Source organism: Crocuta crocuta, unplaced genomic scaffold (genome assembly GCF_008692635.1).
Source record: "Crocuta crocuta isolate KB4526 unplaced genomic scaffold, BGI_CrCroc_1.0 scaffold11, whole genome shotgun sequence".
Taxonomy (NCBI): Eukaryota; Metazoa; Chordata; class Mammalia; order Carnivora; family Hyaenidae; genus Crocuta; species Crocuta crocuta.
In genome coordinates this window covers 5,383,119-5,451,682 of record NW_027528624.1, presented here as the reverse complement: position 1 = coordinate 5,451,682, position 68,564 = coordinate 5,383,119, and the positions used below count along the sequence as shown (strand labels likewise).

The following is a 68,564-nucleotide window of genomic DNA, read 5'->3' as shown; positions in this document are numbered from 1 at the left end:
TCATGCACATTGTAGTGTGGGTCTGAATTTCCTAAGGCTGGGGCGCCCGTGTGGCTCAGTGGGTTGAGCGGCAGACTTCAAGTCATGATCTCACAGTTTGTGGGTTCAAGCCCGTGTCTGGCTCTGTGCTGACGGCTCAGAGCCTGGAGCCTGCTTCAGATTCTGTCTCCCTCTCTCTCTGTCCCTCTCCCTTTCAAAAGTAAATAAACATTTAAAGAATTTTTGAAGTTCCTAAGGCTGAATCATATTCGGCGTAGGTAATGTCTCGTTTGGCTTATCCGTTCTTCAGTCGACAGACACTTGGTTGTTTCTCCCCTTCCGGCTACGGCAAGCAATGCAGCCAGGAACACGATGTGGAGTCCCCCTTGCAGCTCTCTGGGGTGTGTGCCAAGGAGTGGGATTGCCGGATCCAGCCCGAGGCCCAGGAGTAACTCTTTGAGGAACCACCAAACTGCCTTCCACGGGGGCTGCGCCATTTTATGGGCCCACCAGCAAGGTGGGAGAGTTCCGATTTCTCCACGTCCTCACCGACATCTGCTGTTGTGTGTTTTTTGATACTCACCATCCTCGTGGGCGTGGAGGGGAGCTTGTTTTGTGATGTCTAGCTTTGGGGATGCAGGGCGTGGGTATTCTTAGCTGAGCCCCGAATTGCTGGGGTTGAGCGCGTTCTCACCACCATCGTGACATTGTGTTAGCTTCCTAGAGTTGCCGTGGCAAAGGGCCACAAACGGGGTGGCTTTAAAACAACAGAAACGTGTTCTCTGACAGCTCCAGAGGACAGAAGGTGCCAGCAGGGCCGCGCTACCTCCGGATGTCTGGGGAGGGTCCTGCCCTGCCTCTTCCAGCTTCTGCTGGCTCCTGGCGTCCCTGGACATCCCAACGCCTGCCTCCATCTCCACAGCCTCCTTCCCAGGTCCCTGCGTGTGTCCTTTTCTGCCTCTTTTAGGGCCCTTCTCATTGGACTTAGGGTCCACTCTAGTCCAGTATGACCTCAGCTGGACCCCTAATTACTTCTGCCAAGACCTATTTGCAAGTAATTTCACACCGTGAGGTTCNCCTCTCCAGTGCCCTCCTGGCCTGGCTCAGGCACATCTGCTTGCCCCCTCCCACCACTACCCCAGCAGAACGTCCCCAGCTCCACCAAGGAAGCAGGAATTCATGTCAGGCTGCTGTGTGAGGAGCCACCCCAGGGCCCCTCCACCCAGGGTCCCAGCCGGGAAGCAGAGCAGACCGCCTCTCCTGCACATTCTCACACCCCCTGGGCTCTCCACCGCCTGGGTCTGAGCACCACACCCAGCATCTCACACCCGAGCCTTCCTCCCCAGGCCCCACGCCCGCCCCAGTGCGGACGTCCTGGCCAGCACCGGCCCCTGGATGTCCCGTCTATCTTCCTAGAGACACTGCACGGCCCGGTGCTCCCGGCCAGAGCTGCAGGTATTTGCAGCCTCACCAACAAGCCCCCGGGAAGCCGCTCCGAAAGCTTTCTTAAACTGGTGTAAGCCATAGTGTGAGCAATGGTGTCTGTCTCAGGCTGAGGAAGACAGACACGGGTCACAGACTCTCCTGAGAACAAAAACACATCAAAACATGTTTCAAAAAATAGCATCTCTCCCTCCATTTGGGAAAAAAAAATGGAGTTTTAAATGACTCCACCTGCGGGCAATGAGAAATGCCTTTTAGATTTCTTATTTTTTGGTGCCCTCAAGTGGCGACTTCAGTTCTCCAAAAGTGGAAACTATTCTCCTAATGATTTATATTCTTTTGTTTCCCTGCTTCTGTAAGAAGTTGCATTTTTTTTTTTATCTCTCAAAGTACTTTTAGGGGAATTTTACCCAAAAGACCAGAGAAGAGGGACACCTGGGTGGCTCAGTCAGTTAGGCATCCGACTTTGGCTCAGCTCATGATCTCTCAATCTGTGAATTCAAGCCCCATTTGGGCTCTGTGCTGACAGCTCAGAGCCTGGAGCCTGCTTCAGATTCTGCGTCTCCCTCTCTCTGCCCCTCCCCTGCTCACACTCTGTCTCTCTCTCTCAAAAATAATGATAAAAAAAATTTTTTTAATGACCAGGGAAGATCCCTTTACCTTAACTACTAACCAAATTAGTTAAATAGGCTGTTTAAAAAAGCCAGCGAGTAAGAGATTCTGAACTTCTAAGGGGCAGCACTCAAAAGGGGTTTTATTTTTTTTTAATTGTTTATTGTCAAGTTGGTTTCCNATCTAGAGTCCTCTGATTTGCTCATTTTAGCCACTCTGACCGGTGTGAGGTGGTATCTCAATGTGGTTCAAAAGGGGTTTTAATGAAGTCCCCTTGTTTTCCACACAAGATAACATCACCCTATTCAGATTTTACCCCCAGCCTCTATCGGTGTTTCCCCTTGAAGTGTCCTGGAGGTGCAAGCAGGGCTTGGGGGACCCATGGCCTTACAAGGGTGGACAAAGGCAGACCGGCCCAGCCACTAGCTCCCCTCCCATGAGGCGACCTATCTCCCTCTTTTATGCCACAGGATGACTAACAATGAAAACCGCCTTTCTCCTGGGGGAGGGGGGGAGGGGTGGGGGCGGGGCACTGAGAGGTGGGCTCCTTCTGCATTGCTAACAGCAACAGGAAAAGAAGGGGAACACATAAAAGTTATCATGACATTTTTAAAACAAAAGCTCTAAAGACCAAAGAAAAGCTTCTGTTCTGGCTCTGTTGTGTTATTAGAGTCAGGATTAGGCAGATGAATCTCACAGGCTGGCAAGGAGGGAGGGAAGGGGCTATGTCAAGAATGAGAGTCAAATGCATGAAAAGCCAAAAGAAAAGATCGAGAAGAAAGACAGAAAACAAGTCTGTTACTTCTTTATGAAAGCGTCTGGATAGAAACAAGGGGAGAAGAATGGGCGCTCAGCACATTAATCGTTTTGCCCACTGAGCATTTTTAAAGGATATTCCTGTAGAACAGGCCTACAGAGAACACATGAGAAACCAGTGGAAATGTTTTTTGGTTTCTGGTTTTTGGTGCCATTATGTGGCTTTTCTGCTTTTAATAAATCATTCTAATGATTGTATTCACTACTGTCTTGCCTGACATCTTTCCCTTGGAGGTGACTGAAATCACCCCTTCCTGAATTTTGATCACCTTCCTAAAAGTACAGAATTTGTCTAAGAGGTAGCTAATTATCTTGGGGGTAGAGTTACTACAAGGCTTCACCCAAAATATTAGATATATGTGATATAAATGTGTCCACCTACTAGATTTTTCTAATGGCCTTTTAAAACTTGATTCTCAGGCAAAAAGCACAAACATTAGAGTGCCCAGTTCCAAGCCAGCCCACTGGTAATTCACTGTGGAGGGTCACCCATGCCCGAATCTCCTTTCCTGTCTCCAGGGGGCCTGGGTCCTAGCCCAACTCACCCCAGAACTCAGGGATAGTTGTCTATCCCAAACCAGCTGCTAAAGAGGAATAACAATGGCTACCTGCCGGGTGCATCGCAGGGAAGATGCAAGATTTGAGGAAGTTATTACCTATGCGCAGCCTTCAGGAATGCCTGTAGGTGTGTGTGTATGTGTGTGTGTGTGTTTCATCCTGCTTGCCTGTATTCCACAAAGGATGTGAATAGCTAAGACACACAAATTATATAAAACTCTGGAAACAGATTAAAGCCTAAACCAGAAAAGGCACAGATAGGATAGGAGAGAGAGGTTAAGGGCCCCTGACTTGTATTCTCTATAAACTGCCTAGTTCCTCGCTGGGGGTCGCAGTGCGGTTAGGGAAGACACACATATAGCACCCCCGCCCTCAGCCCGTCTCAACAAAATTTCTACTGTGGATGTTCCCGGTCATACAGGAAGAAAAACTTTAAAATCATTCATCAGGTGGTGTTTTTTATGACTCTTGTCATTTCAAACATTGTTGCTGGGCTATAATTCACATACCATAATATTTACACATTTAAAGCGTACAATCCAGTGGGGTTTGGTACATTCACAGAATAGTGTGGCCATCACCACCATCTAATTTTAGAGTGTCTTTATCATCCCCAAAGAAAGCCCATCCCCTCAGCTCCCACTCCCCCTTCCCCGGCAACATGAATCTACTCTCTCTAAGATCTCCTTGGATTTGCCCGTTCTGAACATTTCATGTAAATACATACCTGGTCTTCTGTGACCGACTTCTTTCACTTAGCAAAAGGCTTTCAATCCATGATGCAGCGTGGATCAGCCCTTCGTTCCTTCTTATTGCCAAGTAATATTCTATTGTATCGATATATCTGATGTCCCTTCTAAAGTTAAGCAGAGAGCCCAATTCCAGTGTGGTGGCAGAGGACAGACACGAGTCAGAGGCTTCCTGGTAATCCAGCTGTGTCCATGGAGTTAACAGAGCATCTGAGATATGAAAGGCACAGAGAGTCCTTGGAATTATGTTTGCAGCTTGGTTCCAGATGGGCACTTGATCGAAACCGATCAGGGAGCAGCCAGAAGGGAACCGCCTGGAAAGGCAGGGATGGAATGGGCAGATCCACTGGTTAAAGACGGACACACGGGCTTCAAAACGGACTGGTCAGATGACAGGACTAAGGACTCTTTGTGGGAATTTAGGATGCAAACCGAGATTCAGACTCGAAACTCAAAAAATGACTGCTCCATCTATGGAGGGAGGTCCCTGCTTGCAGGCTCAGGTAGAGTTTTACTTAGAAAACTGTTCTAGCAAACAATCCTACAATTTGTACAGAGCCACAAAAGACCCCGAATAGCCAAAGTAATACTGAAGAAGAAAACCAAAACGGGAGGCATCACCATCCCAGACTTTAGCCTCTACTACAAAGCTGTCATCATCACGACAGTATGGTACTAACGCAAAAACAGACACATAGGCCAATGGAATAGAATAGAGAACTCAGAATTGGGCCCACAAATGTGTAGCCAACTCATCTTTGACAAAGCAGGAAAGAGTACCCAATGGAAGAAAGACAGTCTCTTCAGCAAATGGTGCGGGGAGAACTGGACAGCAACATGCAGAAGAATGAAACCGGACCGCTTTCTTACACCAGACACAAAAACATACTCAAAATGGATGAAAGACCTAAATGGGAGACAGGAAACCATCAAAACCCTAGAGGAGAAAGCAGGAAACAATCTCTTTGGCCTCAGCTGCAGCAATTTCTTGCTTGACACATCTCCAAAGGCAAGGGAATCATAACCAAAAATGAACTATTGGGACCTCATCAAGATAAAAAGCTTCTGCAAGGCAAAGGAAACAATCAACAAAACTAAAAGGCAACCAACAGAATGGGAAAAGATATTTGCAAATGACATAGGATAAAGGGCTAGTATCCAAAATCTATAAAGGACTCACCAAACTCCACACCTAAAAAACAAATAACCCAGTGAAGAAATGGGCAGAACACATGAACGGACACTTTTCCAGAGAAGACATCCAGATGGACAACAGACACATGAAATGATGCTCAATGTCACTCATCATCAGGGAAATACAAATCAGAGCCACACTGAGATACCACCACACACCAGTCAGAGTGGCTTAAATGAACAAATCAGGAGACTCTAGATGCTGGCGAGTTTATGGAGAAATGGGAACACTTTTGCACTGTTTGTGGAAATACAAACTGGTGTAGCCCCTCTGGAAAACAGTGTGGAGGTGCCTCAAAAAATTAACACTAGAACTCCCCTATGACCCAGCAATAGCACTGCTAGGAATTTACCCACGGGATACAGGAGTGCTGATGCATAGGGGCACATGAACCTCAATGTTCATAGCAGCACTTTCAACAATAGTCAAATTATGGGAAAAGCCTAAATGTCCATCAGTTGGCGAATGGATAAAGAAGATATGGTTTATATATACAATGGAATACTACTTGGCAATGAAGAATGAAATCATGCCATTTGCAGCAACGTGGATGGAACTGGAGAGTATTATGCTAAGTGAAATAAGTCAGTCAGAGAAAGACAGATATCATATGTTTTCACTTATGTGGATCTTGAGAAACTTAACAGAGGACCATGGGGGAGGGGAAGGGGGAAAAATAGTTACAAACAGAGAGGAGGGAGGCAAACCATAAGAGACCCTTAAATACTGAGAACAAACTGAGGGTTGATAGGGGGTGGGAGAGAGGGGAAAGTTGCTGACGGGCATTGAGGACACTTGTTGGGATGAGCACTGGGTGCTGTATGGAGGCCAATTTGACAATAAATTGTATTTTTTTTAAAAAACTGTTCTAGATCCTCCTTAGCACGTGAACAGAAAAACAATTGAGCAGCAAAGCTGTGTGGCAGAGTGCCTCTCAGGAGATTTTGACGTGGAAGACTTTTAGAACAAAGCAAGCAAGTGCACATCACTTTTCCAGAAAAATCTTTTCTTTAATGTTTTATTTATTTTTTGAGAGAGAAATAGAGACAGCATGAGCAGGAGATGGTCAGAGAGTGGTCAGAGAGAGAGGGAGACACAGAATCTGAAACAGGCTTCAGGCTCTGAGCTGTCAGCACAGAGCCCAACGTGGGGCTTGAACCCACGAATTGTGAGATCATGACCTGAGCCGAAGTCAGACACTTAACCGACTGAGCCCTCCAGGCGCCCCTGGAAAAATCTTAATGGATCCATGAGAAACAACCCACTCATACAGACAGGTTGGGAAGTGAACCTCTAAGTATATATACTGGTTCACTTGCTGACCGTACTTACTAAACATAAGGCCAATTAAATTCAGACAAATTATCTGGCAAAGTAAAAATCATCTTGGTTTAAAAAAAATCATCTTGGGGGTACCTGAGGGGCTCAGTCGGTTAAGTGCCTGACTCTTGGTTTTGGGTCAAGTCATGGTCTTGCAGGTTGTGGGATTGAGTCCCACGTCAGGCTCTGTGCTGTCAGCTTGGGATTCTTTCTTCCTTTCTCTCTGTCCCTTCCCTGAATACTCTCTCTCTCAAAATAAATAAACTTAAAAAAAATCATGTTGGTTTTAAGTGAATTTAAAGTCATTCTTCCTGACAGTGTTCAACAACCTACTAATCACAGTCCTAGTTTCTGATAAAATAATATGGGCGGATATTTCTCTTTTTAGTCTGTGACCCTTTTTTCTGTCCTGGCAGCCAAAGGCTCTCTTGCCCTTTCATGGTGTAGAAAAAAAAGAAGACACCCCCTCCCCCACCACCTCTACTCTTGGCAACCACACGTGCCGCAGGACAGAGGGGACATCCACGAGGTGGCCAGGCCTGCAGTTTGATTCATCAGTAAACAAATATCCACTGAGCCCCTCATGCCAGGCACTGGGGACACCGCAGTAAGTGAGACAAAGACCTTGACTTCGCAGAGCTGATGCTCTGGTGGAAGGAAAAGCGATAAAAAATGAACTGCGGGTAAGGTGCTAATTCGAGCTACAAGTAAGAGCAAAGCACAAGAGAAGGATCAGTTGGGTGGAAGAGTTGTACTACACGTTGTGGGGTGGGGGCTCCCTGTGGACGTGACCTTGAGCGGAAACCAGTGAAGTGAGGAAGAAACTTTCTAAGGACGGTACTTAGAAATTGTCCCTAGCAGCAGCATAGAGTCCAAAGGACCGGAAGGGGCTCTGGCCAGTCTGAGTTGGAACAGCACAGGCGTGGATTGTGACGGCGGCAAGGTGGGGGAATGAAGCGTGTCTGTCCCCGTAGGGCTCAGCGTGAACGACGTAGCTACCAGAAGCATCGTGAGAACAAGGGAGGAACCCAGACTGGAGGGCGGACAGCAGCGGAGCAGAGAAAGCCGCCGGCACAGCGGCTGGGGGCGAGGGCGCAGGCGGGCCGGGCAGCAAAGTCCAGGAAGCCATCGTGCCCAATCCCAGAGGTGGTCCTGTGAAGGGGCGCCCACAGAGAGGGCCCGGCTCTGCAGAAACCGCCATCAAGCTAGGGGCTGGGGCTGCAGATGACAGGCGGGCACACAGGCCGGATGCTGTTTGCGTCCCCACCACACAGAGCTGGGGGTCGAAGGGAGGGGTGAGGAAGGGGAGACACAGGGAGACAGCCCCCAGGGCGTCAGACTTTACCTGCTACTGTGGTGAGTTCCCCTTCCGCACTGGGCAGAATGGGAGTTTGCAGCAAGGGATTCGTGGAGTTCCGGACATAAAGGAGACGCCCGCCTGAGCCCGCGTGTGCCTGGATTTACAACCCGTGGGACACCCAGGGAACGCTCTGTGGGGGCTCTCAGCCCGGCCGCCAGACCACAGTGTGACTCGTGGGCTGTGGGCCCCAACCACGGCTGGAAGCGTGCGTCTTCATGGAACCGAAAGTCCCAGGTCCCAGGACCCTCTTGGATTCGGTCCCCAGACGCAAGTGACGGAATGCTTAAATAACAAGCGCTTGGAATGACATTTCGTGGTGTTTGAAATCTGCCCGCTGGCAGGCTCCAGCTCTCTCCCGCCCGACTGCCCTGACCAAACGCGGTTATTGTGCCCACTGAGCTTCATGCCGCAGAAGGCCCTGAACCCCCGTTATCAGGGGGGAGAGAAGGACTCCCCCATGGAGTGTGTGCCCTTCCACCTGCCAGAGGGTAAAGCCTCCTGCGCTCCACCCAGAATGTACTGGGAATGGGGACCGCCTTCCAGAAGCATCCGTCATCAGCATCCTCAAACGTCCTGCCTGTAGGTCCGGGCAGGGCTCTCCCTTCGGGCCAGCTTCCCAAGGCTTTTCCCACCCTTGCCAAACTCAACACCGACGCTGAAAGCAAGGAAGTGATCCGTCTCCAAACGAGGTTTACTCCTATCACTAAAGGGCTGAGCATTAACCCAGATGTGCACATCCCCCGATCAGTTAGTGTGCTGCACGTACCAATATGCACATTATAAAGCGGAACTTTTTATTTTTCTAATGTTCATTTTTGAGAGAGACAGAGAGAGAGAAAGAGAGAGACAGAGCAGGAGAGAGGCAGAGGGAGATGCAGAATCTGAAACACACTCCAGGCTCCGAGCGTCAGCACAGAGCCTGACGTGGGGCTCAGACTCACAAACTGTGAGGTCATGACCTGAGCCAAGGTCGAACGCTCACCGACTGAGCCACCCAGGCACCTTTATGATGAAACTTTGTTAAACGCTTATTTANCTGTCTCTCTCTCTCTCTCTCCTAGAAATAAAAATATTAAAAAAAATAATTAGACACATAACCAACTGAGCCACCCAGGTGCTCCAAAATGAAACCATTAAGAGGAAGGAAAACAAGTAAGTTCCTCATATTTTCTTTCCAAATGTCAACGTAGGTCCTGGGCTTTAGCACAAGCTTGAGCTACGGATAAGTAAACAGTCACTAAAGCGGGAAGTGTTTAAGGAACACTGAAGGAGCCCCACCTGGTCTGCAACTTAATAGCCAAGCTTCTCGAAATCCTTTAGAAATAACTTGAGGTGTGACTGCGCGGTGCCTCTCCGATAGCATCTCACCAAGAAGGGCGGGGACACTAGAACTGCCTTGCCCAGTGGCCTTCCCGGGATTCCCCGTGCGATCCTCCTGGAGCCAGGAAGGGAGCACGTTCCAAGCTGAGCTTCGGCCCCAGGCCCCAGGGCTGAGCTCTGTGGCAGGAAAGTCCTCCTCAGGGCCTCAGCCGCTCCCTGGGGCTTCAGACGAGTTCCCCTTCCTCCAAGGGATGCAGTGTGCAGGGCAGGTGGAGGAGAGCACTGCCTGGACTCCAGCCCCCCCTTCCTGCTGGCCCAAAGTCCACGTGAGGTGGGATGAAGTGACCGGCAGCCATCCCCCTGGGGGCCAGCGCGGAAGCCCAGACAATGCCGATGTAGGACGCGCCCAGAGCGGGGGTGTCTGCTGCTCAGTCTGGTCCCTCGGGGCCCCCGCATCTCCTGGAGGGACTGTCCTCTCCCGCATGGCAATGGCCCCCCGGTTTTCTCGCCCTGGAAGCGTCTCTTAAAACTGAAGCATTCCGGGGCGCCTGGGTGGCTCAGTCAGTTAAGCGTCTGACTTCGGCTCAGGCCATGATCTCACGGTTCGGTTCGTGGGTTGGAGCCCCGCGTCGGGCTCTGTGGTGACAGCTCAGGGCCTCAAGCCTGCTTCAGATTCTGTGTCTCCCCCTCCCCCTGCCCCTCCCCTGCTCACCCTATCTCTCTCTCTCTCTCAGAAATAAATAAAAACATTAAAAAATTGAAAAAAAAACAAAAAACTGAAGCATTCCTTGGACGATACACTAACCACATCACATCCTGCAAAAATGGAAGCACAGCCGCCCGGGAGGCACACGGGGCGCAGAACAAGTGAGGGGCCGGGCTGTGCAGCCGGGAAGAGCTCTGGTGGCAGAACCCAGCCAGCCTGGCCCCTCGATCCCACGCGGCCCAAGCCATCCCCTTCACACCTAAGCTGGAATTAGAACACAAACCGAGAAGCGCCTGGGTGACTCCATCAGTTAAACATCTGACTTCAGCTCAGGTCACGATCTCACAGTTCCAGAGTTCAAGCCCCGCATCAGGCAATGCACTGACAGCTCGGAGCCTGGAGCCTGCTTCGGATTCTGTGTCTCCCTCTCTGCCCCTCCCCCATGATTGTGCTCTCTCTCTCTCTCTCTCTCTCAAAAATAAACATTAAAAAAATTAAAGAATAAAAATAAATAAAACCTAAGCTGGAGTTAAAGTACAAACCTAGGGTGCCTGGGTGGCTCCGTCCGTTAAGCGTCCAACTCTTGACTTCGGCTCAGGTTGTGATCTCGCAGTTCTCGGGCTGGAGCCCCTGCATCAGGCTCTGTGCTGATGGTGTGGAGCCAGCTTAGGCTTCTGCCTCTCCTTCTCTCTGCCCCTCACCTGCTTGTGTGTGCTCACTCGTGCTCTCTCTCTCTCAAAATAAACTTAATATCAAAACTTAAAAAATAAAGAAATAACANGAGCCTTTCCAGAGTTTCCCCATCCCCCGCCCCCCGACCTCCCCATCCCCTGGTTTCAGTCCCCTGATAAGAGCATCACCAGGGCCTGAGCAGATGCTCCCTTCCCTACTTCCCAGCCTTCTGCTCCCGCCGCGCCCACCTGGGCAGCCACGCAGCCTGAGTTACCTGCTGCGCCCTTTCAGCTTGTGCCCACCTTTCTGTGCTTTTGTGGCCGCAGGCCCCAGCCAGGACTGGGACAGGGGTGCTCTGTGTTTAGCGAGTCCTTGTGGATGGAAGAATACGCACTCTAAGATTCGTACAGTGTGCACGCGTTTTAAAAAGCAAGTCCAAAATGATGTTAAGGTAGAGAGAGAATGAGTGACTTTTTCTTCTGTTCTCTGCAACATGTTTATTTTTAAAAACACATAGGGGCGCCTGGGTGGCTCAGTCAGTTAAGCGTCCGACTTTGGCTCGGGTCACGATCTCACGGTTCGTGGGTTCGAGCCCCGCGTCGGGCTCTGTGCTGACAGTTCAGAGCCTGGAGCCTATGTCTCCCTGTCCCTTCTCCGCTCATGCGGTCTCTCAAGTGAATAAACTTTTTTTAAAAAAAAAAAAGCTAAAAAACTAAAAAATAAAAATGTATAACTCCGGCTTCCAAAGAGTTCAGGGCAGCACATTTCACACACGAGTGTGAGGCTCTCCAGGATCACACAGGCAGCGACCGTCAGTGCTTCTCCACACGGCTGAGGATGGGGCAGCAGGCAGGGCAGCTCCCTGGGACTCCTCGTTACAAGTTCATGGGCAAAAACGTCCACGCACTTGATAGAACAGCCAGAGCTCACTTGGGAGCCAGCTCCCGGGGGCTCCCGCTGAGCTGAGGATGCTGCTTCTCCTGGTGCCACTCTCACGCCCAGCTGGGGCCGTGCTCCTGGCAGTCAGAGCTCAGGCACTGGGGCCTACGTCTACGGGGCCGGGCCACCATCCTGGGGAAGCAAGGACAGAGCAGGCCAGGGGGTCCAGGTGGCAGCAGCATGGGCGCTGTGACCCTGCGTTGCGAGCAGACTGGAACAGGGTGGAGTGTAAACGACAGGCTAGGGCGCCCGACTGGCTCAGCTGGAAGAGCGTGCAACTCGATCTCAGGGTCATGAGTTCAAGCCCCACCCCACACTAGGGGTACAGATTACTTCATAAAAACTTTTTTAAAAAATTAACCTAAAGCAGGCTGAGCCCAAGTCCCCCTGTGCTCTCTGTCCCAAATGTCAGGACCCCATCCTTCTCTCTACGTAAAGGGGCGAAGGCAAATGGTAACAAGAGCTCAGGCAGTGGAGTTGGGGCGCATGCAGACCTGTGTGCGCCAGCTGCAAGGGCGGGCCCCCAGCTGACACCGCGTAGGCACCGTGGTGTCCCAGAGACCCAGTGACGGCACCAGGCCACCAGCAGAGGCTGTGCTCACCGCCCGCAAGCTCTGTGTCCACCAAAGCCTGCTTGATCGTCACCAGGTGGGGACACTAACACTCACCTGGTAGGACTGTGGGTCCTTAGTGACTGTGCTGCCGCAGAAGGTGGTGGCCAGGGTGACAGCCCCAGGGACGCCCATGTCCTCACCCCAGAGCCCGTGAAGATGGCGCCTTGTGTGGCAAAAGGGACTTAGTGTTTTAATTAGATTGCACTGGATTTTCAGACAAGTTTACAGAAAAATGACACCAGATGCTTCATGGTTAGGAAGTTACAGGCTTTGCTTTTTCCTTAGTCAAAAAGTGTTCCAGGGGCGCCTGGGCGGCTCAGTTAAGCATCCGACTTCGGCTCAGGTTATGATCTCACGGTCTGTGGGTTCAAGCCCCGCATCAGGCTCTGTGCTGACAGCTCAGAGCCTGGAACTTGCTTTGGATTCTGTGTCTCCCTCTCTCTCTGCCTCTCCCCTGCTCATGTTCTCTGTCTCAGAAATAAACTATAAAAAAAAATTTTTTTTTTTTTTAAATCTCAGTGTTTAAACTACAAACAAGATTCAAACATTCTAAGAGCCAGGACTGGAGTCAAGCCACATCTACATGATCAGGACACTGAGGGTCATCAGGACGCCCCTCGGCCAGGGCAATGTGAGGCTCCCATGTGTCGTTTTCCTCTTTGCAGAGGCAGAACCACGTCAGTTATGCAGAATGACAAGACTCCCTATTTTTTTTTTAAAGTTTATTTATTTTGAGAGAGGAGAGACTGAGCAGGGACAGGCAGAGGGGGAGGGGGGAGTGAGAATCCCAAGCAGGCTCTGCATTGTCAGTGCAGAACCTGACTCGGGGCTTGAACCCATGAACCAGATGGTGACCTGAGCCAAAGTCAGGAGTCAGACACTTAACCGACCAAGCCCCCAGGTGCCCACAGACTCCACGTTTTTAAGGTGCCTCCAGGTGCGGCACCAAAGAATTCAGACTCCACCTCAGGTAGCACAGAGGCTCCAGGCACAGGGAGCACTGCAGAGCCGCACACGTTCCGCGGGCTGGAGCGGCCACCCGTGAGGGGACAGGCCAGGAGCCCCGGCACACGGCGCTCGGCGTTCCAACAGGCAGGATAAGCCCGAGCCCCGGTGGCACCAGCCGGTCAGCAGAGATCCGGAACCTAGAGGGGGTGCCGGCTGAAGGGAGTCTCAGGGGCGAAGGGGAGGAGCCAGGCAGAGGGGAGGGGGGGTGCCCCAAGTGGCCTACGGGACGGGACGGGAGCAAGCACGAAGGCCAGGGGCTCAGGGATACATACGCGGGACCCACGAAAGCCTCGCAGGGGAGGCGGCGGAGAGGGATACGTTCTGCAGAGCAGACGGGCGGGAGGCAGGCGGCCAGCTTGGCCCCAACCCAGGCCCTGCTGAAGGGGAAGGAGGGTCCAGAGCCCCAGGGAGAGGCAGGGGGGAGGGCAGAGCAGCTGGTTTACACTTTGCTTTGGAGTTTTCATTTCAGGATGGGAGACAGAACTACATGAAAACTTGGCACCAAGAAGTGGAGGAAGCAGGAGACAACAGCAAAAAGCCCACCCGCTGGCATCCCAGGAACCCCCAGGTGGGGCGCATGGGCAGCTCAGGCAGTGAAGCATCCGACTTCGGCTCAGGTCATGATCACGTGGTTTGAGAGTTCAAGCCCCACATCGGGCTCCGTGCTGACAGCTCAGAGCCTGCCTGGGACTCTCTCCCCCGCTCTCTGCCCCTCCCCTACTGGCTCTCTTTCTCTCAGGATAAGGAAGAGAGGGAGGGAGGAAAGAACTCCAGTACCGGGAGCTAGAACCCGAGCAGTCGGGGACTCTGAGCAGCTCGCCGCCTCCGCCCCGCCGCCGTCAGCGTCCCCACGGTCCCATGGCAGAGCGCCACCGCCGGCAGACGTCCCACAGAAGGCGCCTGCAGCAGTGGCGCGGTGAGACTTGTGAGCAGGTAGGAGGTAAAGTCACGACAGGGTGCTCCCCGCCCCCAGAGAACAGCTCCCAGCGCCCAGACCCTGCTCCAACCCCCGAAAGTCAAAACGGTCACTCCGTACACTGACCTAAGCTTGTTCTCAGTCTCGTGCTGGAGCACTGAATATAGACCCCATCTAATTAGACTGGGCCCCAGAAGCCCATGCTAGAAAGGGGAGCTCTCCTCAGCGTATGCAAAGTGACATCTGATGGGGGGAGGAGAGGGGGGTCCCACTAGGAGGCCTCGTGGATGTGGACGAAGGGGTAAAACTTCCCTCAGGCTGCCGGAGAGCTCAGTTTCACTGGCCTGACCATGAGCTGCCCCGACGAAGGGATAGCACCTCATTGGTCACTCACATCCCTCAGGACAGGGAGCTCCCAAACTCACCATGGGGTGGCTGCCACCACTAACACACCTGTTTTAATGAGAAAAAAACTGCACCCTCCCACCCCCATTTAGAAAGGCTTTGCTGAATCATAAGTGAAGTTCAAGGTTGAACCAACAGCCCAGCCAAGTTCTGAGAGAATAGCTACTCGTAAAGCTGACTGCCGTGTGGGTGTGGTGGGTATGGAGCTCTGCAGAGGAAACAAAATAACCCGAGTCTCCCTGGCCCCTCGGGGTACACAGCTGTGGTATGCATAGGTTTTGTTTCTGGTTTTTTATTTTTTTGAGAACAAGTGAGCAAGCCAGAGAGGGCCAGAGAGACTGGGAGAGAATCCCAAGCAGGCTCCACACTGTCAGCACAGAGCCCAACACGGGGCTCGAACCCATGAACTGTGAGATCATGGCCTGAGCCAAAACCAAGAGTTGGACACTTAACTGACTGGGCCACCCAGGTGCCCCCCGGGTAAGTCTTATTTCTGAAGTGAATGTTCAACATTTTATAAGCCATAAGATGTTATCAAAACATCACAAATGCACATGGACACTTACACCATTTCCCAGATTTAAATCCCAACCAGCCTATTGGCCAAGAATTCCTCTCCCAGAAATAACATGGCCCTTTGTTCACCCACCGTTCAGTGCTGGTTGTCACTGCATGAGACCCTCCAGAACATTCATTAAGCTCCCAGAGGTGGGCACATCTCCCCATTTATGAAAAGTTCAGGTCACAAAAAGCTCCACATCTAAGGATTTTTTTTTATTATCGAGAATAGTTACAGAATTTCACATTCAAAACAAAGTTCCCCACAAGGACCCCATAGATCAGTCTGCCCAGAAAGATACTCTTTTACGCAGAGGCCCCAGGAGCCCCACACGGACCACAGTCGACGGGTGGCGCGGAGGCGGGACAGAGGCGGCAGGCCACGCTCAGGGGTCAGGTCGTCCGAGGACAAGAGCCAGGAGCGCCCAGGTGGCCACCACGCCGCACACTCTGCAAGACAGAGCGAGCACCAGTCAGCAGGGCCGGCCGGCCGCGTGCGCACTGGCGGGCGTGGAGGCCCAGCACGCAGACCCCTGCCTGCTGACCAGACTCCCCATCTTCCCGTCACTTCCCCAGCGGGAGCTTCCGCCGTCAGCCTAGAAGGGCTCCAAGACCCACGCAGACCAGCCATGCTGGTGGTTTACGTCAGAGGTTGGCGGGCAGAAGGAAGACGGCCAGGGAGCCAAGCTTCAAGCACGCCGTTTTCTATACGCGCGGCTCCCAACCAGCAAGCCGAGACCCTCGCAAAGAAACCTCATCCCTCAGTTACACAGGCCGAAAACCCAGATTCAAACTCGACCCCGCTCCAGTCTGCCCAGGATCTGCCTTCAGCACCACCACCCCCACCCCGGTCACCATACAGTCCGAGCCCCAAGCCGACAGTGTGCCCGCCTGGCTCCCCCACTTCCTCCCCGGCCCTCCGTGTCCCCTGCAGTCTGCGTCCCACCCCTGCGATAAACCCCAGGCCGCCCGCAGCCCTGCCCCAGATTGGGCCCACGGACCGTCCATTCTCTCCTCGCGGCCCCTCCTGAGGGCCTCTGCCCGCTGCCTGGACAGGTCTTCCCCGTGCTCCGCCTGACTCGTTCCCTCACCTCCTTGGAGTCTTTCATGGGGTCCCACCTTCTCCTTTACCCATCCGCCCCTCTCTGGCCCCCACTCCCACCTCCTGAGCTGCTCTGGTTTTTAACAGACACCTGTCGCCTGATCTATCGTGCAGTTCACTTGCTTGTTACCCCCCCCCCCCGGAGTGGGACTTCCAGGACGGCAAGGGTTTGTCTTACTCGCGGATGAAGGCCCTAGAACCCACGCCGGTGCCCGACATAGCGGACATTTAATAAAGCCCTGTCCGGGCTTCCTGAACAACCACACTCGCCAAGGACTCCTTTACTATACCCGCTAGCCCGCGAACCTGCTCCGCTCAGGGCCAGCGGGGGCCGCAGGCCAGCCCAGAGAGCAGGCCACTTACTGTAACAAGCAGTTGATGTTCGGGGAGTGCCTCCAGTAGCGGTACAGGGAGACCTGCAGCGTGGGGTGGGCCCGGTACTCCCTCAGGATGCTCCGCGCGCTGCCAAAAGACGGGTTGGTCAGGCATGCAAGTGTCAGACCTGCTCCTCTGGGACCGGGCGGCTGCGGGCCGGGAGGGCAGGCGAGAACCGAGGCACCTACTCCTTGAACTTATTGGTCAAGAGCAGAAACTGGCTCCGCGAGAGTCGCCGGACGTCGAACTTGCAGAGATTCTGAAACTCACGGTAGACTTGCTGCTCGCTGACCCCAGGCCACCTCCGGACGCTGAGGAGGAGGATGGGAGGCCGGATACTGGGGTAGTCGGGACCAGAAAAGTTCTAGAAGACGGGGAGAAGAACGGAGGAGGTTTTCTGCCATTCCTACTGGCAAACTACCTGGTTTGAAGATCCTGAGAGAGGCTGGGAAGGGCTCTGTCCGGGCTGGGAGGGGGAAGGAAGGAACGAGCGCGTCCACGTCGGGTTTGGGCAGGAGACACAGGAGAACGAGCCTAGCAGGGCAGGAGCACCCCACTCTGAGGGACCCCCGACAACCAGGCTGCTCCCCGCACACGGCTCTGAGTAGGGAAGGGGCGAAACAAAAGCTACTCACAATCTTAGGGACCCCGGCTCGGATAAGATTCACCTGGTTCACGTAGGGGGCCAGCACATCGAGGTACAGAGGGAAGGACGGCTCAGGCAGGGAGCCCGCTCTACGGGGACAGAGAAAAGCCCAGGGCACTCAGGCACACCAGCCGTCGCGCACAGGTCCTGGGCCACAGCTAAGGGTCTGGTGACAACAGGGCAGGGCGCTGCCTTGGACCTTCCTCCCTCCAAGTCCGCGGCCCCCCCCCCAACGCCGACCAATCTCGCAGCCCTCCCTCCGGGCCCAGGCCAGAGCAGAACCTCCACTTTGGTGAAGACCCCTTGACAGACGTTAGCAATGGGCTCAGAATTCGTGAGAGGCCGCTGACACCAGGTCCACTTTATTGTCCCGTGAGGGGACCATCAGCCATGATTCCAAACGGCCGTCCCTCGCCCACCGCACCCTGCCTCTGTCCAGACGCTCCCAGACACCGGAGCACAGGTCCGTGAGAGCGCGCAGGCCTCGGAGCCAGGCAGGCCCGGGCAGCCGCAGAGCTTCCCTAGACCTGGGAGGGTTTTTGAGGTCACGAGGAGTAGATCAAATAAAAGGATGTAAGGCACTCAGGTGCCGCCTCTGGACACTGAGGAGGAGGGTGGGAGGTCAGACGCTGGGGTAGTCTGGACCAGAAAAGTTCTAGAAGACGGGGAGAAGGACAGAGGAGATTTTCTGCCATTCCTGTTAGCGGCCTTCGCCATCTGGCACGTGGGGCCCTCCTGGTGAGTGCTTAGATGCTGTCAGAGCACCAGGAACAACAAGAGGGGGCAGACTTCTCATTTAAGGTAGAAGCCTCACATCAATAGGTCCTGGAGGATTTCCAGGCATAATGTCCACTACTAAAATGGACAAACATAGGCAGGACCAAGGTTAATAGATTAGTCCAAAGTTATTACTTTCACTAGTCCGGAAAGGTTTCCACGTCAGCCTCAGGGACCCGGCCACAGTTCTGATGAGCTCTGTCACCTGGCCCAAATCCTACCTGACAGACAGACACCCCAGACGGTGCTACAGAACCCGTACTGCACGTGTGGCCTCAGCGCCTACGAGCCGGGGCTGGAAGCATCAGGGATGGTGTTGCCGCGGGGAAACGCATTCCACTTTGGGGTTTTAGGAACTCTTTCCTATATGCCCGATTCCGAGTCACTCCCCTTCTCCCCAGCCTGACTGCCTGGACCCCAAGGAGGTGTCCCTTATCGGCCTGAACACTTAGCCCTCCTACCTCACTGTGACGGACGTGGTGACGAGGAACAGGCAGGGAACCACACCAGGAGGCCCGGAGGCAGGGGTCAGGACCCACAGCCGACCTTACTGCCGCGGCCTCCTGGCACGTGACTCTTCCCAGCGGCAGGACAAGGGCCCAGGACCAGCCGGAAAGGCCACCCTGGGGAGGAAGGCTGCATCCCGGTCAGGGACTGGGTTTACACAACGTGCCACGTGCACCGTCTGTGGGAGAGCCGCGGGGCCCTGGCGCTCTAAGCTCACAGCGAACCCTGTCCCCGTAACAGGAGGGAAGGAAGGAGCACTCACCCACGTACTCTCCACAGGAGCAGATGTGCCACTTTCAAAAGAACTGGGGAGAAAATGCTAGAGATCTAACAGACGTCCAAGCTCAACCGGCTCCCCGTATCAAAGCATACAAAGTCGTGCTTTGTTACATGCAACCCACCTGGAAACGAATGCAGAGGCCTGGGATGGTGGGGGGGGATCATCCCAAAGAAAGCATGAGCCGCCCCCATGTGAAACGACAGCAACTCTCACCTGAGCCACAGAGGAAAGCGTCGTACGCAGCCTCGTGTGGGTACTTGGTCTCAGCTGAAGCCGTGTTCCAGAGGCAGGTGAGAGTTGGGCGGCGGTCAGTTCATAGCCTGGACGAGGGGCCTCTTCCCCACCCGGCTCCACACCGTGGGGGCCACACTCACTCATACCACCACCAACCAGAGAGGGGCGTGCCCTTCTCCCCACCACACCCACCGTCTCCCCGGGTCCCCCCACAGCAGGAAGCGGAGGCCAAGAGCTGCCCCATAGGTTAGGCACACGTCAAAGGGGAGAAGATGCCCCCGGGGGGTCGTGAAGCCTTCTGGGGGGTGGGTCACATGGAGCACAGACAGGAAAATGATGGAGCACCCCGTGTGACCCTCCCACACACCGGCCCACGGGGAGACCAGGGCGTAGCGCCGGCACCTCACTCCTCGGCCGACTGTGGGGCGGCTCCGGCTCACAGGAACGTACCGTATTTTTCGCACTTGCTTGCGTGAATAATCACTGGCCCAGAATTCTTGGTAGGATTCAAGTCACTAGTACAGAAGTAAAACAGCATAAAGCACAGTCACTGAGGGGCACCTGGGTGGCTCAGTCAGTTAGGCACTTGCTTTCAGCTCAGGTCATGATCCCACAGCTCATGGATTCGAGCCCCACACCGGGCTCTATGCTGACAGTTCAGAGCCTAGAGCCTGCTTCAGGTTCGGTGTCTCCCTCTCAAAAGTAAACATTAAAAAAGATTTTAAAAAGCAGCCACTGAAAATCAGCCCTTCTTGGTCTCTCCTCACCATCTTAAATTAATATAAATAAAAGTGTCCTCAAGACTGGGGTGTCTTCTTTAAAGGAACAAGGCACAGATCCAGGAATGGGCGGAGAGGGTCTCGGGAAGCAGGCAGCAGGGCTGAAGAAGCAGAGAGGGAGGCCGCCGCCAGGTGGCTCCGAGCATCGTCCACACGCTTAGCCTGGGCCGGGGAACTGGGTAACGTGGACACTGGCTCTGGGCAGGAAGCGTGCAGCCCGCAGCCCAAGGACGTGGACAGAGCTGGTCCTGCACCTTCAGCGCCCGAGGCACCAACAGGGCACTGGAGCCTACGGAGACCACGGGCAGGAGGGACGGAAGGCTTCCTGAAGGAGGCGGCACTCCAGGAGTCCCGAGTCACAGGAACTCGCTTGGCTGAAGGGATGGGGAGGCGTCTGGCATCTCGCACACAGAGGTGGCACAAAGGCAGCGAGGGAAAGGGAGCGAGGCCTGACCTGTGTGTGTGGCTGGAACCCCTGAGGGAAAGGCAGGGGCCAGTGAAAGAGCTCATGTGTCGGCAGGGGGGGCAGGGGGGCAGGGGGGCAGAGGTGCTGGAGGAACATCAGGAAGGCAGAGGAGAAACATGGCCCAGTCAAGTTCACATTCTAGAAGATCACTTGAACAGCAGTGGGAAATGAAGTAGGACAGGCCACGGGGTTCCCACGGGGTTGCCACCATCCTTGGGACAAAAAATAAAGACCGGGGGGCACCCGGGTGGCTCAGTCAGTTAAGTGCTGGGCTTCGTCTCAGGTCATGGTCTCACGGTTTGTGGGTTCAAGCCCTGCACCAGGCTCTGTGCTGACAGCTCAGAGCTTGCAGCCTGCTTCAGATGGTGTCTCCCTCTCTCTCTGCCCCTCCCTTGATAGTGCTCTGTCTCTCTCGCTCTCAAAAATAAACGTTAAGAAATTTTTTTAAAAAGAAAATAAACAAACATGAAAGAAAAGAAAGAAAAGACTGGGGCCAAGGCGGTGATCCTGGGAATGCAGAGAAGGGCAGATCGGAGCGTAGACCTCCAAGGGAGAAGCAGAGCAGCCCCCCCACGCTGGCGTGTCCCCCCAGCAGGCTCCCAGGCCACAGGGGTCAAGGCTGTGAGGGGAAGTGGGAGCCACCGTGGCTGCAGGTCGGGCCTGGCCGTTCACTCTCTCAAGTGTCGGGGGTGCGCCCACCCGCACCGCTGCAGGCCCCCCGGGAAACGTCAGGGCGTCAGGGCGAGGAAGGAAGGAAAAGCCTGTTCTGCCGGGGCTTCTCACTCCATTCGGAAAGAGATGGAAACAAGTTAAACCCTGGCCACCAGAAACCACCACACACTTCAACAGCCGCAGGTATTTTACCCGCTTCCTGCCCCTCTAGACAGGGCTCAGCCTCAGCCCCAGGAGCACGTGGGCCTGGGGAGTTCTTTGCCGTGGGGGGTGGTCCGGCACATCCCCACGTCTACCCGCCAGATGCCAGTACAACCTCCCCCTCCCCCTGTTGTAACAACTAAAAAGATGTGTCCTGGGGAGTAAAATCCCCCCCGCCCCCATCAAGTACCCCCTGCTCTATGAACAGCTACAAAACAAAACAAACAAAAACTGCCCTCCTTACCTGTTTAGGACTTCATAAACTTCTGAAAGATTTGAAACCCTTGGGAAATTCAGTTCCTAGAATTATGGAAAACAAGTCAGGGAGAATAAAACTTGTGCTTTTGTTATCCATCTGGGGACTACCCTTGGAAAGGGCCATGGAAAGGACCTGGAAAGTAATTCCCATAAACCCCTCTTTCTATTCAAACAGAAGGGTCTTCATCCCTTGATTAGGGCCCTAGCATCCTTGGATTTTCTAGAAGGTACCCTATAACCTAGGCTAGAAAAACTGCAATAACCCCCACCACCTTCCTACAAAGGCACGGGTTTCAGGGATTCTATAAACGTACGCCTCCAAGCCACTAGACCATGGCCAAGGACACACATGTGGACACCGGGCGCTCTAAGAACCAGAGAGCCTTGGGCAATCCCAGGTCACCCCAAGCTCCTCTCTGCTTATGTGGCAAGGAGAACATATGGGTCCCCCTCCAGTCAGCCCACACCCTTCCTGCTTCACCCAGGGCTGTCACAGGGAGACACGCGTGGAAGAGCTAGAAACCAGGAAGGTACAAATGACAAACGCGGCTCTGGGCAAAGGGGTGCCAAGTAACCCAGCGCTTTTGTAGCTCCCCCATGGACTAGTTAGGTGACCAGCCTCAGGCTTTAAAGTGCTGACCTGACTCCCCTTGCTCTGCTCCTCAGTTGAAGTTCTAGGCAACATTTAGGCCAGTGGGGTGCCTCCCTTCTCCATGTGCAACTCATACCCAGACTGCACGACAGAAGCCGCCTGGGAGCTCTGGACACACCCCCCTGCCCCCAGCCCTCTAAACCATAGGATGCTGGTGGTGGGGCCCGGATGTGGGGATTTGGCTTCCCAGGTGATGGTGATGTGCCCGGGGTGGGAACCCAGGACCTTACTGCTCAGCACAGATGGTTAACATTTCCCAGAGCCTCCCCCACCCTGTTGAGCAGGCTGCTGATACTCATCATGCATAGATCAAGCTCTAGAACAGACTGTTCTGTGGCGTGCTTCAGATCAGACAAGCTACATACAACTCCGTCAAAATACGGGAACTTGAATGAGGGAAGGAAAAAACTCCTAAGCGAAGAGGATAATCCGATGCTAAAACACAAAGGAAGCCAATACTGGTTGTAAAACAGGAGAAAAAGGTTCAAGGAACAAAAAAAGAGAGTAGGGCACCTGCGTGGCTCAGTCAGTTAAGGGTCCGACTTTGGCTGAGCTCATGATCTCAGTTTGTGGGTTCAGGCCCCGCGTTTGGCTATGTGCTGACAGTGCAGAGCCTACTTGGGATTCTGTCTCTCCCGCTCTCTCTGCGCTTCCCGGCTTGCACTCTGACGAGCGCACGCTCTGAGTAAACATACTTGAAAGAGAAGTAAAGTGTGACCGGGACAAAGCAAACCCATTCATTACCTTCCAGATGTCCTTCGTCACATTCTTGGTGTCAATGAGAACAGGAAACAGGTTGTGGATATTCAGCTTAAATTGATCATAGCTTTCTGAGGCAAAAACACCAGATACAAGGGAGTTTGTAGATTAAAAATGGGAAGGAAGATTCTCCAACCTAGCTTGTCACCAATGCTAATTAACAAACAAGGCAAGCAAAACAGGACAAAACTGGAATTAAAATATCCTTCCTCCTAATCACGGAGGATTTGTAAATCTCAAACCAACCTGCCACCAGCTTTCATGGTGGTGAAAGCCAGATGGTTGTCCATTAAATTCAGGATATGGTCTACTGTCGACATTAGTTAATGTAGTTTGCAAAGTTCTAGCCAGTGGACACAGGGAAAAAGAAATGTTATTGAAAAGCGGGTATGAAATGGTCGTCTGTAAGGGGCTGTTCAGAGAAAATCCGAGAAAAAAAAAAAATCAACTAAAAATTTTAAATGCCCAGATTTTCTTCAAAAAGGAAAAAAGAAAATCAAGCTATCAATGGTACATTTATCAAAATATAAATTTAACTCTGTATAGAATTTAAAGAGATTTATTGCAAAAACAAACCAAAGCCAAGCCCACTCTCCTCTTCCCGCTCCCCAGGCAAGCGCTTTCCATTCTTTCCCTGGGTGTTGGTGCCCAGGTCTCTCAAAAGACGAGGGGCGCCTGGGTGGTTCAGTCAGTTAAGCGTCTGGTCATGATCTCATCGTTCNGCTCTGCCCCCTCCCCCCCTCCCCCCCCCTCTCCCGCTTTCACAGGGTCCAGGCTGTGGTCTCCAATCTCTCCTTTCTCACCCAGCTTCTGTTCTCCCAGCAATTCTGTTTTGTCGTCTTTGTTTTTCTGGTCAGTGCTTATTAATTTTACCCCTACTCCTCCCTCAATCCTCTGTGCTCAAACTGAGGTGCTTTATCATTTCCGGGGGAAACCTTAGAACCCTCCCACCCTTCTAATCTAGATAACGTGCACTATTTAACCCCCCAGTACTAGGGCGTCAGTACTATTGTTACCCACATCTTATAGGCAGGGAAACCGAGAAAGCATGTTGCTGGAGCGGACACGCACTGCGGCGGGGTGGGGGGGGAGGGCCGCTAGCAGGTCTCTCCAGTCACGGCTTTCAACAGACACGTTACACTGTCGTACATCCAATGAGGGCATCAGTCACGGAAAAGGATGGCACAGCCGCAAGTCAAGGCCATACAGCCATTGGAATGACGTTAGGTTAACGGCATAAATGCTTCGGGTAAGTGGGGAAAAAAGCCAAACATGAAGTCAAATACGTAGTGTGATCAAATATGTGTGAAGTCCCAGAGGGAAAAAAGTCAAAGTGTTAGGATCATAACTGAGATCGACGGCAGCTTCTCTCCTGCTCACATTTCTGATTCTGTGAGGTTTCACGCAATGGTAAATGACAAGTGCCATTGGAGGCGGGGGGAGGGGAGTATCAACCCAAATGTGAGTCTTTCTGCTGGAAAGCCACCTGGCTTCCACTCGGGGAAACGGGAACAGACACAGATCTGCCAGACTTCTCTGGAGGCCTGCGGGTCCCGGGGAAGGGTACGTGGAGGGGCTACTCTGGGGCGGGACTGTGGCCCAAACCCCCCCCCAGGAGGTGAAGTGAAGACTGGAAGGGGGGCGTGCCCGTACCTGGGAGCGGCCGGAAGAACTTCTCGTGCAGATGCAGCAAGTCCATCATCATGTTGTGGCCCACTAAGGGCTACTTGGAGGAATCAACAGGCAGCAGAGAGGAGGTTTAGAAACAGACGTTCCCAGGTCAACACTCTCCCGCAGGGGAGCAGCTTCAGAGCCCGCTGCGGTCCTGCCACCCGGTGTCCCCCCCACCCCCGCCATGAAAAGTGGCCCCAATGCTCAAATGCCAGAAACACGACAAGCAGCGTCGGGGAGGGATGTGGGGCAGAGTCCACACCGAGGGGCTAAACTGAAGCAGTTCCCCAAGCGGTTCCAGATCAGCGAGTCGTGATGTGGGGGACGGGAACCACAGCATTTTATACGGACCCTCTGTCCCCGCTTAACCCATCACGGTTCGGGGAAGCAGGTGAGATCCAGAAAAGCCGGTTATCAGCAAGAAAACGAACCACTTCGATCTCAAGGCAGTTGCCTTTTGTCAGAGGACCCAGCGTATTTCTACGGTCAGAAATACAAAAGACTGCTGGATGCCGAGAAGAGGTTTTTTCCCTACCTTCTGGGCTTTCACCAGCATCTGGAAAAACACAGAAAAACCCCTCGCGGAGAGAAGAATCTTCTCCTTCCAACAGCTCTCTCGATCACAGGAGGTGTTCTCAAGATACCAGCGATGCTGCTTACTCACTTTTTTCACGATTATCTGAGACAAAAGTAGAGACAAGTTCTCGGAGCCCTGGGTTCTTCGGGACGTAGCCACAATCTCAAAAGGAGAGGGGGAAGGGCAAGAGAAAGCCTTCCACGGAGGCCGCCCACCCCCAGGTGTGAACTCACCCCCTGGTCTCTCAGGACCGTCCAGATGTCAGGGAGGGCCTGCCTCAGCACCAGCTGGATCTCAAAGGCCTGGAAGCCTGCGACAAGGAGACACCAGGCTTTTACTGAACCACCGCAGGCGGTGGCTCACCTTCCCCTCAAGAGAAGGAATGGAAGTTGAGAGCCACGTGGAGCAAATGGAGCCCTGAGAGGTGCCTCAGCCCAGATGCCCACAGGACAGGGACGACACAGCATCCACATCCATTCTCAAAGCTGATCTCAGGGCCACTCTCACACTGAGGACCCTGAAGGGTATCTGTGTGGGGGTTACAGCTATCGCCAGCCACCATGTTAGCACACTACGGTACGGGTCCTCAAGTCCGCTTTCAAAATAATAAACCCAGTGGTGCCTGGGTGGCGCGTCCAACTTCGGCTCAGGTCATCATCTCTGCATTGGGCTCTGATGACAATGCAGAGCCTGCTTTGGATTCTCTGTCTCCCTCTCTCTGCCCCTCCCGTGCTCATGCTCTTTCTCTCAAAAATAAGTATCTTAAAAAAAAAAAAAATCAGGGGCGCCTGGGTGGCTCAGTCGGTTAAGCATCGACTTTGGCTCAGGTCACGATCTCACAGTTCATGGGTTCGAGCCCTGTGTCAGGCTCTGTGCTGACAGCTAGCTCGGAGCCTGGAGCCTGCTTTGGATTCTGTCTCCCTCTCTCTCTGACCTTCCCCTGCTCATGCGGTCTCTCTCTCTCATGCGGTCCCTCTCTCTCTCTCTCTCTCAGAAATAAATAAAACATTAAATTAAAAAAATCAGTCAAAAAGTCTCCAGCTTCTGAGTTGAGGTCAGAGCTTGATCTAACCCCAAGGATGACATACCTGCTGAGCTGATGCCCAGTATCCACGGGACTGAGGGTCTCCTCCCCGCTTGGGCCCCCACAGCTGACGGGGACCCGCCCCCACACTCCCAGGCTCGGGGAGCAGCCTCCTGCCTACCAGCAATCCCAGGGAGAGTCATCCAGTCACCCTCCTGTGCCAGGTCCAGCCACCGGGTCACCTCATCAATCACCACCTTGATCTGGTCTTTATCCAGAGAACTGAAAGCGGGCACACGGAAATGAGGTTGGAGGAAACCGTGGGAAGGACAGACCCTCAGGACAACGTGAATAGGAACTGGGGTTCGGAGGACGCCAGCTTTAGCACGGTGATCTGGGCAACAAAGCGGACCAAAAAGGAACGATTTTCTGAGCCTTGCTCAGCAACGGAAAGCCAGACGCGTGGCCTGCGCTCTCCCATACACTCGCAGGGGCACGGCCCTCCTTTTCTGCCTCACTGGCAGGAAAGGTCCTGGGAGCAAGCCAGCGCTAAGCGCTCCAGCCAGGCCTATTTAATTCAGCTTTCGGGGTGAAAAAGTACCATCTGGTGACAGAAGGAAAAGACAGGCACTTCGGTAAGCACATCTTCTCCCATGTCAGCAATACAAGAACACGATGTTATTCTGAGATAAGAAAGACTCTTCTCCAACATTTGAAAATAACAGACGGTTATAAATTCAAATTGCTTTTCAAAAAGCTGTATTTTTATACGAAAAGCCATAAATAAGGTTTTCGGGGGGAACCCCACGATTTCCAGGGCCACCTGGCAGCCTCAGTCGGTGGGAACATGCAACCCTTGGCCTTGGGGTTGTGAGTTCAAGCTCCACCCCAGGCGTAGAGCTTAACAAAAACAAACAAACCCACCTCCGATATTACATAGTTATCTGGACCCAATAATCAGAATATTCCAGAGCTAAAACTGGTGTAACTTAAGCCCCCTCCCAATAAAGGCAAAGATTCTACAGCTCAAATTGCTGAAGTGGCTGAGTTCCATACAACTGACTGCAGGGCCTGTCTGGGGCCCAGGTGACCACGCGCTGCTGTCACTCCATCACTCCTGGCCCAGCTCTGCGGCATTATGGGTTTCCAGAAGGACAGCTGGCACTGGGGCCAAAGAAGAGAGGCAGAGACGCAGCCCTTGGGAGCATACCTGATGCAGGAAGAGGGCTCTCATCGCAGGCGAGGGAGCCGAACCACCGACACTCTGAGCCACTGCGTCCGGCTGATCGCATGCTGCTGAAGCCACCCCAGCTGACGGTGATGGCGTGAGGTCACTGTGCTCTAGAGCCAGTGCGCCTACCCACGGGAAACGCGGAAAAACGCCAGCAAACAGAGAAACCCACAAAGCACCTGGAGAAACGGGCTTTACCTGCGAATTCTCCAGTTCCCAGTCAGGATGTTGTGTTTGATTTTCTTCTCCTGTTCCTCATTCATATATGGGATCCCATTTTTGAGAAACTAGACAAGAACAGCAGATTAGTGGAGGCATCCTCTGTGCAGGGGGAGCAGACAGAAAAGCAACCCTCGCGTCCAGTCTAATGTGCACATGAAATGAGACTCAGCCCAGCTAGACCAAAGAACCTTTAAAGCCTATCTCTGGGGCACCTGGGTGGCTCAGTTGGTTAAGCATCTGACTCTTGATTTCAGCTCAGGTCATGATCTCGTGGTTCCTAGGATCGAGCCCTTTGTCAGGCTCTGCGGTAACAGTGTGGAGCCTGCTTGGGAGTCTCTTCTCTGCCCCTCCCCCACTTATGCTCTTATTACAAATTATTACGCTTTAAAAAAATTAAAAAAAAAAAAGACCTCCCTTTCCCCCCTCTGCTGCCACACCTTGTTGTAGTCGAAGCCATATTGATTCAGAAACTGGACGCTGGAAGCCTGGAAAGAGAACTCTGAATCCAAAACCCCAAACGTCGTAGGGAAGAGAAAGAAGTTACACGAGTGGGCTACATACCTATAAAAAAATAAACATTAAGAAAGAGCCAAAAACTTTTTTTTTTTAAATTCTAGCCCACAGACCAGACTTCTGAGCGAATTTCTTCTTTCATTTGAGAAGTACCTGAATGTTGGCCGTTTCTAGTACTCCTGAATGCACTGGGGCCAAAGGAAAAAGGCAGAGATCCTGCCCTCGGGGAAGGATCCACCCCCATCCCGAGCCCACCGGTCTGAACCCTTTCTGCCTGCTGGTGCCTGGGAGTCACATCACCCTCGTTAGAACTACCCTGAAGGCTCACAGACACAGGGGGAGGGGCACCAATGTGCCAGGAAAGGCCCCCGGAAGAGACGCTGTCCCAAGGAGACTTGGAGCAGCCAGAACTGCAGGGGACAGCGGGGCAGAAGGGCACAAAAGCAGAGAACAGGGACCGTCCAGGGCCAAAGTGGTTCAGAGCCCGGGGTGGAAGACAGAGGGGAGCAGGTGGAGAAGATTAGTGCACGAGAGCCAGGTAACCTGCAAGAGGTCTTCATACGTACTTGTTAGACTCTCCTTCAATACTGGAGAACACGGACAATCCTAGAAGGAGAGCAGGGAGAGTGAGCACCCAAGAAAAGCTCTCAAAAGTTAGCTGCAGAAAGGAAACACTGTGAACAGTACTTTGCACCTAAAGATACTCTGTGCACCTTGGAATAAGATAATCTCTTCAAAACAGGAGAGCTCTCAAACTGCAATTCACACTGAAATAACTAAAATATAATTGTGACTCATTCTTCAAACGCAGAATATTGGTATTTTTCCGGTTTTAAAACCAACTAGAAGAAATGCTTTAAAAAAACAGATTTATACAGTGAATGGCTTTAAAATGCCTGCGTTGCTAAAAATACTACACAAAACGAAGGCTTCAAATAGGGGAGGACAACAGAAGCAGACCTACGTGCAGTTTCCTATGCTTTTTGAAGAGGACTTATAGTTAAGAAAAAAAACGCAACAGAAAAATAGCAAAGGACAAGGATGGAGAACACACACAGATGCTCAGCATAGAAAAACCAAGGGTCAGTAAAATCTGTGTCAAGACTTTTGGTAAATGAAACTGTATTGAAATATACCATGCTCATTTACATACTATCTTTGGCTAACTTCCCATTAGTAATGACAGAATAACAGTTTTAACAGAGACCATGTACACAGTCTGCAAAACCGGAAAGATTTATTGCCTACCCCTTTACAGAAAAGGGGTGTTAACCCAGTATTTAAAATGTAGAACAATTAGGGGCGCCTGCGTGGCTTAGTCAGTTAAGCGTCCGACTTTCACTTAGGTCATGACCTCGCAGTTCGTGGGTTTGAGCCCCGCGTCGGGCTCTGTGCTGACTGCCAGCCCAGAGCCTGGAGGCTGTTTCAGAGTCTGTGACTCCCTCTCTCTCTGACCCTCCCCTGCTCACGCTGTCTCTCTCTCCTAGAAATAAAGCATTAAAAAAAAATTTTTTTTTAAATAAAATGTAGAACAATTAGATGTTTCCTCTACCAGGCAGGCAAAAAAGTGAAGCTCGATCTTACCCAGCACAAGTGAGGAGACCAGGCACGTTCAGTGCTTTAGTAGAAGTCAGTATAAATTCTGTAGATGGCTAGTAGGAAAGGGATAGTTTGGCTACCCAAGGTCACACTTTTATGCACATACTAACTCCACGACTCCACCACTGGTAGTATACCAAACACATCCACAAATACCAGGACAGTTACTATAACCTGTTTGATTACACACAAACGGTCGTAAAACGCATCATAAGGAGACTGAGTCAATCCAGACATCAGCTGGGAACACTATGTGACTGTTAAAAATGAACAGAAATCTGTTTATGCTGATATAGAAAGATCTCTAAACCCCATCAGTGAAAAAGACAAGCTGCAGAGCAAGATGCTTTATAACATGATCTTGCATCCTGTAGGTTTTTAAGCAAAAACCATACACATTTTCCCCCTGAGAGATGGTACAGATTCCTAATGTCGATCTATTTAGGCACGGGAACAGTGCAGCTAAAATTCAGTTTCTGCTTGTTCCCAAGTGTTAGGCCCCCCCAGGCACAACACGGCTAAAACCCAAGCCAGCATCTCTGAAAGGAGTCAAAGCTGTTTTACCAGCAGGGAACACAAAGGCGATACAAACCCTCCCTCAGTAACGCGCAGCACACGGCTGAAGGGTAAACTCACCTATCTGACAGATTGTGAACTGCTGAACACTCTGCCGGGTCTTTAGATACCACTCGGACGGCAAATCGAACAGGCTGGGGAAAAACGGGCATCTCATTCCACAGGCAAGGAGATGGTGTGAAGGCGCCCCAGCCCCCACTCTGGATCAGCACCTCTAAACCAGAGGCAGCACTTTTCCTGGTTACAAGTACTGAATACTCCCAGCACACAGTGGACAAAGACCCGGTCCCCAGATCCCCCACACAAAGCGCCGTACTGCCCGCCCCACCCCCTCCCCCCCATGCCAGCAAGGTGCCTGCAGAGAAAGCATGCACAAGTGGCTAGAACACCAGTCGGAAGGGCACAGGTGAGCCCCTCCCTAGCTCAGCTGTAAAGCAGCTTTGGCTTTACCTGATCTGCTGGGGCCGGGACAGGTTAGACCGAAGGCCTGTGAACTCTATGTCCAGACCTGCAGGGGAGACAAAAAANGGGGGGGAAAAAAAAAAAAAAAAAAAAAAAAAAAAAAGAAGACAAGAGTACCCAGACGCAGACCATTGCCTGGCTCTTCGTGTAAATATTGCAGGGGGTGAGCTACTTGGCTCAAGACGCCAGGTGGGGTCAAGAAGACAGAAAGGAGAAAGCCAAAGCAAGGACAAAGCCACATCACTCATCGCTCCAGCTGGACCACAATGGGACCAAGGACATAACTGCTGCCTAACGTCCCACCGCCCAGGCCCCAGAAGGGATGTCCCTGTCCGTCGGAGGGCCTTCTTTGAGCCTCCCGCGGCCCGGCGACCGTCCAGGCTGGGCCTCACCTCTCTGCCCCCTGTCCCTCCCAGGCCACACCCTGCGGAGGCTTGCACCGGCCAGAGGGATGCGGCGACAGGGCCCGGAATCCCCGCCCTTACCCACGAACTCGGCGCCCAGGACGAGCTCCTGCAGCAGAGGGAGGCTCTGCTCGAACTCGTCGGCGCCCACGTCCATGGCCACGGAGCTCGGCCGAGGGCGCCCGGTGCGGGCACGTGCTGCCACGCGCTTCCGCTGCGCCGGCGCTTTAAGGGGCTCGCACGGGAAGGGGCGGCCCGGGAGCCTGCGATTGGCCACCCCCGCCACCTGCCCGCCCACAGGTGTCCGCTTTTACACCTCGGCCTTGGGCGGGGCTCGCCTGGACCCCGCCCTCCGGCCAAAGCCCGTTTCCCTTGCTTGCTGCTGCGGATCGCAGACAGGTTATTAGGCCGGGTGGTGGGAGAAAATAGTGCCCGAGGGAGAAAACGGGCCAGTAGACAGCACCTGGAGGAACCGCGGTAAGTAGGTCATGACAGCAGCTGCGGCGCGGTGGCGGGACCACCTCTCATTTGCTTTGAGAGCAACACTTGTTCGCACTTGGCCTGCCATATTGAGCTGTCCCCGTCCCCACCTCCCTCGCCCCATGTTTTACTTCACTTTGCATCATCCTTTACAATACCGTCTATCAAACTTGCCACAAAAAGCCTCAAGAATTGCCCATCCAATTGAAGCAATCTTTGGTGCAGAGAGGATTCTGGGACCATCCTTGCAGGAAAAAATAACCCCACCTATTCCTTGCAGGGGGAAAAAAACCCACCCATAGCGTCACTTCCAGGTGAACCCAATTTTTGTCCACTGTCAGTTTCCAAAGCCACTGGTCCTTTCCTTGAAGGCCTCTCAGAACCAATCATACTTTTTAAAAATGTTGGTGAACCAATCATACTTTTTAAAAATGTTGGTGCATACGTAGCTTTTTTCAACAACTTACCAAATACTCAGATTGGAAATAGTAACATTAATTCTGTATATGTAATTGGGATACACACTTAAAAACTGGGAGGAAATGCTCTAGAAGCCACCTAGTTAAGCTGACACGTTCTTCCTCTTCACACCTTAAATAGCCAGAAGCACTTAACCCCTTACTTTGACTTAATCCACTCCTGTGAGAGAGCTGCGTGGCTCCCACCTTCTCAGCATCATGTTAGGTTAAATGACTGCATTTCAAGCTTCATCTTCCATCCAACACTCACTCCCTCAGTGGCAAATACACACCAGCCCCGCTCCGTTCCACCTCTGCGTCAGTTCCCCACTGAGCTTTCTTCTTTCAAGTCCGCTTCTGCAGGTTAGTGTTTCAGAGCCCAGCTGAGGTTAGGGTTTGCCCCTTTCTAGCACTAAGGCTGTTTATACTAAATTGATACAGGCATTCCCTATTTAAAAAAAAAAAAGTCCACACTCTGAGCAGCAACAGCCATCGTTTATGGAGATTACCCACTATGAGCAGGACGTGGTAACAAGCAGTTTGCATAAACCTCATGTGTGTGCTCTTGCAGTGAGCTCAAAGGCAAAGAAAAAAATTCATTTAACCAGAAAGTGTTCGCAATATGCGTTTATTCTTTAACTTACAAACAACACTTAATTTGTCCTTCGAAAGTTAATTATAATTGGCAACACCTTTTCTCAGGTACTTCTGGCCAAGAGAAGATGTTCGCCCTTGATAAACAATAACAAAACACACACACAAAGGCAGGAAGGGATGACCTTCTTAACTGGTAAGAAGAGTCCACTGTTAGGTGATTGTACAAAACTCCCAAGCTGCCTGTTCTTCCAGATGCTCTCTTCTGAAGGAGGTGACAGCTCACAGCTTCACATTCAGACGTTCAGAACAATGCTTCTAGGTCATTCATAGATTCTCCGGGGCTCCCGCAGCACCACACCGCCTTCTGTCATGGCACTCTGTAGGCGCTTCATCTGGTTTCGAAGAGCAGAGAAAATTAAGTCAGCACAGTAAGTAAGCAGGTAATAAACAGCGTTTCTCGTTTCTCAAGGGAAAGAGAAATGGAACAGCTGACTTGCTCCTTGCTAACTTTCAAGCCTACACTGATTTTTCAGAAAGCGATCTTATAAGAAACTTTGGAGACATCAAAGACTAATAGTGTTTCATTATACAAGTGAGAGATTAACATATGAACGGGGAAGTAGAATGGCTGACATCGTGGCTGTAACCAGTGCCCCTGCACTGACTCTGGTTCCCTGTGCAGAGGACAGGGGATATTAATCCTGAGCCTCTGGGCCACTACGCAGGTCAGGAGACCCACTTCCGCATCTCCCACGTGGAAAGAACTTGATAAACGCAACTACGGTTACTAAGTAAGCACCTGACATCAGGAATGAAAACCTTCTAAATAAATACATGGAAACCAAAATACCGAGTCTGAGGCTGCCTCCCACGGGGTGGGCTGGTAGACCATGAAGTTGATTCCTGCCTCTAAGCACCGCTCTGCCAGCACCCGTCCGACACTCTCACAGGCCACCACGTTTGTGGTGCTGTACAGGTGCTTTTTAATGGCCCATTCCCGAGTGGATGCCGAAACCACGACCTGGCCACTGCGATGCTCCACAAGTGCGTCCACATGATGCTGAGTCTTTATAACTCGCAACCTAAATGAGATGAGAAAAAGAGGAACATGGTAAAAGGACCCTAAAGATTAAAAAGCCTCAGGTGAATACATGCCAAGTGTTTCTCAAGAACGTAGTGTCTGTTTCATTTACGTCAACACACTGAACCTGGATTTTACTTGGGAAAGGTGTTTGTCCTCTGCCTTTGTGAGGACATCCTCAATAAACATAAACCGAATATTTCCACTTAACACCTAAAATATCCAGCAGAAACTTGGGATTTCTGAAAAGTGAGATTTACACAGCCGCTACCTCAAAAAAAGGATGTAAGGAGGCAGACAGAGCTAAACTGTGACCTTACAATAAGTAAGGATACACTTATTTCTATGCCTCTACTTACCAACTAACACCAAAATATTGATCAAAGACTTGAATGTAAAAAACTGAAATCATAAAAATACTAGAAGGTAGGGTTTGTTTTTTTTTTACAATCTCCAAGTAAGCCAATTTAAATACATCAAACCATGTTATCTAGTTTTTATAAAGACAAATTTTTCTGCAGTTAAAAAAACCCAGTAAACTGAAGCCAAAAGGTAAGCTAGAAACTAAAAATACTTTAAACACAAATTATGCAAAGGGGTAATTTCCATATGTAAAAAGCCTCCTATAACCAGTAAGAAAATGACCAATAACTTAAGCAAAAAACCTGAACTGCCTGTTCACAGAAATAGAAAATATTAATGACCCCTGGGCCCAAACATGTCTGACCTCACTGATCAAGTGCATGAAAAAAACAATTCACTGCAATCCTGTTTGGAATCATTACAGTAATCATCAACGTGGAGCCAGCCAACTAAAACACCCATGCAGTGGTATTGTATATGGGTGCCAGCACGAAGCAGCACTTTTTGACGAGGCTGCTGACATTTACGGAGCACCTACTGTGCCAGGCACAGTCCTTTTTCAGGTGTAGCTCGAGTCTCAAAATAATCTCATAATCAGTTCTTTTTGGTTTTGCTTTGTTTTCAGGTCATAGATACTGACACAGAAAAGTTATGTCACTTTAGCAAGATTACAACTAACGGTAAGTAATGGAGCTGGGATTTCGGTCCAAGGGGCTGGTTTGAGAGCCCATGTTCTTAACCAACACAAAGGAATTCTAAGATGTACTCTGAAGGGGGCAGGGAGGATTCAGATGAAAAACAGTGTACATGCTGTGCTAAAGGATTTGTAATTTTTTTTTTTGGAGAAAGAGAGCAAGCAGGGGAGAGAGAGAATCGCAAGCAGGGTCCACGCTCAGTGCAGAACCCGATACAGGGTTCAATCTCACAACCATGAGATCATGGCCTGAGCTGAAATCAAGAGTGGGCCATAGTTTGCTGATCCTTACCTTTTTTAAAAAGAAATTTTAATGGTTATTTATTTTTGAGAGACAGAGCAAGAACAGGAAAGGGGCCGAGAGAGAGGGAGCCACAGAATCCAAAGCAAGCTCCAGGCTCCAAGCTGTCAGCACAGTACCGACGCGGAACTTGAATTCACAGACCGCGAGATCAGGACCTGAGCGAAAGTCAGACACTTAACCGAATGAGCCACCCAGGCGCCCCTGCTGATCCTCATCTTAAACCACTGGTTTGACAAAGGCAGAGGACTCATCTCTAAGGTCACTTCCTACTATAATGTACTAAAATTCTATACTGATTAACACTGTGGATATGGCAGATAGAACAACAACAACAACAAAAAGGTGGAAAAATAGATCTCTAATTAATTAAATGATCCAAATATTGGAAGTAATTAAGTTTGGTGTTTCAAAAGCTTTTTTGACTTAAGATCGAGATTCAAAAGTTATCTGCCTTCCTCCTTTGATGCCTCCCTAGGTACACTAAGTACAATGCATAACAACTGTAACACTCATCCCCATTCCACCTTCCGCTATGAACGCATGAAAACGTTTGCTGACAGGGATGACATCCACTCTAGCGTTGCATCTCTTGCAGCTAGCACAATGCCTATGAAACGCCACAGGCCTCATGATCGTTGAATGATATCACAGATACGATTTCTAACCTCCTGCTACAATTTTAGGGCCTCCTTAAGAAACATTTCCCTTTAACAAATGCTTACTAAGTGAATCAGCAGATAAAATAAAGCAGCACAGTGGTAAAAATTTATAGTGGCCTGGCTCCTAGGTGAGACCAAACATGTTTGAGTCCTAGCTCTGGCGCTTAGTAACCTTGTCCCCTTACGCCTCAATACTCTTGGTCCTGTAAAATGGAGGAAATTATTGCACCTGCTTCATAAAGTAATTTTAAGGATTAAATGAGAAAACGTACATAAGGCAACTAACGTACTTCCTGGCAAATACAAACCGTTCAATACATAACCACCTTTATAACAAAGAACAGACTCAACGAACTTGTCTTTCTGCTTCTCCTCTGCCCCCTTAGAAATTTGTTCTCCCCAAAGCAACCAAAATGACCTTTAATTCAAGCTCAAACTTTAAACCCTCTCGTAGTTTTCCACTGTCCTGAAAAGAAATCGTGAACTGCTTACTTCAATTTACAGCCTTAATGATGGTTCTCCTACCTACCTCTCCACGTCCACCTTACACTACCCACTCCTTTGCACGCTGAGCTCCACGCAGTTTTAGTTCTTCCAACACACCAGCCCATAGCCATTTCCTCTGCTGCGAATGCCCTTCCTGGCAGACTGTCTTCTCCCTATCCTTTAGAAGGAGCCTTAGCAGGCAACCGGCCTCCCCATTCTAACATCATTGTCCTTAAATTTTCTCCCATTTATTGTTTGCCCCCCCTCCCACGCCCATCTCCCTCTCCGCTAACCTCTCCTCCACCACCGAACAGCAGCTTCCTAAGAAGAGAATCCCCAGTAGTATCTACCAGGTTAACTGAATTGATGAAAACAACTTGTAGGGCATCGTGCACCGCTCCGTCGGTCAATCACCTGGCCGACGTGATTACCTGTGCCAGAACTCGCGGGAGGGCCACGCTGTCCCCCAACCCCGCTCTTTTCTGGCCACAGCTAAGAGCTCCAGATTGCGCGGGTTCCGGTTGGTGAACTCTGGCGCAACGGCTTCATTTTCCAGAGGGTCCGCTCCAGGCTTCGCCGCAGGCTTGGAACTGGTTGAGAGGGCTGCGACCCCACACCCTAAGAATGGAAACCACCGCATGTATCTTAAAAAATGACAACCACGGACAAAAATGGAATGTGATCTAACTTCTATCCCCATGCATTCCCCGAATCTTCGCTCCCCGGGAGAGAAAAAGTAACCTGTCTGGGCAGAGAGTACAGTCACCACAGATCCTGGTTCTTGATTTCCTACTACTGTCATCACCATGCTGTTAGCCTGGGCTGTGCTGAATAGAAGTCACGACTTGCATATGCACACTTACTGTGCATCCCCTAGGGAGTTAGCTGAGAGACGTGGGAATTACCGCGGTTCCGGCAGGCCGACAGACACTCCCACAACCGCGACCGGAGCGCCATCGCTGAGGGATCGCGAGCACAAGCCTCGGAAAAGCGTCGCGTCCTTTCCTCACTAAGGTCCCAGCCGCTGGCAGGCCGCAACCATATTAACTCAGGAAAAAGGGTTTGGGTTCCGGAGGTCACCGGCACCTCGACCCGGAACTAACAAACCCCTCCGCCGAGTGGCTGAGAGGGCCGCCTGTCACCTTAGCTCCTCCAATCACCGCCTAGGCTGAGATGCACGTGACGCTGGAGCGCGCCTGGGGGCGGGGCGCAACGCGCTAAGCGAGGCGAGGCTTTTAGCTAGAGTCGCGGGTTTGAGTCGCTTCGCGTGGCCGTCTATGAGTCCTTCAGTCGCAAAGCCTCGGCTGATCGTTGTCGGACCCACATACAGCCCCGCTGAGCAATGGAAAAAACTGGGCAGCGCAAGATGGAGTTTCCTTTCAGAAGCCGTGGTTGTCATTTTCCCCGTATGGCCCATGGAACACTCGTGCCCCGTCTCACCCAGTCCCAGGCCCCAAGCTTACGCTCGTGAGCGCAGGAACCAAGCCCGTCACCCGCCGCGGGCTCTCCGAACAAGCTCCTACATTGACGAGAACGAGACCATTAAATAAGCGAACAGGCCACACTCCGTAGCCCAGTTGTACCCCGAAGGGCCCGCCCTTTCTAGTTACACTCCAATACAAGCTCCGCCCCGCCGTCCACTTTTTCTAGAAGGCACTAGAATGTGCAAATGCGCACGCGCAACCCCTGGCTGGGGGAGGCGGGGGGAGCATCTTCAGCCGAGCACCTTCCTCCCCCAGTCCGAGAGCCTGACTTCCGTTCTCCTGCGTTCGCCCCCCTCTCAGTCGCTTTCTAATTGGGCGAACACGCCGAACCCGCCCTCTCTGGCTCCCCATTTCCTGCTCTTTGGCACTTTTCGTTCCCCTCCCTCCCCTCCTTTCCTTCCCGCCCTGCCCCGCGGCCGGGCTGGGAAAGCGGTGTTCCCAGCAGTCTCCGCGGCCTCGCACGGGCCCGTTCCACGCCGTAGCCGCCACCGTTCTTCTGGCCGCCGCCGGGCGTAGGGACCCAGACGCTGGTTCCCCGCGGTGAGACTGAAACTCGACGTGCACGCCGCCGCCAAGATGGAGGGGCCTTTGTCCGTATTCGGAGACCGCAGCACCGGGGAGGCGATCCGCTCCCAGAACGGTAGGGGCGAACGCGGCGTCGGCCTGGCCCACGGCGGGGCGGCCCCCCGGCCCCATCCCGGCCCGCCCCCCTCGGGCCGGGGCTGCGGGGCTTGCGCGTTCCTTATCCGTGCCCGGGAAAGGGCCGNGGGGAGGGTTTTCGGAGAGCCCAGCACGTTTTGGAGAACTGTCCCCGCCGCCTGCATTGACAACGTGCCGACCACGCCCCGAGGCCCGTTGGTCCCGGCGCCTCGTATGTTCCGCTTCTGAGCGGAAGGAGCGTGTATCTCAACCTTTGGGCCTCGTTTTAGGGGTGTTAGCCAGAAAACGCTGGTTTCAACCGCTGGTTGTACGGTTGAGCAAATGGCCACAGTCCAGGTGACTTGCCCCCTTGTCCCCACTGGTTATTAACTGCGGTGGATGCCAGGTGCCCGGATGTCCACATCCGATTCCTAACCCACCTACCACCGAGGTTTTTACGGTAAAGTTGGTTGACGAAATCTCAGTTGAACGTTAGTGCAAGTAATACAGAAAGGGAGGTGGTTCTAGCAAACAAGACGGATTAAGACATTGGTTGCCGTTGAGAGCGTGGACGCTTTTGAAGTCAGGGATGCTTGCCGATCCTAACCGCTGTTAGTAATTCGGAAAGATTTGTAGATTTTGGAAAATCCAGAGGCTGTTGGTGTCTCTTTCTTTAGGCTGAAAGGTTGTCACTTGGAGCAGTGCATTTTTTTAAAAAAAATTTTTTTTCATTTCTACAGTTATGGCAGCAGCTTCTATTGCCAATATTGTAAAAAGTTCTCTTGGACCAGTTGGCTTGGATAAAATGTTGGTGGATGATATTGGTGTAAGTATACTTAAGTGTTGTGTTTGTTACTTTAAAGAGAAATAACGGTTCATAAATATTATGTGAATTGTCTGTTTTTATCATATCGCTGGTATTGGAAGGTGCAGCAAAGGTGGTAATGCGGGTTTGTGTTACTTTACAGGCTGTCCTGTGTCTGTAAGTGATTGTGTCTTTTCTCTTTCCTGCACATGTCTTAGGATGTAACCATTACTAATGATGGTGCCACTATCCTGAAGCTTTTGGAGGTAGAACATCCTGCAGCTAAAGTTCTTTGTGAGCTAGCTGATCTGCAAGACAAAGAAGTGGGAGATGGAACTACGTCCGTGGTAGGTGGTTTGTTACCTGGTAGATGGCTAGAGACTAGTTCTCCTAAAATGGAGTTTCACAAAGTGAAACTATAAGTAAGTCATTTGTTTCTGAGTCAGAAATAAGTTACATATTTAAGGGGGAGAAAATTTACTTTGTTTCTGGGGTAGACAGAATTTGAAAACCAGTATTCCTAGTTTGTACAATTTAAAGGAAAAAAACTTAAGAGATGATGGAGTCCGCTTATGTNTCCACACATCCCACTCTTGATCTCATGGTTCTTGGGATCCCAGTGGGGCTTTGCGCCAGCAGCACGGAGCCTGCTTGGGATTCTCCATCTCTCTTTGCCTTCCCCCCCCATCCCACTTGGGCTTTCTCTCTGTGTCAAAATAATTTAAAAATGTGGATTTTCACAAGTTTCCTGAGTTTTTCAGCCACAACAATATTTATACATCACACACAGGGTGTTTAAAATAGTTTCATTGAAAAATTTCTCATCACCTGAAACTTAGAACTTCTTAAAACTTCTTAATTCTCTAGGAAAGAAATGTTACTGGCTTAAAAAAAAAGTTTTTATTTTGAATCTCTAATTATTATCTTCAAAAGTATTTATTCAGAAATTATTATTCAGCCACAACAATGTTTATGTATCATACACAAGGTGTTCAAAATAGTTTCATTGAAAATCTTCTCATCACCTGAAACTTAGAACTTCTTAAAACTTCTTAATTCTCTAGGAAAGAAATGTTGCTGGCTTAAAAAAAAAATTTTTTATTTTGAACCTCAAGNGAGCCTCTTTCAGTCTGTGACTCCCTCTCTCTCTCTGACCCTCCCCTGCTCACGCTGTCTCTCTCTCTCCTAGAAAGAAAACAAAAACATTAAAAAAAAAAAAAAAAGAGTTCAAAATGGGAGTGTGAAAATAAATGTGATCAGTAACAATATAAATTTCTCAAAGGTCATCCAGCACGCTGATGTAGTATGCTGTGTAGTGTAGAAACACTATTACTTATTTAGTAAGGAACAAGTAATTCACTCTAAAGAAACAGGCCAGTGTGGTTTGTAGGGAAAGTCTTTGTATTTCTAGATTAAACTTCAAATCATGATAGAATGGGATCTTTCTCTTCTGGAATAATGAGAATACTTTCTGTCTAAATAACTTTACAGTACTATGACTTTAAAAACAAAGTGACTGTAGTTTTCCCAGAAGAAGCAGACAGAATTTTTGGTTTTGTGATATCTTCAGAAGAATGATTTTTTAAACTTTTTTTTTTAATGTTTTATTTTCGAGAGAGAGAGAGACAGTGTGAGCAAGGGACCGGCAGAGACAGGGACACGCAGAATCTGAAGCAGTCTCCAGGCTGCAGGCTGTCAGCACAGAGCCCCATTGTGGGACTCGAACTCACAAACCATGAGATCATGACCTGAGCCAAAGTTGGACGCTTAACTGACTGAGCCACCCAGGTGCCCCTAGAAGAATGATTTTTAAAATAAACCAAGTAATAATCTGAACAAGTATGCATCATCATGAGAGTCGTCACACTCCTCACTGGTCTCTGTTGAGCACTTCCTATTTATAGGTAACGGACGTGCACTTCTCAGCCGTTGTGCGGTTGTGCAGCCGAACTGGCTTATTAGAGCAGTTTTCTGGCTCCCATTTGCTTTGGCCATTTGCATCTGAATAAAACACTATGTGTAGTTCTCTTTTTTCCAGGTTTCCAGTAACCAGCTATTCATCATTGTCACCATTTAATACTAGCCGACCACTGTTGCAGTGATGTTTTTAAATAAGCACATGTTGTTAGACTCCCACCAGAGCAACGAATCTTTTCTCAACAGGTTATTATTGCAGCAGAACTTCTTAAAAATGCTGATGAACTAGTCAAACAGAAGATTCATCCCACGTCAGTTATTAGTGGCTATCGACTTGCTTGCAAGTAAGATTGGTTGCCTTCAGGGAAAATTGTACATTTTCTGGTGTTAGGTTTATAAAAAGTTTGTGTTCTTAAAGTGTTACTAATAACTAAATTTATTTTGGAAAAGTCACATTTTAGTAGTAATATTTGAGTAAGAACAGGGCTAGTATCCTTTTTTCCCATTTGACTACCACATTTTCTCCCAATCATAGATTTTGGTGGCTATGCTTATGGGATAGATTAAACGTGCCATGATCTGAAGAGGGAGGATTTATTTGTGTCCTCCTCCTATATGAAATGGCTGAACAGAAAGTCGGTCCCTATGATGTTTTGACACTGTGATAAAGTTTCAGTAGTGAATGTATAACTTTTCTTCACACACACTTCTAACAGGGAAGCTGTGCGATACATCAGTGAAAACCTGATTATTAACACGGATGAACTCGGGAGAGATTGCCTGATCAATGCTGCTAAGACATCAATGTCTTCCAAAATCATCGGAATGTATCCTTGGGATGGGTCCATAAAGTTTAGACTAAGATCTTGTTAAGTTTTTGTGCTGGGTGATACTGTATTGAAATTGCCTGCCCCATTCCTGCTTTTCTAGGGGGAAAGTCACTAGTGTATACTGGTAACAGGAATTGCGGGTAGCAGTAGATCGTCTTTCAGCATTTTGACAGCATAATGTTTGTTTCTTTGATGAAATTGCTACAAGGAAGTGTATATGAATTACCCTGGTTTTTGTGTGCTTTGTACACATTGTCCATTCCATGTCTCTTGTTCTCCTTAACTGTTGGCTTAGAAATGGGGATTTCTTCGCAAATATGGTAGTAGATGCTGTGCTTGCAGTTAAATACACAGACGTCAGGGGCCAGCCTCGCTATCCTGTCAATTCGGTTAATATTCTGAAAGCCCACGGGAGGAGTCAGACAGAGAGTCTGCTCGTCAACGGCTACGCACTCAACTGTGTGGTGGGATCCCAGGGTAAGGCTCGGGATTTGGTGCTGATGGTTAAACTTTGCTTTCCGTGGAGTACATACCAGACCTCCTTAGGTGAGCTATCCACACTTGCACTTAACACTTGGGAATGCCCAAGGGCAAAGGAAATTGTGTATCACTTTTCCAGTTTCGCTTGTATAATGTAGGCACGTAGAGCTTAGGGAAAATGGAAGTTAAAGTACATGAAAAGGCCATGAAAATTTGTTTCTATGTTTAAATGTCATAAAATCTAAATTTTTATCTTCATAGAGAACACAATTTAATGTTTCTTGCTATTTTTTTGTTATGCTTTACGAATACCTGTATTTGACAGGTAACTGCCATTACAGTTCACGTAAAGAGGTTTAACATTGCATTCACTTGTAGGCATGCCCAAGAGAATAGTGAATGCAAAGATTGCTTGCCTTGACTTCAGCCTGCAGAAAACAAAAATGAAGCTTGGCGTACAGGTGGTTATTACAGACCCTGAAAAACTGGACCAGATTCGACAGAGGTACGTTCAGAGAGTTTTTTTGACCTTTGATACAGATACCAGGTTTTTTGACCTTACGGAGGGGTATCTGTAAATTATATTTTCGTTAGAGCAGGAGACCAGTATGAAAGGACCCTAAAGAGTGGTAACACCTCCTAGACAATAGCAAGTAATCAATCAGTTGCCAGGTAGCAGAGGATGGTGATCTGGTAGCTGGATTTTTTTAAATTGTGGGTGTCTTGGAGGACTAGAAAAGTTATGATTTAAAAAAATTAGTGTTTATTTTTGAGAGAGGGAGGGGCAGAGGGAGACACAGAATCCAGAGCGAGCTCCAGGCTCTGAGCTGTCAGCATAGAGACCTACATGGGGGCTCGAACTCCATGAACTGTGAGACCATGACCTGAGCCAGAGCTGGACACTCAACTGAGTGAGCTACCCAGGTGCCCCCAAAAATTGGGTTTTTTTTTTTTTTTTAAGTAATTTACTTTTTTACTTTTTATTTTTTTTTAATAATTTATTTCTGAGAGAGAGAGAGAGATAGCGTGAGCATGAGAGGGTCAGAGAGAGAGGGAGACACAGAAACCAAAGCAGGCTCCAGGCTAGCTGTCAGCACAGAACCTGATGCAGGGCTCGAACCCACGAACCGTGAAATCATGACCTGAGCCGAAGTCGGACGCTTAACCGACTGAGCCACCCAGGCACCCCATGACCTGGTGTTTTAAGATATTCTCAGGGTGATATAATTTCTATGAAACTTCGTAGAATTTCGGTTTTGAGTGATTAATGTTACAGATATACGCAGGAATGTACTTCCTCAAGTATAGCATGCGCCGCCACGCCCCGCATGCGTGGAGCTAGGCTTAGACTGCTACCCTGGATTTTGACTGCCTCCTTCCACTGGACCCATATCATTCACATATTTTTTAGTTGGTTTGTTAAAAAGGAAAAAACAGTAACTGAACCAAACTTAATAAAAGTTTTTGTCAAGTGAGGCCTGCTTTTTGCCTTTTAGATCTGCATGTTTATTTTTTTTTCTTTCCAATAAACAAAGTGTCCTTTCTTCCACTGGAGGCCAGTCAGTCCCTCTAGAATAGCGGTTCTCAAACTGCATTTTCAGTTACTAATTCCAGTTCTCGTGTCTTTCCTGGATTCCCCTTGCAGTCACGTGTGGCTCTATTCCCTGTAAATAAAAGGTCACGTGTCCTGCCCCAATGACTCTTTGTCCTTCCCTCATCTCTTCACAGCTGAATGTCCCAAGTTTTTCATACAAAACTATTTTCTGGTACTTTATTTCTTATCTCCTTTTTTTCTTTTTAAAGTTTATTTTGAGGGAGAGTGTGCTAACGGGGGAAAGTAGAGAGAATCTGCTGGCAGCACAGAGCCCAAGTTGGGGCTCGATCTCCGGAACTGTGAGATCATGACCTGAGCTGAAATTCAGAGTTGGATGCTTAACCAGCTGAGCCCCCCCAGGCACCCCTTTTCAGGTGTGTTCTGCAGTGGAGGACCATTTACTAAGGTCACTTGTTGTCCCTAGGGTAAATCTCAGGAGACACTTTGAACTCACTTGACACTGGAGGTGGGAGGCAGCTTTGTGACACTGCCCCATCCTGTACTTGTGTGCTTGGGGCAGCCCCAGGGCCTGCTCTCTCCGTGGGTAACTCCTTGTCGTCCCTGTGACTTAGGATATTCTTTCTATGTTGGAGACTTCCAGATATGCTTCCCTGAGCTCCAGCCTCCTGTGAATGCTTCTTACACATCTCAAAGTCCGTATGTTCAAAACTGAACTTTGGGTGATACCTGTAAATCTGCATTTTAGTGATCGGGACCCCTCAGGAAACTAGGAAATAGGTTAACTCTTTTTACCTAAGGCCTTTCTCCCTTCTGACCTATCACCGAGGCCACTTGATTTCTGTCTTCGAATCACATCTCACATTCACCTCCTTTTTGTCTTGCCCCGTTGAGGGGCAGAGAAGCTGCTCATCTGGGTTTCTCTCTTGTCCCCTCCCAGGCTATTTTCCATACAGCAGCCGCAGTGATCTCCTCCCTTCCAAGGCCAGAGCCTTCTGTGGGCTTCCTTCCCAGAGCAGCTTTTCTCTTCCTCTGCGTTGCGCTCTGATGGGAGTCCCTGTGCTCACTCTTCCTGGGCCGGAGCGCAGTTTTGGCACGTTTGTAGGACTCTGACTAGAAGCCCTACATACAGGCAGAGCCTGAAGGGTGTGCTCAGCCTTGCAGCCCCTGCCTGCTCAGCGGCGTCTGGCCCAGAGCACTTGTCACGGCTTATGAAGAGCTTTACTTTGAGGTTCATCTTTGTCTTATTTTTTAAAATTCTTTGAGTGATGAGTGAAATAGTTATAACGTAATCTGTAATGTTGATTTTTTTCGAATCTGTGTCCCTTCCCCATAGCGTGCTTGTGATTTGCGTCTGTGTCTGCCCACCCCGTGGCAGCTTTGCGTGAATAATGCAGGGGCTTCAAACGCATCATTTGAAAATGAAACTCTACTTCCTTGTCGTCTTGCGCCCAACCTGTTAGTTTTTGTTTTACTCCAGGAGTCCCTGGCCGAACCTCCCCATCACCGAGCTATAAACTGGGACTTCTCTGTTCAGACCATCTGTTTACATCAGATCTATTGCTGTATCTCCAGTTACTGCTTCCTTGCCTCATTCCTCCCATCTTTCCAGTGCAGGGCCCACATTGACCTCGGGGGATCCTTTTGAAAACACGGATAATACTATTATTTGAAAATATTAAAATTCTTAGGGTCCCTGGCTGGCTCAGTCAGTAGAGCATGTGACTCTTGATCTCAGGGCTGAGTTGAAAGCCTACTTTGTGTGTGGAATCTACTTAGAAATTGGGGTGCTTGGGTAGCTTAGTCAGTTTAGCATCCAAACACTTGATTTCAGCTCAGGTCGTGATCCCAGGGTCATGGGATGGAGCCGTGTTGGGCGCCACACTGAGTGTGGAGCCTGCTTAAGATTCTTTCCCTCTGCCTCTCTCCCCCATTGGTTCATACTCCCTAAAATAAATTCATTATTAAAAATAAAATAAAAATATTAAATTTAACAGCCTGACTTTTAACAGCCTGACTCTTTAGCATCTATCTCTACAAAAGGTTCTTGATTTTCTGTTCTTACTAGTCTCTCTTTTTTTTTTTTAATAAATTTTTTTTTTAGGTTTCTTTATTTTTGAGAGAGAGCACACTAGTCTAGTGGGACAGGGTCAGAGAGAGAGGGAGACACAGAATCCAAAGCAAGCTCTAGGCTCTGAGCTGTCAGCACAGAGCCCAGTGCGGGGCTCAAACCTATGAACCATGAGATCGTAGCATGAGCTGAAGTCAGACACACAACCAACCATGCCACCCAGGTGCCCCTACTCTTGTTCCTACTAGTCATTTTTCTGGACTCTTCCTCTCAACTCCAGACCCTCATGCTTTCCTTGCCTCACCTGACAGGCTGCACTTTGCTCTCCTCATCTCTGCATTCCATTGTAGTTAATAGTTTTCCAGAACAAGGTTGGCAGGGATGCTGTTCATATCTGACCATGATTCTTGGTTAGGAACTCACATTGGGAGGGGGGAATAACTAAGTGGTAATTTTTAATTTCTTGTTGGACTTTTCTGTAGATTGATTTAAATTTTGGTCACAGAAGGGAAAGAATGCTGTAATTTAATCTGCAATTATTTTGCATAAAGCGCTTAACGGAAATAGAACTAGATTAACCACACAGAAGGTAACTTCAGGTTCTTCTCCAAACACTTCATCTCTGTAGAGAATCTGATATCACCAAGGAGCGGATCCAGAAGATCCTGGCCACTGGCGCCAACGTCATCCTAACGACCGGCGGAATCGACGACATGTGTCTGAAGTATTTTGTGGAGGCAGGCGCTATGGCTGTTAGAAGAGTTTTAAGACGGGACGTGAAGCGCATCGCTAAAGCTTCCGGGGGTGAGTCCTCCGCCGGCTCCAGGCTGCGGGGGTCACATCCCCATATAGGAGACTGTCTCTCTTTATGTATGAATGTCCTCACTAAGCAGTTTCAAAAACAACAGGGTTTTTTTTTTTTTTTTTTTTACTTCTTACTCCTTTAATGCCTTAGGCTACAAATACGTATCCCAGAGCCATTTTTCATCTTACTAGAAAAGCTCTTGAACTTCCTGAATTTCTTGACCTCAGAAGGCTATCCGTGCCTGGTTCCGTGTTAGGATAAAAGGACAGCGGTTTGTCTGATGCTTGTCTGTCTATGCATCGCTCTTATCATAAATGTTTCCAAATTTGGGACAGCGTATGAAAGTATTCATGGGAAAATAATGTTTACAGATCTTTGTCATTGTCTTCATAGCAACTGTCTTGTCAACCCTGGCCAATTTGGAAGGAGAAGAAACTTTCGAAGCTTCGATGTTGGGACAAGCAGAAGAGGTGGTACAAGAGAGAATTTGTGATGATGAACTGATCTTGATCAAAAAGTAAGAGCTGCTTTCTAAGTTACGAAGCTGTACAGGTTTTATTAGTGAGTGAGTGGATCACCTTCCCATTGATTTGCTGCTCTGGTCTTCCAGTGACAGGAGCAGTTATACGCATGGGAGAGAACAATTTAGGCCGTTGTCAATTGAGATGGAGTAACCATTTCATCTCTTCTGCGCGGTCCAGACATTGCTTCCGTGTCTAGATGAACCACCTGAGCAGGATTTCCAATCGAGGTGCTTACAGTGGATTTCTATGTAAGCTTACCTTCTAAAAGAATTTCACTTTATTTTTTTAAACAGTACTAAGGCTCGTACGTCTGCGTCAATTATCTTACGTGGGGCAAATGATTTCATGTGTGATGAGATGGAGCGCTCTTTACATGATGCTCTTTGTGTGGTGAAGAGAGTTTTGGAGTCCAAATCTGTGGTTCCTGGCGGAGGTGCCGTGGAGGCAGCCCTTTCCATATACCTCGAGAACTACGCAACCAGCATGGTAAGAACATCTGGAAGCCTGCTTTCTTTTCAAGAAGGGCATGGGTCACCATCTTTGGCATTTTGTTACTATGCCTTCCCTGGTGGGGTGCCTGGGTGGCTCAGTCCATCGAGCATCTGATTCTAGATTTGAGCTCAGGTCATGGTCTCCCCATCTGTGGGAACGAGCTCCGCCTCAGGCTCTGCACAGACAGCCCGAAGCCTGCATGGAATCCTCTCGCCTGCTCTGCCCCTCCCCTGGTAGCGCGTGCTTTCTCCCAAACCTCCAAAACCATACACATACTCTTCTGAGATCCCTGCTGCTGCTGTGGGTTTTAAGACCCTTCACTGTCTGTCTTTTCAGGGGTCTCGGGAACAGCTTGCTATCGCGGAGTTCGCAAGGTCTCTCCTTGTTATTCCTAACACGCTGGCCGTCAACGCTGCCCAAGACTCCACGGATCTGGTTGCCAAGTTAAGAGCTTTCCACAATGAGGCCCAGGTTAACCCAGAACGCAAAAATCTAAAATGGTGAGCATACCGTTTCCCTTGTTCGTTGTCCTCTGTCTCGTGTGTGGTACTTTAGCTTTGTTTGCAGTCGATGAAAGAGGAGAACTAGTGATCAGCACTGGTGTACTTGTCAGCAACTCCGCCTCCCAGCCTCTCCCTGGGTCTGTCAGCAGTCGCTACACCTACACATCAGTCCCACAGAGGCTGAGGGGGGTGATTTTGGGGTCATCCATATCTTTGTAAGCAGTAGCTGTTTGACATACTAAGTGATGCTTAGAACACAGTATCTAAGCTTTTCTAGAACTCCATACTTAACTTTGTTACTTAAAATTAACTACTGGAGTCTTAGGGATCTATCATAAGGTCCCAGCATTGCCCACGAGTAACACGTGAATGGGGAAGCTGGATTTAAAGACACGGGGAGGGATCAGTGTGCATTATGTAAGAGATCAGTTAATAGTGGGTTGTTTGTTCTTTTTAAATCACAGGATTGGTCTTGATTTGGTCAATGGTAAGCCTCGAGACAACAAGCAAGCAGGAGTGTTTGAACCAACCATAGTGAAAGTTAAGAGTTTGAAATTTGCAACAGAAGCTGCAATTACCATTCTTCGAATTGATGATCTTATCAAATTACACCCAGAAAGCAAAGATGATAAGCATGGAGGTTATGAAGATGCCGTTCACTCGGGAGCCCTTGATGACTGATTTCTTTTATTTATAACAATGTTAGATGCAATCATCTTGTACCTCAAGTGTTACACATTAATAAAAATGAGCTGTGGAGCCTGGGGTTCTTAGAGAGTGAGAGGGGCTTCCATCCTCATGTTGGTCCTCTGGTTTCACGTATTCTAAAACTTAGTACTTTATTAGCTTGAGATGAGATGAGGTTTCAGTTTAGTTTCCGCATGATTAATTAAAACAACTTCATCCCCTCTGAACACACATTGCTATTCCCATCCCACCGCCGATGCACAGGGCGGCCACACCGCGCTGTCCGCCCTTCCGCTCCAATGTGTGTAACAGCGTAACAAGAATCCGACAGCCAGACGCTCCAAGAGGGTGGCCCAAGGCTATTGCCCCTCCTTGAATGTTGACCTAAGGGGGGAAAATATACCGTTATTCTGTGTTCAGGAGGTAAATTTTTTTTTTAATGTGAAGTGGGGAGGGGCCAAGAGGGAGAATTCCAAGCAGCCTGGGTGTGGAGCCTGACCTGGGGCTTGATCCCACAATGGTGAATCCATGACCTGAGCTAAAATCGAGGCTGACACTTTTAACCTACTGAAACCACCCAGGCGCCCCATGGGTGAAAATCTTAAATTTATCTTTGCCCTTTTAACGTTACACCAGTAAACTATCCTTTCAAATTCCACTTTGATTTTAACTGTTCAGGAACTGACTTACACCCCTGTGACATCCACCCTGACTACCTTGCTAGTTTAGAAGAGTCAAAATGCTCTGTTTTAGGAGTAAATAATAAAGAGTCCAGGGTTTTGCCTTGGGAAGCAACAGAGTAACTCCCCAGCCCTAGCAGGAGCTTACCCAGCATGCACCCCATTAACTGTGGCCAATACTAGAGATACTACGGAACTAATCATGTCAGTTTTGCTGTTTATAATCAAAATTGCTTTGTGTTCACTTGCAAGCTGTCCTCAGGGCTGCTTGCTCGGGTTTACCTTCTCTGGGTTTAATCCAAGTTCTTTAGTTATTGCAACAGACAGGGCTGCAAAGGCTTCATTGATTTCAAATATGTCCACATCCTCCAGTGACCAACCTGCTTTTGCAACCTAAAGGAAAGGTCAAGGGAACAGAGGTCTAAGAACTCAGGTGGAATCTTTCTTCACTGTAGATAAATAATAGATGGACACTGAAGGATCTTTTCTGGGTGGTTCCCCCACCCCCACTCCGAGCCCAGTGATCCCACATTTTTGCCTGTGTGATACCAGTTCTAAAACATGAAGGATAAAACCTCCCTTGAAGATTCTGAAGTTAAGTTCTAAAGCAGTAAAATGTTACATATAGGGGGGATGATCTAGGGGAGTATCAGTTCCCCCTAAGAGGCATATGACCCCCATGTCCTTGGCTGCTCTTTGTAGTGGGGAGGGAGACAAGATACGGCTACAGGAAGGAGCTCATGTACGGCTAGTGGAATTTCATAGAAGGGAAGCAAAGCAAATGAGATTTGATAATAAAAAGGAAGACAAAATCAGGCTCCGTTGATGGCATTTTGGAGTGGAGAGGATCTGAGCCAAGGATTACAGAAGGCAGAATGTAATAGGGAATTACAGAGAGTCTGGTCCCAAAGAGGTTCATTCTACCAACGAAGCAAAGAACAGGTGCTAACGCTCAGAAGTAGACTCACAGCTTGCTTTATTGCCGGAATTGGTCCTGTCCCCATAATGGAAGGCTCCACACCTACTTGTGACCAGGAAACTATCTGTGCTAAAGGTGTAAGCCCTCGATTATTGGCCTCTGACTTCGTCATAAGAACCACAGCTGCAGCACCATCATTTATTCCTGTAAAATACAAACATCTGGATTTTTGAAAGGCTCACTGAGTTACAGACCTGTGTCTACTTTCTCTGACACCTAAAGACGTGATAAAATTATTCTTAATACATCTTGGCAAAGTCATTTGCTGTAATTCCTATCTTACAGTGTAATTGGAAATGGTAAGTTTGGTACTATGACATATTGACCACAGAACATTCTAACCAAGGAAAATGGAAAGATTAAAGGGCTGGGACAGGGGAGGGTAAGAAAAAAAATGGAAGAAATAGTCTTCATTTTGCAGGAGGTACTGGGACTTTCTGGTTTTGGAAAAGCATGGAAGTAGTAGACAAATTCTGGGGTTCCCTAATTTGCTTTTTCACCTATGTCGAGTGACGATGTCAAGAAGTCAAATCCATTCTTTCATATATACGTTAAGCCCAAAATGTAAACACTAAGGAATGATCAAATACAGAGAAACCACATTTTCCCTTAAAGCAATGAAAGGTTTCAGGATAATTTGTATATAAAAAATAATTGAATGAAGAAGGTGGGACCTAGAGAAGATGGCTTTCCCCCAGCTGCCCTTTGGCAAATCGAACCTGAAGCATTAGCCGGGGTGACTGTTCCTGTTCCATCCTTGAGGAAGTAAGGCTTCAACTTAGATACAGCTTCAATGTTGGTCCCATGGCGAGGAAACTCATCTGTTTTCACTTCTGCAAGACCTGAACGAGGAAAAGCAATTACCAAGATTAGTAACAGAGATGGCAGTCGGTGTTGGAGTCCTCAGACATGATGCCTGAAGACTTGTACTTGGAAGGAAGGTTTATCAAAAATACTTTTATTCCAAAAGGAAAATACACACTAATAAAATCCGTATGTTTTATAAGCACTGTCCTCATGAGACAGTTGGAGTGTTTTCCACATGCACAGCCCTTTCTGAGGAAGACCGCTCCGTGGGCGAAAGGTTGCTAACGTGTGGGGGGTAGGACTTGGTCAGTTACAACCAACTGGACCCAGGAGCATCAAAGTCAGTCTCATAAAGCCTGGACAGAAGTGATGTCAGTTATAGGGAACGGAATGGTTACCAGTAATAGCTGCTTGACTGGAGCGCTCCATGTTAGATAAAAGCCAAATGACCCAAGAAGATCAACCCTCACGACATACACAATGTATACAGAAAGCTACAGGAAATAGCGAATGTTCACTTTGGAGAAGAAGCCTGTAGGGGCTAACGGTCAGCTGTTGCCTCCTAATAACCATGAGCCAATGCTCCAGTTTCTCACATGGAACCCGCGATATCCACAGAACAGTGTGCACACACTGGGACCAAGAATGTCCAGTGCTGACACAGCTTCCCATGTCCTTAACCCTTCCATATCAGATAAACATGCCCCCCACCCCGCCATTTTAAGATGTAACCAAGATCAATCTTTTTTTTGCAACCTGAAAGACATAACTAAGACCCAATTTATAAACCTTCCTTTTTTATTTTTATTCATTTTTTTAATGTTTTTTATTTATTTCTGAGAGAGTGTGAGCAGGAGAGGGTCAGAGAGAGACACAGAATACAAAACAGTCTCCAGGATCTGAGCTAGCTGTCAGCACAGAGCCCAACGCAGGGCTTGAACCCACGAACCATGAGATCATGACCTGAGCTGAAGTCGGACGCTTAACCGACGGAACCACCCAGGTGCCCCATAAACATTCCTAAAGATTGTTTTCTGGAGTATTACTCTCACCTATAAATAGGCATGCTGCTGTTTAAACCATTAGGCTCTAGATACCCACCTTTTCCAGAAGAAACAAAAACTGGCGTAATCTCTTTGTCAAAATAGCCAGCTTTCTGTGCACTCTCCGTCCTGTTCTGGGACAAAACGGCAAGCCTGTCCTGGTCTTCTCTACTCACTTGCCATTTTTTGGCTACATTTTCAGCTGTGGAAGAAAAAAAATAATAATAAAGCAAAAGAAACGTTTTCAAGAACTGGCTCTTGGTAGCTCAAGTTTGTCACGTGTAAACAAGCACTGAGCACCCGGCATGAGCGGGCTCACTGATGGGCTGAGACAGTGTTGTGTGTGGCCGTCCTGCCTCCACTGGCAATGAACTGGGAAATGTTGCAGTAAGTCTTAGAAGCCATTTTCTTTGTTTCCTTCCTTCTCTCTTTTCTCTTCTATATCATTTTAAACTTTGAGAAATTTCCTTTATGCAGATTCACAACTGTTTATATTTTTTTGCCCCATTTACTGTATCATTCTCTCTGAACCATTTGAGAAAAATTTATAATCATGCCCTTTATCCCTAAATTTTAATTTCCCTGTATATCTCCCCTAAATGGCCATTTTCTTTCTTTTTTTTTTTTTAACATTTATTTATTTTTGAGAGACAGAGAGAGTGAGCATGAGCAGGGAGGGGCAGAGAGAGAGGCTCCAGGCTCTGAGCTGTCAGCACAGAGCCCGATGCGGGGCTTGAACTCACTGACCATGAGATCATGACTTGAGCTGAAGCCAGACGCTTACCTAACTGAGCCACCCAGGTGCCCCCCAAGTGGCCATTTTCTTATATAACCACAAAATCAGGAAATTTAACCTTGATACAATACGATGATCTAATTTCTTGGTCCAGACTGAAGTTTCACCTACTGTCCCAATGATGTCCTTCATAGCTAAATGTATATGTTCAGTTCAGGGTATCTGCACTGTGTCTCACCATTAATCTCTCCAGTTTCTTTTTATTTTAAGAGTTTCTCACGCTATGTTCTTGTTTCTTCACCTTGATTTTTTGAAGAGCAGGGACCAGTTCTTTTATCAAAAGTCTCCAATTTAGGTTTGATGTTTCCTCAAGATTAGATTAAGATTTTGTAGAAAAGCAGGTATACCACAGACGTGATCTTCTCAGTGAATCTTATCAGGATACCTGTGGTATTAGTTTACCTCAGATGTTGTCAGCTTTCATCACATGGATAAAACGTCTCTACACTATAAAGTCACTACTTTTCCATTTATACCTTATCAGTAATTTGTGGGAAGTTATTTTGAGGTTGCAAAAAAGTATCTTCTTCCTCATCAAATTTCACCCGCTACTTTTCCCATTTGTGATTTTCCAACTCCAACCATCCTTGTGTTGGATGGATGGTTGGATGGATGGATGGGTTTCTTTTTTTTGGTAGTCTTATGGTTTTATTAACACAAATACGATGTGCACATAAGCTGTGCATTCATTTTCTTCACTGCACAGCCTGGCATTGGAACTGAGGACTCCAGTGGCCAGTAGGCCGGCTCTCTCCACAGCGGCTCTGCGGCTCTTGGAGGAGACACTGTGAGCAGTCTCTGTACAGTAAGATTTGTTACACATCAGCAGCACCTCAAGCTCCTTGACCTTGTGGACTAGAAACTTCCAGAAGCCATCGGGCAGCACGTGCTTTGCTTTCTTGCTGCTCCCGTAACCAAGGCTGGGCATCAACAAGTATAGAATTCAATGAGTTTTGACAAATGCATGCAACCAAATATCCCGCATATGTAATATTTCCGTCACCCCAGGAAGTTCTCACATGCCTCTTACCCATCTCCCCCAACTTGAAGCAAATAATATTGACTTCTTTCACCATAAATGCAACTCAGTGTCTGTTCTCAGCATTGTCTGTCATCTTTACCCCTATTGTTGAGGTTATCGCGGTTTGTTCCTTCTTACTGCCGAGTGTGGTTGGTATGCATTCTCCTGTGGCTGGATGCCCGAACCATTTCTAGGTCTTGGCTCCTATGAATAAAGCCACTATGAACTTGCTCGGGCAAAGCTTTTAGTGATCAATGTTTTCGTGTGTCTTTGGTAAAGAAACTGGCAAATCTTTTCCAAAGTAGTTGTACCACTTTATGGCTGCAACGTATGTGAGTTCTAGTTGCTCCGCATCCTTGTCACTATCCAGTCATTTTAATCTTCATCATTCTCGTGGGAGTAGAGCATCATCTTATTGCAGTTTTAATTTGCATTTCCTGAAGTAATGGTGAGTACTCTTTTTGCACTTATTGGCCATTCATCTATCTTCCTTTGTGAAATATGTGCCTAATCTTTAGCTCATTTTTCTTTTTCTTTTCTTTATTTTGAGAGAGAGAGGGAGAGCAGGGGAGGGGCAGAGAGAGAGAGAATCCCAAGCGGGTTCCGCACTGTCAGTGCAGAGCCTCATGTGGGGCTCAAATCCATACACCATGAGATCATGACCTGAGCCAAAATTAAGAGTCGGAAGCTTAACCAATTGAGTCACCTGGGTGCCCATGAGCTTTAGCTCATTTTTTGATTGGGTTGTCTTTTTATTATTTTTATAGGAATCCTTACATATATTGTGAATGTTTTCTCCTAATTGGTGACTTATTTTCTTAATAGTGCCTTTAATGATGGTAAGTTTAATTTTTGAAATCTCCTTTATCTAATTTGTCTCATAAGACTATTGCCTTCTGAGTCTTGTCTTACCTCCAGGTTTATAAGCTATTCTATGTTGACTTCTTTGGTTTTTATCTTTACATTCATAATTCATCTCAAATAATATTTGTTTACAGTGTGAGGCAGGAGCTGAGGGTCATCTTTTCCAAGTTGCTTGTGGAAACTCTTGTTCCCACACCACTCATTGGAAATGTTTTTCTTTCCCCATTTCATTACGCTGGCATCTTTGTTGAAAATCACCACAAATATGGGTCAGTTTCTCAACTCAACTCCATTCCACCGGCCACTTGCCTATCCTTAGGCCACAACCATACTGTCATGGTCACCACAGCTTTATAATAAGTGTTAAAATCAGATAATGTAACTCATCCTACCTCTTGCTTTGTCAAAGTTGTTTTGGGAGCTATTCTAGGTCCTTCGCATTTCCATATAATTGTTAGGATCAACTTGTTAGGATCAATTTCGAGGAGAAAGTCTGCTGTAGTTACAAAGGGACTGCACTGGGGCCTTAACTGTTTGCACGGTTTTTAGTGACTGTCTAGGTATTACAATATGTACCCTTAACCTATCAGTCTATTTAGAGTTAATACTTTAGTTCTTACATAAAATTTAAGAACCTTGTGACAGGACACATCTAGCTTCTTTGATCCTTAGTTCTAATTACAACAACCACGCGTGCTGTGAATCCTGCAATACAGTGTTACACTTTTTGCTTTAAACAGCCACGTCTCGGGGACGCCTGGGTGGCTCAGGCAGTTAAGCGTCCGACTTTGGCTCAGGTCATGATCTCTCGATTTGTGAGTTCGAGCCCCGCGTCGGGCTCTGTGCTGACAGCTCAGAGCCTGGAGCCTGCTTCGGATTCTGTGTCTCCCTCTCTGCTCCTCCCCTGCTCACACTCTGTCTCTCAGAAATAAATAAAAATTTAAATAAATAGTAAACAGCCATGTCTTTTTAAAAAAAAATTAACAGGAAAACAAAGAAACCTCTTCTATTTACCTGCATAGTTACAATGTGTGCTCAGCCTCATTCCTTCCTGTAGAGCTGAGCTTCCATCAGGTATCACTTTCCTCTGATTTCAAGACTTCCCTAGCATTTCTGGTAGAGCAGCGTTTCTGCTGTGCCAGCAAAAAATTCATTTCTCTTCACCTAAAAAGGGTCTTTATTTCACTCTAATTCTTGAAGGATATTTTTACTTGATGCAGAATTCTGGGCTGACGATTTCCTTTCAGCCCTTTAGTCTAGTGGCTTCGGCTGTTTCTGAGGAGTTACCCAGCATTCACGTTGTTCTCTTGCCCATAAATATAGTTTTTCTCAGCTGGCTTTCTGTCTTTTTTCATTTTAATTTGAGAGAGAGAAAGAAAGAATGAGAGAGCGAGCACGAGCAGGGGAGAGGGGCACAGAGAAAGGGAGAGAGAGAATCATAAGCAGGCTCCATGCTCATTGTGGAGCCTGATGTGGGGGAGCCTGAATTTTGGAAGGTCGTAATTCAGCCCAGAACACCTCAGGCAGGGCTTGGGAGCTGGATTTTTAACGACCACCTCCGGTGATGTTGTGCAGCCACCTGCACTATCACACTTGGAGAAAGTCTGGCCCGGGCACTGTGACAAGACCCTGGCCCGGCACGCAGCCTCCCGCGGTCCAGCCACGCCCTCCAGCCTTCCCCGCTGCCGCTCTCTTGCGGGGACAAAGGTGCCTTGGCTTCTCTCTGCTCCCATCTCCACACCCCTCCCTCTTTGCCTTTATACACACTGTTTCCTCTGCTTAGAGTCTTGCTCTTTCTCCCACTTTCTCATGATTAACGGCAGCAGTTCTGGCCGTCCTCCAAATGCCCGGCCTGAACTGCAGGCAGCTATTGAAAACCAGGTCACACGGTGCAAAAAACGCGGTGTAAGGTGCCAGGAGATTCCGCTCACCTCCGATGCCACCTCTGCCGCAAAACCACTGTGCAGCGGCCCTGGTCTGTTCATATGGTGAAGCGGGAGGCTGATCAGAGCTCTGAAGCACCGCCCGTCTCTAACATCCTGCCCTAATCGGGGAGTCACAGCCGAGAGACAGGCTATTTCCTCAGTTGGGCTCACCCGAGTGGAACTATCCCTGACATCAGCGATACGAAGCGATGAGGGCACGGTCACTGCCCTTAAAGAGGAGAGCGCCTGCAAGGCTGATTACGGCATGACCTTTTTTAAACCTTTTTACAGTTAGTCTGTTTTCAGCTGCGCCTGCCTTACCTGTAATGCCCATATGGTAGCTGTGAAATGCGTCGGTAAGCCCGTCACAGAGGATACTGTCCGCCAGCGGCATTTCCCCAATCTTGACTCCTTTCCTCAAATGAACCAAGTGGGGAGCCTGGAAACAAGAAATACAAATGGATTTAGGATTGGCTGTAACTGGTCCTCTCCTTAGGATCCCACTCAAAACTATCCAGGGGTTCCTCAGTCTTCACCTAGTTCATCCTGTGATCCTTCTCCCCACCCAGGGCTTGAAGGCCCCTGGAAGCAGCACACTACTCTATCCTGCCCACCCCTGCGAAGCTGTTACTCTCCTACCTCCCTATGTCCATTTACACCAAATCCATCCATTCTGTGTCCTAGTTCCCTAAAAACCCCATTTAGTCTAGGAGCGTCTAGGTGGCTCAGTCGGTTAGGCGTCTGACTTCGGCCTCAGGTCATGATCTCACGGTGCATGCGTTTGAGCCCCACACTGGGCTCTGTGCTGACAGCTCAGAGCCTGGAGCCTGCTTCGTATTCTGTGTCTTCCTCTCTCTCTGCCCCTCCCCACTCTCACTCTGTCTCTCTCAAAAATAACTACATTAAAAAATTAAAAAGAAAAAAAACATTTAGTCTTTCCGAAGAGGCTACTAGTTATCTGTTAAATGAGGAGCTCATCTAACGGCATAGGTGATACCATGTGTTACTTATTTTGATACGAGATATAATACCTATAGTGAGAATAATCAGGATGCCTAATTAAGGGGGAGAGCTTTCTGGGTGTGGGTCCTCTTAACTCCTCCCAAGTCAATAGCAGCTAAAATAGAATGGAAAGACTCAGAGTCAGAAAACCTATACCTGAATCCTCGCTCTGGGCCTCAGTGTGCTGACCTGTAAATTGGGAATGCTACTATCTACCCTCTGAGGGCTGTTGTGACTATATGTATAAAATCTACAAACCTTGTCAAGAACTACCCAGGCATGATTAGCATGGTCCCTCACAATCACTCCAAATGTTTGCTACCTTCACTTACCTCCTCCTGGGCCTCACAATAACTGCGCGGAATCAGCCCTGTCGAGGGGACCCCCAGGTGAGACCCTGAACTGCCTGGAGGAAGCCGGCGATATACTCTTTCCTTTTCACTCCCATGCCCATTTGAGGGATGGGCCTTGGGGAAATTCTGCCGGGCAAACCTATTCGAGAAGGGCACCACTCAGCGGCCCTCTTTTCAACATTCTATGTCTCCGGTCAACAAAAGTTGGTCCCTGGGGTCCTCCTTGTCAAGCGCAGGACAGTGAGTGCAAACATCTGTTTTTTACTTTTCCGGACGATGAGAAAGAAATTTCAGACCAAGGATACCAACCAAGTAATGTGACAGGTTTAATTCGGGACATATTTTTATGCTTTGGTAATATTTTAGCAAAAAAATGAATTGTTCCAACCGCACTGGTCGGCCGGCATTTTCCTACGACCTGGATTTCCCACCCACCTTGGAAGAATAATTAACGTCCTGGTAGGGATCAAGCTTGAATCCATTTTTTCTTTGTTTACTGTCTGGCCTCAGCTCTGCTCTGCGTCAGGTAACTCTGCTATGGCAATACGAGTTTGTTCGCGAGAGGTCAGCAAGAGCCATTACCTTCAGGGGCTTTACCTTGCTCATGCTTTCCATGCCTCCTGCAACCACAATGCGAGAGTCTCCTATCCCTATCGACTGGGCTGCAAGACACACGGCTTTGAGGCCTGACCCACACACCATTTGGCAGCTCCATGCTGGAACAGAGAAAGGGATTCCTGCACCCATACTGGCCTGTCGAACAGGATTCTGCCCACAACCTGGAAGAGGGAACACAGAGCCTTCTCAGCAATCACAAAAGACAAAATGTTTCACTGCTCTCCTGTCACCTCCCAGCCAAGATGAAGCAAGCCGCACTCCCAGCCAGGCAGGAAAAAGGCCTGTGTACACTTTACCTTTGCCACAGTCTAGCCCTTGAATAAGAATGAGCTTGCACTGTTCTAGATTTTATGGATATGTTTCCTCTCCCACAAGGAAATTATTATTTTTTTAATGCTCTTTTAATTATTTCTGAGAGAGAGACAGCATGAGCAGGGGAAGGTCAGAGAGAGAGGGAGACACAGAATCTGAAATAGGCTCCAGGCTCTGAGCTGGCTGTCAGCACAGAGCCCGACACGGGGCTCGAACACACGAACTGTGAGATCATGACCTGAGCTGAAACCGGACGCTTAACTGACTGAGCCACCCAGGCACCCCCCACAAAGATATTATTAATACCTTAAGAAGGAAGCATTCCTCTTGATCTTTCAACAGGGTCTGAATAAGCACACATTCCCTTATTTCTTAAAAGTTTATTTATTTATTTTGAGAGAGACAGAGGCAGTATGGGCAGGAAAGGGGCAGAGAGAGAGAGAGAGAGAGAGAGAGAGAGAGAGAATCCCAAGCAGGCTCCGCACTGTCAGCACAAAGCCAGAGTTGGGGGCTTGATCTAACAAACCGTGAGATCGTGACCTGAGGCGCAATCAAGAGTCGGCCGCTTAACCGACTAAGCCACCCAGGCGCCCCAGCACACACTCCCTCATAAAAACAGGGCAGAACTTGAGCATTATTCATGTTTCTAACTAGGGCTACGTGCTTCCATGACCATGGCTTCAAGACACCTGGCACAGTAAGAGGGTTACTTAAAGAGGAAAATTTCTGATGAGAAGTACTTCTTTCCTTGCTTGATAGTCATCACACATGGTTAGCTGGTTACGTAACAAGACATGTGCACAATTAGAATTGATGAGTATCGTTGTGTAATTCAACTGTGGGAACTGTTCCTACAGGGAACAGAAAGAAATATCTCACACATATAAAGTAGCAGAGAGGGGAACAGGAGTTGAAAGTTTCAAGTATTCTCAGTACCCAGTGTCTTATCACCAAAGGATCAGTGTTTGTACAAAGGTCACTGTATTGCAAATTTCAGACAGACCCATACCTAGCACCTTTGCTCAGTGAGTCTGTTGGAAAAAACTCACCAATGGGTCACGGACAAAAATTTAGAGATTATATTCATCACAGTGTTCTTTCTCTGGGATTAGACTGGTAGCCTTGATACTAAACACAGACACAGGAAAAACTGTTAAAAAGATACAATCACAATACCTCTAAATTAAATTCATTCAACATGCTAGTTAATAAAGAAGACAATTTTATTTGAAGCTCCTGCCTTTTAAGGTACAATGAATTACATACACATTTAAGTAAATAATTCCTTCATCAAGATGTTATGTGTTTATCCATAATGCCCATCTTCAAGGTAAAAATGAATGCGGGGCGCCTGGGTGGCTCAGTCGGTTAAGTGTCCAACTTTGGTTCAGGTCATGATCTCACGGTTCGTGGGTTCGAGCCCCACGTTGGGCTCTGTGCTGACAGCTCAGAGCCTGGAGCCTGTTTCATAGTCTGTGTCTCCCTCTTTCTCTGACCCTCCCCTGCTCATGCTGTCTCTCTCTCTCAAAAATAGATAAAACATTAAAAAAAAAAAAAGAATTAGGATTTCTATCTGATATGAACACTGCTTATCCTGAGCTGAAGGAATAGTGCCTGGCATGCAGCAGGTGATCAGTTAAATATTTTTATAGGGTCGTGGAGGGTGTCTAGGCTTAAGGAGCAGGACAGATGAGAGGGTTCAAATGCTAGCTCCACTTCCAGCTGTGCCCATGGATAAGTGACTTGACCTCTCAAAATCTCATTTACTCATTTCCAAATTGGAGATATGATTCAATAGACTTAACTGACAGGATTAAATAAAGCAATGAAAGCAGTAAGTACAGTGCTTTAAAGGCCCAGCTCTCAGCAGGCCCTCATTAAACGTCGCTATTATTTGTATCGTAATTATGTAGAGATACTAAAGAGGAGAAATGTTGGAAGAGAGAACAGAGAAACCAGCATGGAGTACCCTATGGCAACTGAATTAAGTCTGAATCGTGGGTCTGGGAAGGAAGGAGGATGTGGGCTGAGGGCCGCCAGTCTGAGAGTGTTATTCACCTATTTTAAAGCCCTTGGAGAGTCCGGGGAAAGCGGAAGGCTCCAACTTTATGGCCCGCAGGGACAATTTGTGAAAGGAGAATTAGGAAGAGGAACTACGAAAATGGGCCAGGTCTCAGGCAGGGTAAGGACAAAAGTGGGCTGTAAGTGAGCATTTCCAATTACCACCAGCAATATTTACAATTTATGCTGCCGAGTGAGCGTGAGTGTAGTTGTTAATAAGTAGGAATTGTCAGTGATGGCTGGTCTGCAGATTGAGCGGGAACCAGAAGGGAGACAGGAGCACGCTGGTGACTCACCTGTCCCCACCCACGGAGTGACACACCCCCGTGAGGAGCAGGAAGTGCAGCCCACGTGGCCAGCTTGGAAGGGAGCCTACCTCGGGGCAAGGGCCTTACCTGTGCCTACCCCGGCAGGGAGCGCGGCGCAAGACACAAAGGGGAGTTGGCACATTCGTACATCTCAGGGGAATGTGTACGTTTCAGGGGAAGACGGAGGGCGGTGCATACTCTCCGATGTGTGCGGCTGGCCCTGGGTCTCAAGAATGGAAAGGCAGTGGGGGTCGGTGGTCTAGCCTAGGTTCATCTGGAAGGGCAGATGAAAGTCTCGGAGTGTTAAACTGGAAGGGGCTCGCCAGAGGGGCGACAGGAAGAATTCCCACAGCAAATCTCTGGAGTTAAGAACTGAAGTTTCGGGGGGCGCCTGGGTGGCTCAGTCCGTGAAGGGTCCGACTTCGGCTCAGGTCATGATCTCACCGTTTGTGGGTTCGAGGCCCGCGTCGGGCTCTGTGCTGACTGCCAGCTCAGAGCCTGGAGCCTGTTTCAGAGTCTGTGACTCCCTCTCTCTCTGACCCTCCCCTGCTCACGCTGTCTCTCTCTCTCCGAAATAAATAAAAACATTAAAAAATTAAAAAAAAAAAAAACTGACGTTTCGGGAGCGAGGAAGCGAGGGGGTGTTGATGGGTTGCTTCCAATAAACCTGGCCTCAGTGGGGGTCTCTGAGGAGTTACCTGCTGTCAAAACGTGTCCAAATATGACCTCTGACACCTCTTCGGGAGCCACGGCGGCCCGCTTCAGGACTTCTTTGATGACGGTTGAGCCCAGGTCGTGGACGGGGACGGTGGACAAGGCACCATTGAAGGAGCCTAGGGCAGAGAGGCAGGCGGGGGCGATGAGGGGGTCGCCCGGCGCGGCTCGTGCGGCTCCAGAGCGGAGCGTGTGTGCGTCTCAGCAGCCGAGACCGCGCGGACGGCTGCCGGAGCTCCGGGAGGCCGCGGACGCGCGGGAACCCCGCACGTTCATGTCCCAAGCGCGGGCAGATGGGCGCGGCCCACGCTTCCCTAACAAAAGAGGTCGACAGTCCCATGTGCCCAGGGGCTTTGAAATCTCTACAGCGCTGAGCCCCGGACGGCAATCCTCCCTGAACCTCCACTCGCCGCCGCGACCCTGCCCTGACCACCCGACAACCCCGCCCCTGTGGCCACAGGGGCCGGACATGGTTTCTCCCCGCGCTGGCCAGTCAGAGGACTCGAGAGAAAGCGCCAGCCAATGGGAGAGCAGGGCGGTACGGTGGTTCTACCCGGGGATCCAATCAGAGCACGCAAAGTAGAGTGGGCTTCACCTGGCGAGAACAGGGCGAGGCTGCCGGCTGGCAGGCCGGAGAAGGCGTGAGGTGCCGGGTCCTAGAGTGTCCCAGGGGTCCTGGGGTCCCCGTGGCTGATCCGCCGCCGGCCACTTACCTATAACGGTCCGCGCGGCGGAGACGATCACCACGGGGTCAGATCCCACACTCATGCTGCCGCACCACAACCTCTCGTACAACCTCTCGTGCTGCGGCGGGCCCGGCGCTGCAGGCGAGTGAGGCAAAGCCTTGCTCGGCCGCTGACAGGCCGCTGGGGGGGGCGGAGCCGCGAGTAGCTCCGCCCACCGATCCGCCGGCGTCACCGCGCAGGCGCGGCAGGAAGCTCGAGGTGCTTAGGCCGCTGGGGACCCGGGCGGTGGGGACCGAGACCCACCTCACTCAGGCCCCGGACCCTTCTGTGAACACCCCGATGTTGTAGTTTGTCTTGACGTTTCTGTTTTGGGGGCCGGAGGGGTGGTTCGCGAGTCGGTGAAAATCTCCCAGGGGCGGGAACGTGGGCGCGAGTCCCGCCAGCTGCAGGTCTGCGGGAGGTTCTGTTGTGTGCTTTTGCTCTCGAGGCTTCGAAAGGTCCTCTCCGCTTTTGTGGGCGCCAGTAATTGTCATTAGGGGTTTAACTCGGTCCTCGGCGCAAACCCTTCTCCGCGCTCTCCTGCGGAGTGAGGCTCAGCCCCGGGGCTGAACGTGTGCGCAGGTCTGTGCGAGGACTGTCTGCGTGTCCCACGGGTCGAAAGGACTTCCCTCCGGTTGGCAGAGGGAGAATCTGAAAGAAGCGGGTGCATGTAACAAGTTGGGTCACTCTTGTGAAACAGAAACCCTTTGCCACTTCCTAGCTCTTATGGGCAAAGCTCAGAATTTTTCGGAGCTACGTAGGAACCTTAATACCTGGCCCCTGTGGTCCCTCTTCAGCCTCGGGTCTGGCTGTTTTCTCCAGGACACACCCCAGCCCACAGTCTAGTCTAAGTCTCTGAGGGTGAGGTCTTGCTTTGTCTTCTCTCTAGCACTCAGCGCTGGTCCGGATCCACCCTGGCTCCTTACTGCGTATCAAATAAGTATTAATGAATCTTCATGACATTGTCCAAAAGCTTTAGCAAATCCCCAAGGGCTTGTAAGATCCCATAGAGATCAGAGTCAGCCATAAATATGGAGACTCAAACAAATATTTGGTTAATTGGGCTACCTACCACCTGGCTTGTTCAGTGGGTGGAGCATGTAACTCCATTTCAGAGTTGTGAGTTTGAATCCCATGCTGGGGGTACAGATTACTAAAAAACAGTCTTTAAAAATATATATTTTGGGATTATGTTGGTGAGAGCCTGGGTGGCTCAGTCAGTTGACTCTTGATTTCAGTTCCAGTCATGATCCCAGGGTCATGGGATCAAGCCCTGTGTTGGGCTCTGCACGGAGTGTGGAGCCTGCTTGGGATTCTCTCTCTCTCCCTCTGCCTCTCCCTCCCATTTGAGCTCTCTCTCTCTCTCTAAAATAAATATATTTTAAATTTAAAAATGAATAAAATATTTGAATAATAATTAACAATCATCGATTGTTGGGGCACCTGGGTGGCTCAGTTGGTTAAGTGTCCAACTTTGGCTCAGGTCATGATCTCATGGTTCGTGAGTTCAAGTCCCGCATGGGGCTTTGTGCTGACAGCTCAGAACCTAGAGCTTGCTTCAGATTCTGTGTGTCCCTCTCTCTCTGTCCTTCCCTGGTTCACAGTCTGCCTGTCTCTCTCAAAAATAAAGAATAAAAAATTTTTTTAATAAAAAAATAAACAATCATCGATTGTCAATATTGGCAAGGTGTGTTTGAATAAATGGTAAACACTTTGGAGGGGTAATTGGTGATAGCTGGAATATCATGGCTATTTAGACCTGATATGTCTCAAAAAAAAAGGTTTTTTTTAACTTTTTTATTGATTTTTGAGAGACAGAAGACAGGGCATGAACAGGGGAGGGGCAGGCAGAGAAGGAGACACAAAATCCGAAGCAGGCTCCAGGCTTTGAGCTGTCAGCACAGAGCCTGACACAGTGCTTGAACACATGAACTGTGAGCTCATGACCTGAGTCAAAGTCAGATGCTTAACTGAGAGAGCCCCCCAGGTGTCCCTAGACCTGATACGTTTCACTTCTTTCCAAATATCTAGTTATAGTGATGGATTCCCAACATCCATTTTACTCCAAATAATTAGTCTTAGCCCTGGAAAATGGTCTTAGAACAGACCTATAACTCAGTCTTGGCCACAGAAGTGTGAAGGAAGCTTGCTGGGTGGCTCTGGGAACAGTATTCTCACTGGAAGATCTAGAAAGATCGACTCTTCTTCCCTTCAGACGGTATCTGGGTGTGATGCCAGGGACTGCTGCACCCCCACTTTTGAGCATGAGGAGAGCCAGTATGGTGGCAAGGCCAACTTTGTCCTCTGACTGAGGACAGCAGAGCAGAGATGGAAAGAGCTACAGCCTTTGAGGGCGTCTCTAAAGTCTATCCTTAGTGCAGCCTCTGAATTCAACCTCTGATTTTCCAAATACCTGAGACAAATATTCCTTATTGTTTAAGCCAGCCTGAATTAGACAAGCTATCGTGTTACATGCAACTGAAAACATCCTGATTTATCCAAGCTGAATTTCTGGTAGGAAGTTTTTTTAGAGGTTTGAGAAATCAAAGAGAAACAACCTAAATATGGTAGGAAAGAAAGGGTTTCTAGGTAGGCAGTGCAGCTGGTTGAGAACAATGGGGCAAGAGAACTTGGTCACAACGTTGTGGAAGGGAAACTGCTTCCGAGCCTGCAGAATCCTGGAGAGTTTTCAAGTAGATTGAAAACTCATTAGGTCCTGGGAATCTACGTTAAGACTTGGCAAAGGTATGCGGGTGGGCCAAATGAACCAGAGAAGCTAGCTGGAGCATGGACCCCACAGGTAAGGTAGGAAGAGCTTGGATAATTCGGTTTCCGTCAGGGGAAATTCTTAGTCTGGAGTCATGATGGAATCAGCAGTCCTCCCTAAGAACTCAGCAGCAAATCTATGATCCTCATGTCTGAAATGTATTCTCTGTCCTCAAACATGTGAGTCCGAGAAATGTATGGACCCTGTCCCTGGGCTTCAGGCTCTATTCTAGCCCAGTGTCTTCTTACACCTCTGGCTGCTCGGTCTCCTTTGTGGGCTTACTTTGCCCCTTAACATACTCCCCCGAGGCTGTGACTTTGCACTAGCACTCCGGGTAATGCCAGTCACTCCCATGGCTTTGGTTACTACCATAAGCTGACCACAGTGAAATCTCGCTCTCTAACCTAGTTTACCCCTGAGCAGATGCCCTCTCCATTAAAATTGCACACAAGCCCATCAAATTTACCACATCTCAGCCAAATTCATGATAATATCTACCTCTCCCAGCCTTTATTGTTTCTTCTCTATTCAAAATCTCAATTGGCAGTACACCTATCTTTTGTTAACCAACCTACTGGGGAGGAACACTCCACTTAGACATCACTTCTTCCAGGAAGCCTTCCTATCTCCTGCATTCAGTGCCCCTTGACATCACCTACTGAACTTATCTTCTTTCCAGATGTTAAGGCTCCTAGTCCCATCTGGCTCCGATACTGGACTACGTAAGCTTTACAAGATCATCTTGTTATATTGCTTTATGCACAGCACAGCTCCTAACACGTTACAGGCATTCAGTAGGAGTGAATAGATTCATGTCCAGTGCGTAATACATGTGAATGAATATGAATGTATTCTTCTGGCTGCAAGGAATGTATTCAACTGTTTCCTGGTTGAAGGCTCTATCAAGAACCAAGTTAAGAGCAAAAACTGAGGGTAACTGCTTGCTTCTGTTGCGGGGCCAGGGAGCACCTTGTGTCAGGGGAGTTCTCATTGTAGTTGCTCGTCAAGCTCTACTCAGAGCTTTGCATGGGCCAGGGGAGAACTAAGAATAGCGAACAGGCAAAAGACGACTATCATTTTAAAAACTGCATCTAGATCTAGGATCACACGCTACCCGGGCTGGGGAGGAGTGGGTAGGTAGCCACCATCATCTCCACGTGTGAGCGAGGGGCCGCTGCTACCGCAGCGCTGAGCCAGTTTCTCTGAAAGGGGCCTCACAACCATTCTTGGTGCAGTTTCACAAGCAGGGTTGCAGGCGTGCAGGCCAGATTTAGGCCAGAGGGCAGAATCCCCCCACCTCCCTTGTGGCAAAGCCCCCCGTTGGTCTGAAGGGAGCAGTGAACCACCAGAGCAGATCGGCCACAGATGATTTGCAGCACATTCTACAACAGGGGTAGCTCAATACTTTCTGGGCGCAACTCCCCCATGACGGCTCCAGACCAAAGGTGATGACGTTATCCTGGGTTGTAAGAAGTGTTCATTATAACCACAGGGATAAACGAATTCCTAGGAAAGTGTCATCAGAGAAGAGCAGGGGGGCCACGGCTGGTCTAGAGGACAAACTGCTATGAATGAGAAATAAGGAGCATCTCAGAGAAAGAATGGCTTTGCATGATGTTTGTAAAAGTGTCCCAGAAACTGGAATGGTCATTGTGTCATCTACAGCCGAGGCCAAGAGAAGGAAGTGAGCCCTCTGTTCCAAGTATTGTGACATTTCTGTTCTCATTACAATCTTCCCAGCAGCAGTGTCTGCAGAAACTTCTGTGAACAGACGGCAACCGGTACACCCCCAACAACGCCAGACCTTTACAAAATGCTCTCGTTCCTCCTGTCCACAAACTGGAATCACCTTCAAAAGTCAAACTGGGGCGCCTGGGTGGCTCAGCCGGTTAAACATCCGATTTCGGCTCAGGTCATGATTTGGCCATTTGTGAGTTCGAGCCCCGCTTTGGGCTCTGTGCTGACAGAGCCTGCTTTAGATTCTGTCTCCCTCTTTCTCTGCCCACCCCCTGCTTTCTCTCTGTCAATAATAAACATTAAAAGAAAAAAAAAAGTCAAATTAACCACTTCCAAAAGACTATTCTTAACTAAACTCTTACTTCAGCCAGAGTCTTCAACTACATACTACATACTATAAAAATCTTTCTAATTTCCATTTTCCCCATCACCGCATCACTGGGTCCTGTGGTTGCCGCCAGCTCCTACGTATCGGACTCGGCAGCCACTCTGACCACTGTGGGCTGTCATCCTCAGCTCAAGTGCAGCTCCTTCTCAAGAGGACCAGCAGGATGACACAGCCCCAAGCCCAGGCTCTAGAATCAGACAGGCTTCTGCTGCTAGCTTAGAGGTGAGTATTGTCCAGGAAGCTTTGGTGACAGCACCCTACAGGGTAGATCCAACACTTAGCAACCCTTGGGTGATCACTTAACCCTTTTAAACCCATTTGTTGTTCTGTAAAATAACCAACAAGTACTTCTTCTCATTGGGGTGATGTCAAAAAAACAGATGAAAGAAGTATTTG

At 49.2% G+C, this 68,564-nt stretch overlaps 4 protein-coding genes and 2 non-coding genes across 10 annotated transcripts; 3 read left to right on the top strand and 3 right to left on the bottom strand.

Moving 5' to 3' along the window:
* Positions 1-15,365: 15,365 nt before the first annotated feature.
* Positions 15,366-31,333, bottom strand: PNLDC1 (PARN like ribonuclease domain containing exonuclease 1). 2 transcript variants are annotated; one of them, XM_077755057.1, is made up of 19 exons: positions 31,239-31,333; positions 30,742-30,799; positions 30,352-30,425; positions 28,683-28,722; positions 28,041-28,164; positions 27,580-27,668; positions 26,332-26,432; positions 25,360-25,436; positions 25,085-25,228; positions 24,532-24,601; positions 22,864-22,949; positions 21,454-21,509; positions 19,542-19,606; positions 19,071-19,124; positions 18,840-18,882; positions 17,283-17,382; positions 16,836-17,011; positions 16,636-16,734; positions 15,366-15,620 (listed from the first exon to the last, which is right to left on the bottom strand). In XM_077755057.1, exons 1-19 carry the CDS (start codon positions 31,312-31,314, stop codon positions 15,557-15,559), a joined length of 1,596 nt encoding a protein of 531 aa, XP_077611183.1. In that variant the 5' UTR covers positions 31,315-31,333; the 3' UTR covers positions 15,366-15,556. The 2 variants fall into 2 exon arrangements, with proteins under 2 accessions (XP_077611183.1, XP_077611184.1); XM_077755058.1 differs by having other exon boundaries at positions 17,316-17,382.
* A 1,374-nt stretch (positions 31,334-32,707) lies between these two features.
* MRPL18 (mitochondrial ribosomal protein L18) lies at positions 32,708-37,650 on the bottom strand. 3 transcript variants are annotated; one of them, XM_077755147.1, is made up of 4 exons: positions 37,185-37,650; positions 36,711-36,897; positions 33,692-33,774; positions 32,708-33,084 (listed from the first exon to the last, which is right to left on the bottom strand). In XM_077755147.1, exons 1-4 carry the CDS (start codon positions 37,234-37,236, stop codon positions 33,017-33,019), a joined length of 390 nt encoding a protein of 129 aa, XP_077611273.1. In that variant the 5' UTR covers positions 37,237-37,650; the 3' UTR covers positions 32,708-33,016. The 3 variants fall into 3 exon arrangements, with proteins under 3 accessions (XP_077611273.1, XP_077611272.1, XP_077611271.1); XM_077755146.1 differs by having other exon boundaries at positions 33,543-33,774; positions 37,143-37,376; XM_077755145.1 differs by having other exon boundaries at positions 33,543-33,774; positions 37,185-37,372.
* Positions 37,651-38,145: 495 nt separating this feature from the next.
* TCP1 (t-complex 1) lies at positions 38,146-49,140 on the top strand. Its single transcript, XM_077755142.1, has 12 exons — positions 38,146-38,403; positions 39,143-39,228; positions 39,426-39,554; positions 41,371-41,468; positions 41,841-41,951; positions 42,250-42,431; positions 42,813-42,939; positions 46,686-46,861; positions 47,256-47,379; positions 47,680-47,872; positions 48,215-48,378; positions 48,846-49,140. Exons 1-12 carry the CDS (start codon positions 38,340-38,342, stop codon positions 49,060-49,062), a joined length of 1,671 nt encoding a protein of 556 aa, XP_077611268.1. The 5' UTR covers positions 38,146-38,339; the 3' UTR covers positions 49,063-49,140.
* On the top strand, positions 41,623-41,762 carry LOC144224253 (small nucleolar RNA SNORA29). Its single transcript, XR_013332999.1, has one exon. It is a non-coding gene; the product is annotated as a small nucleolar RNA SNORA29 (small nucleolar RNA).
* On the top strand, positions 47,441-47,569 carry LOC144224252 (small nucleolar RNA SNORA20). Its single transcript, XR_013332998.1, has one exon. It is a non-coding gene; the product is annotated as a small nucleolar RNA SNORA20 (small nucleolar RNA).
* Positions 49,049-63,403, bottom strand: ACAT2 (acetyl-CoA acetyltransferase 2). Of its 2 annotated transcripts, none has more exons than XM_077755143.1 (9): positions 63,265-63,403; positions 62,536-62,670; positions 59,136-59,317; positions 57,505-57,622; positions 52,636-52,779; positions 51,447-51,569; positions 50,717-50,871; positions 50,031-50,141; positions 49,049-49,452 (listed from the first exon to the last, which is right to left on the bottom strand). In XM_077755143.1, the coding sequence occupies exons 1-9, from the start codon at positions 63,317-63,319 to the stop codon at positions 49,282-49,284; spliced, it is 1,194 nt and encodes a 397-aa protein (XP_077611269.1). In that variant the 5' UTR covers positions 63,320-63,403; the 3' UTR covers positions 49,049-49,281. The 2 variants fall into 2 exon arrangements, with proteins under 2 accessions (XP_077611269.1, XP_077611270.1); XM_077755144.1 differs by lacking the exon at positions 63,265-63,403 and adding an exon at positions 62,767-62,842 and having other exon boundaries at positions 62,536-62,682.
* Positions 63,404-68,564: the final 5,161 nt, after the last annotated feature.

Coding starts and splice junctions, on each gene's coding strand:
- PNLDC1 (XM_077755057.1), bottom strand. CDS start 31,314: ATGGACGTGGGCGCCGACGAGTTCGAGCAGAGCCTCCCTCTGCTGCAG. Junction 17,383..18,839: donor CTCCTGTGGAGAGTACGTGG/GTGAGTGCTCCT, acceptor CTGTCCCCGTAG/AGCGGGCTCCCTGCCTGAGC. Junction 15,621..16,635: donor AACATCAACTGCTTGTTACA/GTAAGTGGCCTG, acceptor TCTGTCTTGCAG/AGTGTGCGGCGTGGTGGCCA.
- MRPL18 (XM_077755145.1), bottom strand. CDS start 37,236: ATGGCGCTCCGGTCGCGGTTGTGGGAGTGTCTGTCGGCCTGCCGGAAC. Junction 36,898..37,184: donor GTCGGCCTGCCGGAACCGCG/GTAATTCCCACG, acceptor TTCCATTCTTAG/GGTGTGGGGTCGCAGCCCTC. Junction 33,085..33,542: donor GGGAGGCAGCCTCAGACTCG/GTATTTTGGTTT, acceptor CTTCGAAACCAG/ATGAAGCGCCTACAGAGTGC.
- TCP1 (XM_077755142.1), top strand. CDS start 38,340: ATGGAGGGGCCTTTGTCCGTATTCGGAGACCGCAGCACCGGGGAGGCG. Junction 39,229..39,425: donor TGTTGGTGGATGATATTGGT/GTAAGTATACTT, acceptor CACATGTCTTAG/GATGTAACCATTACTAATGA. Junction 42,432..42,812: donor CTGTGTGGTGGGATCCCAGG/GTAAGGCTCGGG, acceptor ATTCACTTGTAG/GCATGCCCAAGAGAATAGTG.
- ACAT2 (XM_077755144.1), bottom strand. CDS start 62,827: ATGAACGTGCGGGGTTCCCGCGCGTCCGCGGCCTCCCGGAGCTCCGGC. Junction 52,780..57,504: donor CTACCATATGGGCATTACAG/GTAAGGCAGGCG, acceptor TTTCTTCCACAG/CTGAAAATGTAGCCAAAAAA. Junction 50,872..51,446: donor CACCCCGGCTAATGCTTCAG/GTTCGATTTGCC, acceptor TGTATTTTACAG/GAATAAATGATGGTGCTGCA.